The following is a 72,089-nucleotide window of genomic DNA, read 5'->3' as shown; positions in this document are numbered from 1 at the left end:
ACATTCGTTTTGTAATTTATATAATAATTTCTTTTTCCAAATTTTTTAAAATCTTTTATTAATATTAATGTACAACTTATATTTTTTTTTTGTATTTGTAGAAGCTTCCGACATCTTTTATCAATTACTGGGAACTAGAAATAGGTAACACACTACAATTAACTGTATATGGTGGTATAATTGTCACAGTACAGTTAGAAAGAATTGATGGAGAAATATATTTGGCTAATGGATGGGAAGAATTTTTTGATCATCATAACTTACAGGATGGTTATGTTGTAGTATTTGAATCTAATGGAAATTTAATGTTGAATATGAGGATATTTGATTATTTTAGAGCAGAGATTACATACGCTCAAATTATGAAGTAGACGACGACGATTTAAATATGGATAATCCTGCGTTTGAAGTAAAACTTACGCTAGATCATAATAACCATCGAGAAATTGTATGTGTTATTTTTAATACGTCATTCTGGTATTTACCTATTCCACATCATTCTTAATATTAGTAAATCATTAATCCGTGTTTTCCAGTCTATATCATGAAGGTTTGCAAAACACCAATTGCCAAGATATGTGCAAAATGTTCGAATTCTCGACTCTTTACTTCACTACCGAAATATCACTGTAAATTCAAGAGAAAATGGTGTAATGCGTTGGCTTAGTGTAGGTTGAGTAGATTTTCTGGCAGACAAGCAGCTACAAATTGGCGATACATGTGTATTTGAACTATTAAATAGGGAATCTCCAATATTTATGGTTTATAAAAAAAACCATAACAATAGGACTCTAATACGTCTATGAAACATTTTTTTGCTGATGATATTCCTAGTCAATAATGTTTAATTTTTATATTTATCCAGCAGTTAATTATCTCATCGGTTTCATAGACTACATTTATTCCTTTCTCTTTACATCATAATATTAATAAAGTATACATCATTGACATACAGGATTCATAGACAAAATTTAAAGTTATTTTTCAAAAAATGAAGGATACTCCACGAGCATTCTACTTGAGAGCATTCCAAACTTAGCCTAATTCATCAAATTATAGATTTGACATCATCTCCGTGACAGATTTGACAGATTTAGACGATAGAAACACCCCAAGTGAAAAAAGGCAAGAAAATATTGAGAAAAGTATCCATACAAACTCGGCTAAGGAAAATCCGTTGCCTCCAACAAAGAGAGCCCTTTTCAAATCTTCCAATGATGCTTCAAATTCAAATGTTACTTCTGACATAAATCCGTTTGCTCCAAAGCAAAAGACAGAATGAAGAATGACTGAAATATTTTTGTTTGGGATAAAAATAAATGGTTTGTTGTTGTCAGCTTTGTTTTTCTTTATTTTGCTTTATTTTGGCAACCATAATGTTGACAAATGATGTATGTATAACATGCTACTTACATCATTTATTACTATCCATTTATTATGGATAGTAGAATATTTATTTTGTATTTTTGCAGTGAATTGTCAACATTAATGAAGTATATATTCTAAAGTATATTCTCATTTATTCTTTGTCTTTCATTTACTTTATTCAAAACAAATAAACAGCTAAAATATCAATGTACAATTTTTTACTTTTAAATTTTGAATTTATGTATTACACTAAAAATAACCTTAAGGTAATTTCAAATTGTTTATATATTACGAATTCTTCACATTTACGATCAAAAACTGAAATATTGTCTTTCATTTACTTTATTCAAAGCAAGTAAACACCTAAAATATCCATGCACAATTTTTCACTTTTAAATTTTGAATTCATGTAGTTGCACCAAAAATAACCTTAAACTAATTTCAAATTGTTTACATATTACAAATTCTTTACATTTACAATAAAAAATAATCAGGAACTACGGGAATATAGAAAATATTGATTATAACAAATGTTTACTACAATCTTTCTTCTATATATACTCATTATGTCTGCTTGAACTGTTTCTAATGGATAGTTTAAAATAAAGCATTCTATGTATTTGAGTAAAAACATTGGAGAATTTGTCCTGTATGAAAGAATTGTTTTTTGTTAGACAAAATAAATAGTAAAAGGTAAAATCATAAATCAAGAAAGAATAAATGTTGTCAATTTAAATGCATTGAATACATACCTATTATTTGCGTAAGGTAGGTAAGGTATAATTTCCAAATTGAGCATTTTGTTTCTATACTTCCTTAAATTCGGTCTCTTAAAAGAAAAATTGTTAGAATTCAATGAAATTTGGACTATTTCAATTAATGACTTTATTTGTTCCCTGATTTCTTTTGGTGTATGAGACTCCTCACTCAATCGTATATTTGAACTTACCATTCCAGAAAATTAACAAGATAGAGATACCAATTTTTTTCCGTATATGAACATGGAATAAATAAATAGTTACAAGCTATCCATGAACGCCCACCCATCGGCAAATCACCATTCATGTATTGCTATAAAGTCATAGTCAATAAATCCTTTTGAGAATGGCTAAAACATTCTGCCATTACGTTATGTTGCCACATCAATTGGGCAGCACATTTATGTTCAAATTTGAAGTCCAGAATTGCATATTCTTTGAAAACAGGACTGCAACCTTCATTGATCAACTCTCTCAATAGCTTTAATTCCATTTCTATATGCTAATACAATAAATAGAAATAAATTAGATATGTTCAGCATAATAAAACTAATTAAGCCAGAGTTATAAACCTCACTAACCGCAATATTGATATCTTGTTTTGTATCCATTATAGTTTTTAGTGTACCTCTTCCATATAAGTTGTCAGTTCTTACAATCTTCCAGTATGCACTATATGTATATATTGTAGTTTAAATTAATACTAAATCAATGTAATAAAATTAATAAAATACAATTAAATTTCTTACCTAGATGGATTGCGCACCACCTACTCTCTTATTGTTGTATATCTTTCCATGAGATATTCTTCTAACGGATAACCTGAATACTTTATTTTCTTCTTTTTCTTTTCTTTTCTGGATGTTCCCACCGATGAAATTTGTTGAAATGATGCTTTCTGGCCACTACTAGAACCAGGAACATCTTGCAATTGTGAACAAGCAATAGCTTCCAATTTTGATTCCAAATCATCTAATCGATTCATCACATTTTCGTTTTTGTCGTCAATATACGTGGTCATTGAAGCAAAATTGTTGTCCATATAAGATTGCATGGAAACAAAATTGTTGTTTATATAAGATTGAATTCCCAGATACTGATCTTCATGCCATTTTTTTGTTGTTGAAGCATTTCTTGATACTGCTGTTCATGTTATTTCTATTGTTGTTGAAACATTTCTTTCTGTTGATCAAGAAATGCTTGATAACGAGTATCTTATTCTTTTGTTTCTTGAGCAAGATGATGGGAATGCATGCCAGATTGGAAGCCCAAACCCTCGTGTTGATCTTCGTATCATTTCTGATGTTGTTCAAACATTTGTCTCTGGTTTTGAAGAGTTTCTGCTTCCTGCCTTCTTGATTCATCAACTATGTTTGTCTTCAGATTATGACATAAGCTAGACATATCTAACACTACATGCTGCCTATACATACTGAACATTTCTTCCATTTCTTCTCTTCTTACATAGTTGAAATCAAGAGAAAAACAACTAGACTCTTGAAATCCAATTGAAATCTTCACTATTGAACTACTAGCAACACCTGTTTGTTGCTCGTCCATATGTTGTGGAACTTGTTGATGTGCATTCTCAAATTCTCTTCCAATGATCCCATCTAAAATAGTATGTTGGTTATCAGTTGGTAATGATAAAGTCATATACCAAACTTTGTCCAATTCTTCATCAGTGGGTGCTAACACTGCAAGTACTTCAATCTACAAATATAATAAAAAATTATAATGCTTTCCTCTCCCACTATTAAATAATTAGATAATTGATAGTCAAATGTATATCTAAATTTATCATACCTCTTGGGTGGTAAAAAATTGCTTTACTCTTCTCTCACTCAATATTTTTTTTGGCTTCCATTTATGCATTCTTGGAGCCTGCAATGTCTTATACATACGTCGTCCAAATTTGTCTCCAATTTGAGGAAATGCTTCGTATATCCAAAACTACAACAGAGAATTCAAAATCAATATTAAATATGTATAAAATCAAAATATAGAGTAAATAAATTTTAAAAAAATTACCTGAAAGGCAAGGGGATATGCATGTAGTATATAATGACATTCATTTTGGCCAGTGTTGCATTCTTTGTATTCTTTCAATATGTGATTGTTGTAACGACTTCAACAAAACAAAGTGTCTCTTACGGCCCCAAGGATACAGCAAAAAATCATTCTGCTGCTCAACCATGCCTAAAGTTCTGTAATCAATATATCTATCCGTTGGTGTCAAAACACATTCTACCAACATTACCAATCCCAATTTTAATTTATCCTCTGGATGTTCACACAATTTGAATGCACTGTAAAGCATTCTCATGTTAATTCTTTTTTTGCCTTCAAAATATTGATCTCTAAATCGAGAATTGTTGGGATCAAGATTAACAGATTTTTCATGACAAGGTAATCATGTGATTAGATAAAATTCTTGCAAGTCAAAACGAGCAAAATGATCGTCCAACCTCACCCACACCTCATTCTTTTTACCACAGTCAACAAACCTCATTATAAATTCATGTATTAGTTTACTACTGAATTGTTGCTCTTCGTCTCTATACATAAATCCATAAAGATATTCATGAAAATTGTTATCGCTAGAGATTAAAAGTGATTGTTCATCTGCTTGAAGCAATGCTATACAATCTTTTACATATTAATAATTGGGGTATTGAGTGATAGTACCAGAAAACCATTGGTTTGGTGACAGTATATAATCGAGAGACACCTGCACAAATAATAGAAATGAAAAGTGTCATAACGTATACAAACATATCTTCGTGATTTCATATAAGTATATATCATATACATCATGAAAGCTGGAAAAAAAATTACTATCAATGCATATCAATTATCAGATTTAATATATATTTCTAATTCTCAAATTTTGTCTCCAATTTATATAAAAAAAAACATTATAATTTAACTTTAAAAAAAGAAACAAAAAAAAGAGCGGGGAGTCCCCGCACATATTCGTGCGAGGACTCCCCTGCACAGATCTGTGCGGGAGTCCCCACACAAATTGGCGCGGGACTTCCCACACCGGTATTGTGGGTGGGGACTCCCCCGCACCACCGCGTGCGGGCACTCCCTCACTTACGTCCCACACCACCAATTTTATTTTCGACACAAACCTCACCTTTCTTCCACAAATATGTATAAATAACATTATTCATAAAAAACAACTTACCTTAGAATTTGTTGCTTAATTTTACACTGTAATTAGTTTGAGATTTGAAATGAATGAATTGAAGATGTAGATGAAAAATGAGTTATGAATTTGAGGTGAAGAAATAAAGTAGGTTGGTGAAATAGTTACTAACATTAATTACATTTGGCATTTATCATTTTGCAATATTCTTTCTTTTTTGGCATTTATCGTTTCCCTACAAGAAAGAGACGTGTTTGTTTTCTTCCTCTATCACAAGTGTCATCACACTGAAAATGATACTTAACTTATTGAGAATAATTAGATGCGCAATATGGCCATTGTGTCCATACTTATTTATCGAATCTCAGACCGAGATAAAATACATGCACAATAGGTAAAAATACTCCTAATTTATTGGTTAATTTGTGATTTTACATACATAGTGCAATCTTTTGTTTTTAGTGAAAAAAGACTAATAATTAGATTGGGTAATCGATAATCAACTTGACATAATCTAATTATTAAAGCGTGTATCGATACATCTTAGGTCCTTGTCATAACCCTTCAAAGTAATGTGACATAATTACTAAAAAAAAATTGAATTTTATTATAATTACTAGGAAAGTTTTGGACTTAATTACAACTATTATAAAGTCTTGAATTTTATTTTAGTTACTACGAAAGTTGTAAACTTAATTATAATTGTAATTAAACTTCTAGGACTACACTTATTAATTAAATAAATTGTGGATAATTTCAACTTAGACTTTAATTTTCAATTGAGGCTGCTATATCGACTTTAAATGAAATATCTTTAGGAAAGTTTAGGGGCCAAAATAGAAGTTGGAAATGGAAGCTATAGCAAGCTAGAACAATGTGGATCAACATGGAACGGAGTAAACCACCTTGTCTTGAACAAGAAATGGAATGGCTGTAGCTTACATGCACGCAACTGCAACGCATAACCACTCATGGAGTCGCACAAACGGTCACAGGGAACTCAGCGGCAGGAATACACACATCCATGTGACCGCATTAACATATACCATGTGATCGCAATGCAGCCGGAGCAGAATTTTTTCCAAAATTTCACCATTCACCAAAGTGAATAGGAGTCTATTTGACTGACAGTTTGTTGGGATTCCTTGCCATTTGTCCCTTTATTCAATTAAGTTTTTTTTAATATATCTTTCCATATTTCACAATAGTTTTGGACGTATTTACTAGGTTTATAGTGTTTTATGATTTTAATTCCTTTTAAATTAGCTTTTATAAGTTTAATACCTTTTATATTAGTTTCCTAATTATTAATATAACTAGGACTCTCTTCATTCTTGTAAAATTAAAAGTTATTTAAATGTTGCTAAAATATATAAGTACATAAATAAAGTAAATCAAATAAGATTAGATAATAATAAATTAGATAGACATAAAATTTGTAGTAAAACGTTATGATTGCATACAATAATAGCCAAAACAAAAAACAAGTTAAAATGAAAAAATCTCATAGTCTTGTCAAACTTTCATCACTGTGATTTTTTTTGTACACTAAAAATTCCGGAGGTTCGTTGTTCTGTAGTTCAAATACGTATGTATCACCCATTTCTAATTCCTTCATGGAGAGAAAATATGTCCATCCTATAGCGAGACATCGTACCACACCATTTGGCCTTAAATTTCTGATGATATCCCAATTTTGATGTAAACAGCCGTGAATTTTAACACTACGCACGAATTTTGGCAAATGCTGGATGGCAAATCTTCCCGGTATATACTATAATGCCATGAATGAATTATTAGTCTTGAGGTCATAATTATAGACTTAGTACAACTATAGAATGAAAATATTTATTCAAAAGGAAAATTACAATTTTTCAATGGCCATATTTACGGGGTGTTAACTTCACTTCGAATATAGGATTATCCATATTCGAATTGTTGCTTTCTTCACCTTCTTCGGAGACGTCCCACTCATATTTCACTTCTAACCCAGAATCATCCATTATGATCACATTAAATGTCAAATTTTCGATATATTCAAATATTAGGCAATAACCATCGTGTAAATTGTGATGATCGAAAAATTGCTCCCATTCATCAGTTAAATAAAATTTCCCATTAACTGTTTCTAATTTTATTGTCGCAATTATACCATCGTACGCAATTACACGTACTGTATCGCCGAATTCATGCCTCCAGTCTTTCGCAAACGCTTTAGGAATCATCTATAAACAAATATATACGGAGGAAAAGTATAAGTAAAATATGAGAAAAAATCATTCCAGGTAAAAAATAATAATATTGTATGACTAACCAGATTGATGCCGTGATTGAGGGAATTACTGATAGTTATGTAAAAACGACGTGGAACATCCATTTCGAAGCATTGCAGTGGTACGATTTTTACAGCGATAATATGTACATATTTTTTTCATATTGAAAAAGTTTATATAACATTAAAATAAAAGGAATAAGAGATTGTGTGCATCTATAGATTTTTTCGTATACATCAGTCGATCTTCGAATAAGTTATAACTTAAAACTATACAATTAAAATATAAGAGAGTAAATAGATAAAGACCTGTTTCGGTGAAGCAGCAACAAGTCTGGAGTAAGATATGCAAATTTGGAAGGCTAAAAATTCTTGTAAGTAAATATTGAAAACACATAATTATATAGGCTAGAAAAAATGTACTTTTCATTCTTATTCATTTAGCCCCATGTGAAAACATTATTTGCCTCATTTTGAAAGAGGAAAATTTATTTGCCACATTTTGAAAGAGGACACGCCCCATGTGCCATACCTGCTCTCTTATTGTTACATGGAATAACCCAGTGCACTATTTTTTTACATGCATTTACATTATTCAACCTTCTTTTTTTATTTTGTGGGGTCCATTTCCTTTTTCCAAAGCCAACTTTTGGCCGAAAAGAACAAAGAAATCTCTTATTTTTTCACTATATAGGACAAAGAAGGGGGTAAGATCGTAATTCTATGCTGCATTAATGATTGCACCCTTCACTGACACGACAACAATGTCTAAATTACATGGCTCAAAGGCTGTAGATCTCATTGAATTTCACAAAAACGTGTTATAATGCCAAAATATATGTTCAGAAATCAAACAAAGATTGACGATCTTGGTCAGTAAAGAGGGTTGAAAAATGGATGAAATAATAAAATACTTTCGTTGGGGCCAAACACACGATTTGACAAGAGGTACTAAAAATAGACAAATTCTTATTAAAACAGGTTCATGGGTTACAAAAATAGATGAATAATATTATTGAAAATAACTATTCTCATTGTTTAAAAAAATACAAGAAAAAAATTTATTTAGATTTTTTCTTTTTTTACATAATATAAGTTCTTTTTACGATTATACATTTTCGTTTTTACTTTATTTACTTCCAAATTATTTTTGACACTCTAGATATATTAATCTATTTATTAAAATATAGTTTCAATAACAATATATATATTTTAATATTCATACCGAAAGAAGTCTAGAGATAAAAATATATAGCAAAAATTTAGGGTAATTGGCACAAAACATCCCTATCGTTTGCATTCATTGTGAAATCATCCCTATTGTTTTAAATTTGGCATTTACAACCCCATTTCAACCTTTTTTTTGGGAAGTTGGTCCTTTCCATCCATTTCGTTTGTTCTTTCCGCTAAATATACACGTGGATTGCATTTAAATCAAATGAAAATGGTATAAAAGTCAAAGCACCATTTTTTAATTTAATGAGTGGACGTGAAGGCTGGAAGAGAGAGAGAGTCGAAAAGAAAAAAATTACCTAGAAAAAGAATATATTAATTTCAAAAGACGCAAAGCGTACAAAAAAAAATAGAAAAAAATTTACCTGAATTTTATTTTATATACGAAACTGTGTTTGTGCATGTGAAAACAAACAATAAATTCTATATTATCTAAAGTCATTGTATGAAAATAAATAGTTGTGGAAATTATGTATTTAATTCTTTTTTTTATTCAATTTTTATATATTATCTAAAGTCATTCAAGTAACCTATCTTCTTTTTTATTTAATTTTTTGTTATTAATACTTTATTCAAAATATTCTATTTGCAAAAATGAAATATATCTGAATATTTACTTACAAATATTTATATTCAATTTTTTACTGTAAATGTCTTTTACAATTATAAGTATTTTTTTACTTTTAAATAAACTGAAATAATTTCTTTCTTATAAGTCACTCTTTACATTGGAGATAGTGTAATTTTCTTATCACTATTTAATTTGAAAAAAAAAATATATTTAAATATTTATACTGCAGAAATATAATGTTAAATTTTTTTTACTTATAAGTAGTTTTTTAAAGTATAAGCCAAAAACAATTATCAGAATTTATACTATTTTAAAAATTTCATTTCAAAAAAAGAAGAATACGTAAATATTTATATTTAATTAAATAAATGAAATATATTCGAATATTAGCCTTTACAAAAAAAAATCATTTTTCTTCAAAATAACTTTATGTGAATTTTATACTTATAAGTACTTTTACGTTTTATAAATAAATTTAATTTCATTATTAGTATTTTTTGTTTTTCATAATCTTGTTTGAAAAACGAAATTATTTTTTTAGTTAAAAAAAAGTTTTAATATTTTAAAAATAAAGAATCGCTTTCCTATAAAAAAAAAGTCTTTGACAAAAATTTATTACTAATTTTATATAATCTAATTCAAAGTTGATAATGTGAAAAATGGAGAGAAAGTACACGTTTAACTGTTTTCGAGTTGAGCTTGCCAACAGCCAATTAATCATACGCCATTTCAGTGTATTGTCATCTCCACTACCCATTACTTTGAATTCAGTGTACTGTCATCTCCGACTTGCATTTTCCTTGTCCATTAGTTTGAATCTAACACACAATCTTTTTTCTCTACTTTTTCACGCTATCAACTATCAAACATTTAGTTCAGTAGAAAAAATATGTATTTAAATCATTTCTCTTTTTACAAAGAAATTAATTCTCTATTTCTATCTAAAATATTAAAAGTTACGTGTAACTAAAAAAATCACGACTAATAATACGATTAATTTAATTTATAAAATGTACAAAAATAGCCTATAGACCGATTTCTGTTTCCTTTATTTCCTTAATATTAAAAAAAATTAAAATTCTCAAAGCAACATATAGGTCAAAAAATAATTTAGTGTCACGTCATTTTGATTTTTATGTTATTTTAATAGTTTATTTTCATTTCCTTTCATAATTTCAACATGAATATTAGGGATTCTGAAAATATCCAATAGTGGCTAAAAAAAATACATAACACTTGAATAAAATACATTATTTACAGTGATTAAATTACCGCATTCAATTACTCTATTACAATCAGGCAAATTACATTACTCCATTACAATTACAAAGACAGACGTGGATGAAGGAAATATTCATTATTTAAAATATCAACGGCAATTTTTCGTCTATCTATAACCATCGTGTCTGGTGAAACCGATTCTATTGGAAATCCTAGAACAAAGCATTCTATATATTTAAGCACGAAAACTCCACAGTTCGGCCTGTAATAATTTTTTTTTTTTTGTAATTAGTACTTACGAATAAATATCTATTATATTAAACAAGAATTATTTTCGATGCTTACTCGTTGTTTGCATAGGGCAGATATGTTATAATCTCTAGCTTCATTTCTTTATTTATGTGTTTGCTTATATCCCGTCTCCCTGCAAAACCTTTGTCGAATAGTAAAGAATTAATCACGTTAACTGTCGCGTTCACACGTGCCTTTACTTGATTCGGTGTATGCTCGTTGTGGCTGCAATCGTATATCTAGAATTTCCACTCCGAAATATTGACCAAAAAAGGTACCAAGTATTTTTGGGAAATGAACATGGAATTAATAAGTACTTACACCCTACCCATGGACGGCTCTCTACAGGCATTTTGACGTTCACATATTTGTTCAGAAGAGTTTCATCTGGTTCACCTTTATTATTTCTTGCCTGAAAATCCATTTGCCAAATCATCATATTCGCACACTCATTTTTAAATTGAAAGTCCATGATTGCATATTCTTTAGACACATGGGTACAACCATTAATAACTAATCGTCTCAACTACTTCAGTTCCAATTCAATTGCCTGGTGGAATAATTTGATAAAAATCAAATATGTTAAGTCTGAAATAAAATTAATTTTTATGAATAAACAGTACTGACCGCAATATTTATATCTTTTGTTATATCCAATAAAGTTTTCAACCAATCTCTTCCATAAACATTCCCAATGGCATCTTTCAAATATGTACTGCATATCATAATTAAAATTAGAGTTGAATAAATCAAAATAAAATTGTAGTATTGAAACCAATAATAAAAAATCATCTTTCTAACCTTGATTCGTTCTCCGCTATCCAGTTTCTAAGAGTCGAATATTTTTGCATAGAATAATCTTCCAAAGGACGTCTTCTAGACGACGAAGATTGTATTTGTTTTCCCTTTTTTTCTTTTCTCGTTGTGATGTTTCAGAACTTTCGACTTGTTGAGAAGTTGATGCATCCTTCGGTTGATCATCGAGAATTGGACATGTACCAAGAGGAATGTCTTCTTGCGTACAACTAATAATGGCTTCCATGTCTAATTTCCATTTAGATAATTTCTGCAGCGTATTCTTATTTTGTTCATCCACATAATATCACATGGAATCTAAACTGGTATCTACATAAGAGTGCATGGTCTGATAATGGTCTTCTTGTCATTTTTGTTGTTGTTGGAATAATTGTTCCTCTTTCTCCAAATGTGTGTTAAAAAAACTTGATAATGAGTTATTCATGTAGGAACGCATAGTAGATTGCATATAATCCTCCTGCCATTTTTGGTGTTGTTCAAACAACTGTCTTTGATTGTCATAAACTTCTGTTCTCAAGTTGCCACATATATCAAACACCTCTTTTATTATGTCTTGCTTTTGGACACCAAGTAGTTCCATCATCTGGTCTTTAGTTACATAATTAAAGGTGCTAGATTCAAAATTAGGCCCCGCTACTGGTGAAGTTCTTGACGTACTAGGAATGGTCATCTCTTGCACATATATATCATCCATTTCTTGCTCAAAAGTATCATCTAGGATTTGTTGTGTCACATTGTCTAATTCTCCACTGATGATGCCATCTAATACGCAATGCTCATTACCAGCTGACAATGAAAGATTCATATACCAAGATGTCTCCAATTCTTCCTCCGTAGGATGTAACGTTGAAATAACCTGAATCTATAATTTTAATAAAATATCAAAATAATTTTTTCATTTTGTTTTTAAATAATTAAACACAAATATAGTTATATATTCATTAAAAGAAATCGTACCTCTCAAATAGCTAGAAAATGATTAATCGTTTTTTCAGTTAACAATTTATTAGGACTCCACTTATACATTTGTGGACTCTGTGTTGTTTTGTATCGACGCCGTCCAATTTTTTTTTCCAATTTCTGGAAAAGACTCATAAATCCAATACCGTATCGCAATTATAAATTACAATTATTTTTCTCTTACAAATAAATGAAGTCAACAAAAGAAAAAAAAATATTAATAAAATACTTGAAATGCAAGTGGATATCCTCGTAATGTAGACTTACAATCTATTTGTTCGTTCCATTGCACTATTTCTGCTCTTTGCAATTGTGATTCTTATAGTGAATTTAGCAAAATAAAAAATCCTTTTCGACCCCTAGGATATCCAAGAAATTCATCAAGATCAAAACTCAATAATTCTTCCAACTGATTTTATAACACATTCTACCAACATAACTAATCCCAACTTAAGTTTATCTACTATGTCTTCACATTCATGGAAAACTTCAAATAGCATTTTCATGCTAATTTTTTATTACCATTGAAATAATGATTTCTAAGACGATTGTTTCTATGATCGATCTCCATAACCGGTCCATGACAAGGTAATCCATTGATAAGACAAAATTCTTGCATACCAAATCTAGCAATACGATCATCTAATTTTACCCACACTTCGTTATTTTTGCCATAGTCAACAAGCCGCATTATGAATTCATGTATCAATCTACTACTAAATAGCTCTTCCTCTTCTCTATAAATAATTTCAGAAAAAAATCCATAAAAATCACTACACATTATAGAACAGTGTTGATTTGTATCTACAAAATCTATAAAGTCTTTAAGATATTCTCGACTTAGATATTGAGTAATAATAGCAGAAAACCATTGATTTGAAGACAGTATATATTCCAAAGACATCTGCATAAATAATTTGAAAACAAACTATTTGTAAACAAATTTAACAATTCTAAACAAGCAGCGAAATAATATTTATACAAATTCAAAAATACATGAATAGCAGGAAAAAATATAAATTCAAAAACCTCCGTGCACGGGGTCCCCCCCCCCTTTTGAACCTCCGTGCACCGGGGTTCCCCCCTAATTTTAAAATTTCACTTATATTTATAAATAAAATATGAAGGTAAAAATCTAAATACTTACCTTTTGCTAAGGATGGTGCTTGTTGAAATATGGTTAGCTTTGATATTAGGTAGAGAATGAAGATTTTGGGATATAAAAGGAATGGTATAGATAAGGATAAGGTATAAATGATATGTGTGGTACTAAAAAGTCTTCTACACAAAAATATATATATATATATTTTTTCGATATTTATTATACATATACATATTTCTATATCAATTTAAACTAAATGAATTGATCTATAGCATCATTTCTTTTTCGACAAATAAATATAAAATGTAAATATTTCTTCCAACATTATTTAAACTAAATCTTATCTTCATTCATTAAAATAATTCAAAACTATTTCTATATTATAAGTACAACTTCACTTCTCCATGCTATATATTAAACGTCTGTCGTAGTCCTCATATGTTTGCCTATTCCAAACTGTCACGTTTTCAAATTTTAATAAAATAAGATAATAAGAACTAATAAAATAATCTTATATTCCATTACAACCATATCTTTGTACTAAAAATGAAATTTGAAAGTAATTTCCATATCTTATGCCTGTGATTATACAGCAATGTATGACTATTTAGATAATAAGGTATGGCTGTTGATGAGATTTTACAATGTCAATTATTTTATTTGTTTTAACCATTAAAAAAAAGTTTCATATTCAAACTTTCCTTTTTTTAGTTTATTTATCCCATCTATGCTTTATTTTTTACAACTGATACATGAACACATAAATACTTTAATAACATCCTTCCAACATCGTATGCCCAACATTAAAATATTTATTAAGCCACTATGTCTCAATTTTTTTTATAAATGGGTAACACAAAGTTTCAGCTTCACATCTGCAACTGCAAAAACACAAAAATTATCGCTACTATTTAGAGCTTCCATACTCTAAGAAATTCTAACTTCTACTCATACTGTCTTCTTCTTCTTCTTCCTACATATCAACAATTTCTATAACAAAATGGCTGCACCTCATAAATTCATTCCACAAATTTCAGCTTCAGAAACCAATTGGTCACCAAAAGTGATCGTCGTAGGAAAACAATCCTCAAAGACTGCTCGGAATTCCAATAGCCGTTATCAAAATCTTACTCTCGTTTCAATATTTTTTTACCAATCATTATACTTGTATACTTTCTAAATGTTCTCATCTTTTTCTTTTTTTGAACAGGAAAAAAAAATCACATCAACAATGTATGATGCCAATATCACTGCACTAAACGATCAGTTCGAACTTGGAAAAACATACATTGTGTCAAATGCAACAGTTAAAGATTTCCAAAGTGAATTTCGGAGTTCTCCTAGACAAAAAATGTGGAATATAACAGGAAGAACAAAGGTTGAAGAATTAAATGAAGACAATTTAAATCTCTTGTTCTCAAAATTTCAACTTACTGCGTTTGATCAACTAGAGAAGCAAATGGACAAAAATACAGACATAAGTAAGATTTCTACTGCATTACATTTAAACAAATCATTTCATATAACATTACATAATTTATTTTTTACGTACAAATTTATTGCATGGAAAATAACATAAAAAATATTTCATAATTAATTTTTACGTTCAATGTTATTGCATGCAAAATAACATATAATACAATTTACGTAACCTTGTAGGCGTGATGTATCGACAGAAACGCATTATTCAAATTAACTTTGGTACAGAAGCTTATCTACGTAGTCTTGATAGATAAAGAATTCAAAATTGTTATACTAACATTATGGGATACCTTTGTCGAAAGAGAATGCACTTCGATAATTGAACATCTTCCAAATAGACTCATGATATGGGCTACAAATCTCGAAGTTTCTTCATTCAACGGTAAATTTCTCTTACAAATATAGTTCCATCTATAATATTATTATTATTTTTTTCATGTAAGATATTCTTAATTTCTTTTGTACAGACATCACACTTTCGACCAAAGTAAATAGTAGTTTTTTTCATTAATGTCCAACTACGTGTTGTTGCGAAGTATAAAGAATGGTAATACAACATACCTAATATACATATTGCTTATTTCATACCTGTAATGCAAAAAAAAAAAAAAAAAAAAAAAAAAGGTCCTCTTTTATAACTAAATATATCGTTATTTCTTGTAGGGTGGAAGCTAACAAGGAAGTGCTTGACAAATTGACGGAAAATAAACATTTTATTGCTGTTAGCCCACCCAAACTTTCTTCTTCTACTGATAATGAATTGACACCGATTGAAGATTTATTATGGGTGTATCTAACGGTACTTCTATACTAATATAAACTGAATATAATTAATAGAAACACATTATCTTTAATTTCACAATAAATATTATAGTAACATCACATATTTTTCTCAGTCGTATCCTTTTATCTAATTACATGAGATATATCCTTTAACAGAAAAAATTCTACTGGGTGAATACACGCTGGAAAATAGCTTCAAAAGACTAAAAATTTTGGTATATGTCTTGTAACAACTGCAACAAAACTTCCAACGCGAACTTTGGAGAAATTCATAAATGTCAATTCTACAAGTACGAACAATCAAAAGCTATTCCAAGGTAATTTCTTCTATTAAATATAAGTTCAAAAATTTAGTAATTGTTACTTCAGGAACAAGGTACTTAATACATGGCTAAAAAAACGTATTCTTAAGGGTAAATGCTTTTGTACAACTTGAAGACAAATCCGGTTCGTTAGATGCAACCATCATAGGAGATGTAGCAGAAGCGTTACTGGAAAGTAGCGCCAATGACTTAATGAACCATCTTTAGAAGGTACAACATCATATTCAACATCCTTCGAAAATACTTTCTTTCTTTGCAACTATTCTAATCAGTGTTCTATTTTGTATTTCTTGAACAAGTAACATGATCTGTCTATATGTTTGTCTATGTACAAGACTTCAGATTCCACCGAATAGCAATAAATTACTACTCTTGAAATTTAAAGTTTGTTGTACGCGTCTTACTATCCTTTTTCTCCTTTCCATTGCAAATACAATGAAATATTACTATATTAAATTATTTCATTTCAAAATTAATATCATAGCTTACATCCAATGATTCTGTTTTTAAGTAATGAATTCATTTTTTCTTTAAACAGTAAACTGATATCAACATTAAAGACTAAACAATTTTCAACATTAAAAACGCTAACATAACGTTCAACAAAATAGTATATATGAAAAGACACACTAGAGGTTTGGTCATTCAGTCCAAAAATTCTTGTACTGCACAGTAATAAAAGGTTTGGGAAGTATTAGCTACAATTTAATTAGAGCTTGAGAACTCAAGTAGCAAAATTTCCTTGATTTTATATAGAAAATTTGACAAAGTTGAGAGAATGCTCAATTTTTTCGTTCAATATTAATCAATAGATGGGAAACTTGTGACACAAGATATCGCCCTTGGCTCCATTTTAATTTTAATATATTTTTCCCTTTCTTTTTTTTAACCATGCATTTTTTAATAAAATAATATTACTCGCAAATTCAAAACATTTTCTTCCTTTTATTCACACATTGTACATATGATGTTTATTGCATGTAATGATTCAATTTTTAATTTTTAATTGAACAGTTCAATAAAATTATGTAGAATCACCAATGATTGGCGCCCATGTAAATGGTTAGCACATGTCGAGCTAACATTTGATTAACATTATTTAGAAATAAATTATAGATCTCTACTTTTATTATACTTCCTTATAAGACAATATTGATTATGAAATACCAAAAAACGATAAAATCATTTTGGACTATCCATTAATGAGTATCAAGACAATATTAAATACAAAAAACAAAATCTTGTAATTTTGTTGCTAGTTTCATACTAAATACAATATAAAGGGAAGCAAAGATTAGCCAAAAGTCGAGGGTTCACTAAAAAAATAATGCTATGCAGCATAGCACCCGTATACTCTGGGTGGCAGTGTTCCTAAAAGAAGAATTATCTATCTCTACTTTTGTTATACTTCCTTTTCCCCCCTCTTCACAGTAAATGATAAAATCTACCAATTACCTACGACTTTATATTGAATTATTCATCCCTCAGTCTCTCCCAAAAAATACTATTTGTTCCTCTGTTTCTGCAGTAATTTAGGAAGGAGGAGATAAGGACAGAAGAGATAATGGAAAATACTGGAAATAAATGTCTGCATAAAACTCAAAAATATCTTTTGCAGCACAGATTCTGTTAAGAGTTTTGGCCGTTGCAGGTACATTGGCTGCTACACGGCTTGTCCTCACTAGCAAGCAAACAGTTGTGGTTTTCGGAATCGTCATCGATGCACGTTATAGCTATTCGTCGGCTTTCAAGTAAATCTATTATTCAATGCGACTTTAATTTTTATCACCAACAACCTTACACAAAAACTTGTAAAATAAAGAAATTAATTTACATTAATCTTGTGGGCATATTTTTATATAATCACGCATACTTTTTTCGACTTTCGATTTTTGTTGTTGGATGCAGGTTCTTTGCACTTATTATTGCTTGTGCATTTTCATTTCTGTGAACATTGTTTCCATCCTTGGTTACAAAACTGTGGATTCAAGAAATTACTTCTTCATCTTTCTGCACGACTTGGTACGCCATTTATAATTATAGCACACCTAATAAAATGTAGACGGAAGAAAAATAAACAAAAATTTTATCCATACTAATAAGCATTTGAATTGTTCGATCAACAGATTTTGACAATGTTGTTGATGTCAGGATGCGCAGCAGCAACCGTGATAGGGTACTTAGGGAAATATGGGAACAGCCACACTGGTTGGATTGAGATTTGCGACCATTTTGCCAAATATTGCAGTAGAATTACGTTATCTGTGTTGTGCTCTATCTTTTTCTCACTGTACTTTCCGCAAATGTATCACGGAAAATTTAAGTCAGATGCTGTTTTTACATTTAAGGAAAAATATTCAAGGACAAAATTGTTGGGAATCTATTTATACATGCACAACGGAATTTAAAATAATTTTTGATTCCCACCAAAAATTGCCTTTGTGTTTAGATAGAAATTGTGATAAGATTGTACCTTTTCCAGATCTGCAAACTTTTTCGCTATTCTTTTCATTCCAGCAATCTTGATTCGTCATCCACAACTGTCCAATTGTCCAACCTCCAATGGTAATCCACACAGAGAATAAGATTACAGCTATCAGGGTTTTCTCTCTTGTGCCAGCAAGAATAATGAAAACCATATGGACCTCAAACCCTAGCCGTGTATTTATATAAATCCCAATGGGCTCAACCCGGTCCGGTCCAATATTTAATTAATCCATTTAATTAAATTCGGTCCGTGAATTAATTAATCTAATTAATTAATTCGGGAATATAAATAACAAATTCAATTAATTAATTTATCCAACGATTGTTAAATTAACCAATTGACAATTTGCAATCTTTCAATTTTCTTTTGTGTGTGACCCATTAGGTTCCCGACCACGATACCTAATGACGTGAAATATTATTTTGATCTAATCAAAATTGATAAATTAAAACACCCTTTTAATTTATCGTCAACTCACACTCGCCGTCCCTAATTGACATCTAACAATGTGTTAGGACAATACATGTGACGGAAAATGTCACGTGGTATGACAAAACCAAATTCGTTCGTTTACCGTGAAACTATAATCCATTCGTCAATATGATCCGATCAATTACGAAATATGAAATTGTGTCAATCTTGATCATCGATCATATCTTTCACTCCACTATTAAGTCAATATAAGTCGAAAACTCCTTTTCGACTTATGAGTACACTTTGGCCAAGGATTTCATCATCAACTTAATTGAATGAAACGCAGATCATAATCTCCTACTATCTAAGAGTGACGAATCATTTATTGATCAATCACAACTTTCATACGATTCTTGACGTACCCAAACAATGTCGTATTAGCGACCCTTTTTAGAGCAACATCCAACACCGCCAAAGTATGACTGTCCTCATATAAGGTACCATGACAACCTCAAGTCAAAGGACCAATTCCACTACCGAACGTTAGAGATTAACCACTGACACTCAGATAGTTATCCATGTGGAATCTCTCGACGAGTCTCCAATGTTTTGTTCTATAACAAAACATTCACGTGTTCACTTAAGTGTCACCACACTTTAACTTGTGAGATCAGCTACTTACTTCACAAGTAAGAAATGCAACACGTGATGGTCTATCCTTAATAACGGTATTCGTATCTCGTTATTACTTACGACCACGGATGATTTAAGATTCAATCAGATGTAATTTGTATCTCACAATTACAACTCATTGTGATTAACAAATTACAAAGATTTGAATCTACGGACTATATTATTTATTTAATTGTCTATTAATTAAATAATAGATCTACCATTTAATTGCATTAATTATATATAAAAGTATTTATGTCCAAAGTTGATTGGACTTAGGGCATAATACTTACAAAAATGTTGTCTACATTTAATGTTATTTGTATATTTTGACTTGGAGATCATGAATTGTTAGTCTTATCCTATGTTGTCTGTTTCAATAGCATTTAAAAAGTAGTCTATAAAAGTGTTTGAAAGGTAGACCACAGTATACAGTCAAGAGCAGATTGACAATGAACACAACTCAAGTAATAATTTTCACACACAGAGGGTTAGATTTTTCAAGAACTGCAATTCTTTATTCAAATATAGGACAAAACTTGACTCCCCAAGAAACGAAGTTTTATTTGGTCTTACGAAATAAGAAGCTAAATTAATTAATGACGAAAACACTCTCCATCAGAAAGTTGAAATTAAATACAAGCCCTCTTATTCATGTGCAACAACTAATTGTAATCTATATAGCATCGAGTACTCATCTATTTCTCCAGACTCAACAATGGTTAGAGCTAACATACTGAAATGACTACTAATAATTATTAGTTCAAATCAGTAGCATCCATTAAACTAATTATTCTAATCGATAACTAGGCCACAGAAAGAATTTTTATCTTGAGTAATTTTTATTTAATTCTTCACAATTTAGCAATTAAATTTTAAATTTCAAGTATTTTTTTGAATGTAAATTCATTGTACAACAATTTTAAGTGTAAGCATTCACAAATTTAATCTATGATGCATTACTCATGTTTAGCGTGTACCTGAATATGGTGACATCAAATGATTGATCCAATAAAATGTATCTCATATCTCTTCTATTTACAAAAACTATCATTTATGTTATTGTGTTGTCACGTAAACGAAAGCGAGTTGTTCTACGTAGCATTATTCATAAAATAGACTTTTTGTTTAATTTATTACATCAAATACTACCTAATAGTTTAAATTAATTTCCAATTAATTGAAGATTAAATCTAGGATAATATCAAACTATGTTCATATGTGTATTCCACATGCACTTACTTTTGTTTGGTGGGGGTAATTTGTACAAATTAGTCATTACAAAAGTTTAACATAGAAAAAGTTAAAATCTTGTATAGTGTATTATCAAGTCCTATTGAATACCAAGAATCAAACATACCTGTATGATTTTGATAAGCATGATTGATAAGGAAAAAAAATATTGGGCACAAACATACCTTTATCGTACGTTTGGTATGGAAGATTTGATAATTGGAGAAAAATATAAAAATATATAATCATGCTATAGTGTCAGAATCATTGACATAATGTCACATGGTGTTTTATTATTGAACTGTTTAAAACAAAATCATCTTTTTCATCAAATCATTTTTCCCCATATAGGATTCTGTCCACCCTTATGTCATAATTCTTCTAGCAAAGGAGCTTAATCCTAAAAAAATATGGTCATTGTAATGTCTAGACTTATGTACTATTGAATACTGAACTTATAATTTTATTATGCTTCTTTTTCCTATTAATATTTAAGCATAAAATATCTCTAAATACTATAACCTACATCTTGTTTCTAAATACTAAAGCGAGATCAACAAGTGTGTAAATAAAAGTAATTCACATCCATCACCCTATTTTTGTTCTCTCCTCATATGTTTTACTAGTAAAATTTTGACATCTCAAAATTGTAGTGAAATATCAAAATTTTATTCAGAAACTGAAAACAAATTTGACCACATTAAGGACATATTGTGATTGAAAATGTCAAAAAGATTGCATGCCATGTAGCTAATTATGGACACGTTCTATTGCAACTACAAAAGAATATGAATTGATTTGCTTCTCGTTGGACACTTTTTTCACGAAGAAGCTTCGAATAAAGTTCTTTAACTTGGACTAGATGTCCAAATTTCAATCCAAAGTGCTGAATATATGTAGTCAAAGGGAAGAAATTAAGAGAAAGATTGGTGGTTATAAGCATTGACATTCTTTTTCGAGTTGACGGATGTCATGGTTGTGACATTAACATATAATGGACAACAAAATTGCTTATCGCATTTTCTTAATGGGCTTTGAATGTTACTTTATTAAAACCGATATTTTAAGATTCATGACTTTATTTGATAAAGTAGAAGCTCAAGGGCCAAACTCAAAGGTTCAGTCGAAATTGAACCGAGTAAAAATTAAATATATATAAATTCAAAATTTAAATATAAACTTACTACCAATTAAGATAAGAGAAATGCTGGCTGCACAGGCCCTGTGAACGGGCCAGACACATTATAAGGGGGGTGGGTAATTTTTTTTTTTTTTTTTTAAATAATCCCCCACCCCCTCACACAGCATGTGAGGGGGCCTGTATAGGGCATTTTTCTTAAGATAAATATTCATATTTCATAACATATATGATGTATCTCAAGGCCTACTCGTTGCTTAACCAAAATTCTTTTTTTCTTAAAAAATGCAATCATAAAATTCCTTCAAATTGTGACCGATGCAACTAGCCCGGTATACTGGTTCGATCCCAATTTTAAGGTCAACTACAAAATGCTTTTTTTGCAACTTACACATATTTTGGATGAATTTTCAGACTTTTTCAATTCGAATATGTTATTTGGCTTATAACAATATGGCACTTGGCAAAACATTATAAGTGAGGTTCCCTCCCTCCAAATGGAGGAATATATGCCCTTATGATATCTCAATTCATGGATATCAACATTCGAAAAGACTCAACCTAATAGAAAAGGCAAAGGTGTTTTGACTTAAACAGTATTGCCTTGCCCTCTTTCAGTGCCTATATATATATGGCTTATTTGCTGTTGATTCAATTCATCAAGCAAATTTAAGCGAAAGGAAGAGAGGCCTGGTATGAAATTGATGAGCCTGATTTGGTAGCCAAGGATGACTTGCCTAAATTCACTCTTAATTATGGGTTCGACTCATACTTAATTGTGTGGTTTTTAGGCGTCATCCTTTGGCTATCCTAATTGGCTCTTAACTTTCATGCTAGACCTTCTCTTCCAGCATGCATGGTGAAAAACACGGCTAGCTTACGAAAGCGTCATTTTACTAGGTACAATCTGTCAAGGATTTAGCTCTTCCAATCGACCATGGAGCACTTAATTAGCTTCTCAATTATGTCCCTATTGGCTGCAATGGTAAGTGTACTAAACAACGTTCCTTAAGAACAGAAGTCACCAAGTACCTACAAGAGTCAATCACAAGTGACACAACCCAAACTTCCTATTTGAGATTTTATGTTCAAAATTTCACGAGTGGCAAGTTTGTGACAGGGTATGTTGACGATAAAAATCAAATCAACAAATTCCTCTCACCTAATTGATTGGTGTTTTCACCTCCTAAATTCACTGATTTTGATGCTCAAATCGGAGGAAAAGGAAAAATAACTATTTTAGAATGAGATGATTGAATTTGCATGATTTTCTTCCTTCAGATGGAAGTCTTTATAGATTTCCCTCAACGCCTCGAGGTTAATTGGATCATTTTGGATAAGCAACGTGTGGCGGCCTCCTATTGACTGGTTTATAATCAATTCTGTTTTAAATATCACGTTATATTGATCAGCTTATGTATGAGCTCATTGACTTTGAATTCATGCTTTAAATGTTTGCCAACGTGTGCCTTAGTAATAGTTTTTTGCCAACCTAGAAGGGGCTATGGCTCGCGTCTTATATGTGTGCGAGCTTTTTATGTTTTTCATCCCTCGTATATTTCTTTCAGTTCGCCAACAGGATATGAGCTCGCGGAGTAAATTTCCTGATTCAACGGCGCTACATATACGACCACCTATGAATAAGATTTGTCCCATCAACGGCAGCATTTCTCATAAGTTCATTGATACAGATCCTACTACTAAAGTATAAAAATTTTCGTAATCCTAATTACACACTAAAAGTCGAATATGTTTTAAAAGAAAATTTAACTTTGAATGATGGAAATAGAGATTAACAATCTTCACTCTAGAAAAAGACTCCATGATATTAAAGTGTCACAACTTGTGATTTCTCCATGGTTAATTCAGTTCTATTTCGTTCATCAAATTTTAAAAATTACATATAGCTTATTTGATAGTCTCTCGAGCAAAATTAAATTTAAATCTTTATATGAATTCATTCATTATTATCCCTATGTGAACTGCGATATATAAAAGTGCATTGACAACAAAGAAATTCACACATGACCACACAAACTATATGAGTATATATTTATCTCTCTATCGCCTATCTGAATCTATGATTTTATGATAAAAGCTAATAGCCTAATAACACACATATTACATCGAGGTGTCCATATGGTTCTCAAAACATTCCTTAAAACAATAATGAAAATACAGCACAAAAATTATACTTGAAATCAAAAAATGGGAATTGAAATAAATATCAAAATAGATTACTTCATTCATCATACCTAGAATTATCATTGAATGACGAGAACATAGCTAAACTTGAACTCGTAGCCAAACTCCAAGGATGCAGCTTTTTTTCTTCTTCTTGCTTTTTCTTAACCAGAAGCTATTCTGCATTTCTCTTTGTCAAAGGCAAGATCTATAGTTTAACGGCTTAATGTACTTTTGGGGTTTGGGACCTCTATTTTCATGCAAAACGGACCCATTTATGCCCCTAAAATTCTATAACTTTTGCTCTCCCGATATTTTCCTTTATTAATTTTCGCCCTGGTTTCCTTGTTTTCTCTGTTGCAATACTCCGAGGTAGCCTATTGGACATGACTGCCTATTTAACCTCTTTTCATTCCCATTTTGCTCAATGCTCCATCAAGCTCGTTTCATTAACTAAAACACACTAAAATAAGTAGAATCTTAACTAAAATAACTAGTATTTGTATAATAAACGGATATGAGCTGTGTACGCTTATATTAAATCACACTCGTGTAGGTTTCCCTCTTGTTGTTATTTTAGATGTGTGAAATTTATATTTATTTATCTGTTTCCGTGTAACACTTTGTCAATTTTACTTCACATTATTATGATTAATGTAGTTGAATTAATGCTTAATATCAAACAAAACAAGAGTTTGGTCATCTTGAACAATTCACATTGTCTACCAAGTAGACACAAATGAAAATGAAGATTACACGTTACAATTAAAAATAGTTTAATCATATCTCTAATGTCACCTGTCAAATCCCTTTGAATATATTATTTTTGTGATTCGTCAAATATCCCGATGCCCAACATCAAGGGGACAACTAGTTTTAATTATCAATCTTGCTTAGTGTACATTGTTTTTGACAGTTTTTTGATGAAATGCCACATACAAATTCAAAACAAAAGCTGTCTTGTCATTAAATAATTTTTTGTCAACACATTTTTCAGTCAATAATGTGATAAAAGGCAATTTACAAGTGGCAAAATCCTTTAATGATCAAGTTTAGCATGATATAAGAATTCCTTTTTAAAATTGGGTTTTGACATATATTCTATCTATTCGGTACGGTGTAAACATCTAGATCATACTAAACAAAAAGATCAGTAGACCATTTTCATTATACAATAATAAGTAAACCGAACATAATCAAATTTTAAAAGTGTAGTGTTCAGTACAAATTCCAAGAGTACGATATAAATAAACAAGTAATATAGTCATCAAGTTCCCACAAAAAATATTTAATATGAATAAGGTGAAAGCATTTTTAATTTAATTTTTAATGTGAAATGATGTATAACTATTTTTAATTTGACTCTGTGCCTGGGGAAGGAAGCACATGTTTGAATTTTTATTATTCGTAATGCTGTGAAATAGTTAAATCTTCTCCTACTAGAGAACAAAAGCTAAAAGGAGTGTGTGAATAGGGAAAAATCAAAATATTGATTGTAAATCATTTGTGTTTTTGGATGTACCAATGTTGTGGAATTCCACATATTTGACTTTGGAAATCGTTTTAAAATTTCAAAAAGCTTTTGAAAGACTAGTAATGAATAAGTGCATTGCACGTTTTATGTATCGGACAAAAGATATGCCTAATATTTTTAAGTACTAATAATGTTTTTGGAAGTAGTTGATGTAATTAATATTACTAAAGGAAAAATTAAAATTATTAAAAAATATGTATATGAATAACACATTTTACGAAATTATGTATATAATGTGAAAGGTTTAATAATTGAAATGTAAAATTTTTATGTGAATAACATTTCTTTGTACACAATATTTTTTGTCAAAATCCTACAACTTTTCTTCTTTTTATTTTCTATTTTTAGTCTTTTATCAAGACTTTTGTTGTCTGCATTGAAACTCCACAAAAAAAGTGTGAGATATAGTTGCCCATAAGATAATACATATTCAAAAATATATATTCTAATAGTTAGCATTGTTTGTCTTCTTATTGATAATTGCAAGTATAGATATATTGAAAATTGTTCTCTCTTAAATTTGAATAAATATCCTTCATCATTTGTTGGAGTTAATGGGATGCACGGATGCTATTTGGAAACAATGTCTTTAGGAACTCCTCTTGATAAAATTGATTTATATTTATATTCTACACAAAAGATAAAAATTAGAATCAAATATGAAACTATATTACTAAAAAAGAACATACCTTGAGGATGAAGAACTAAAATAATCAAATATTGAATTTAATTGACAATAAGCAAGCATGTCAAAAAATAACTAAATTATAATACTACTACAAACAAATGGCATGCTTAAATTCGTAAGATTGAATTATTATCATTTTTGCATTACAAAATTTCTATTTTAACATGACAAAGTTCTTATTTTATTTGGTTGAATATAAATAAATTTAAAAAGTAAAGTATATATACATGTGAATATTAAAATGCCAAAATGGATGCATAATTTATATTCATTAAATATATCCAAAATCACAAAATATAAAAAGTTTACCTCATTTAATTTGTCAAAAGTAGTGACATATTTAATCTCTTGCTTTGGTTGGCCTAAATTCAAGTAAATACATTTGACTTATTTCGATTCAATACAATCCGATTAGATTTGGTATCATTGGAGACATGTAACTCTTTTTATAATAATCCTAAGAAAGTCGAAAGGAAATGATAATAAAAAATTATAAAAATATTGGTACGAACTTAAAATCAAAATCTAGTTTTCTAAATATTCTTTGCACATAGTATAATATGAAAAAGAATATATAACTTAAACAAAGTTATAAAGTCAATTTTAAGATCTTTTAGCATTTAATAACATTAATATTTTTAGTAATATTTAAATATAATATAACTTTAATAAGCATCAATGATACTTACAATTTTTTTAGTATATCATATAACAATATTTTAATATGATGACATTAAAATTTAAAATATGCACTTTTTTCGTATGATATGACTAATTCTCCATCGTTAAAAAAAAAAAAAATGCCTACAGAATTTTAAAATATCAAAACACTTGGACAAAAAATTGTGGATTGCGACATAAACCTTAAACTATTTGATTATGCTATTAAATTATTTACATAATTAATTGTTAACTATAATTTTGCGTTAAAACCAATATTCAAAATAAAATAAAATAAAATAAAAAAGTTGGGAGGCTATACATTCAAGAGCTTTCTTAATGATTAATAGTCATAATTAATTAAAAAACAAAAATATATATTTCCTACAAATTAAAGGTAACAATACCAAGGCCATGTTTAATAGGCATTGAATTCCAACTTTTTGATGTTCGATTGCATTTCTTTTTCATGGAATTGATTTTCTTGGTTTTATCGGAAAGTGGGCTTTTCTTGGTTTTCTATGTAGGCTATCTTCTTCCTTTTTTTTTTTTTTTTTTTTTTTTTTTGGTTTTTCCCCCCCCCCCCCCCCCCTTTTGGGAATTGAAATAAATTCTATCCCTAGTAGTAGAAAAAATATTTTCCTTTAATTGACAATTTTCATGTAAAATAAAGTCAAACAAATACCAAAAGATAGATAATTTTTTTGGCTCTTTTTTGGGCAATTGAAACAAATTCTATCCTTAATACCAGTAAATTCTATCCCTTTAATTGATAATTTTCATGTAAAACAAAGTCAAACGAACATCAAAAAATACTTTTATTTCAACATTTTTCACGTGAAAAATTTTACCAGTCAAACACAATAATTGATAATTCCCAATAAAATAATTTCTCGGCAATTCAATTCCCTGAAATTCATTTTTTTCTGCCCAAATTTTATCTTTATAATCAAACAGACCCTAAGTGAATATAAATTATACAAATGACTATAATCAATAAAATTAATATCTTAAAAATTATTAATATTTTATGGAAATGTGTATTGAATCCAATTTGTAAGGGTTAAAAATTCTAAGAATATGACACTCAAAATTTGAGAAAATCTAACTTTGGATTTTGATGATTTTTTCTCTTTATCCAATGTTTAAGTGAAAAAAATTGTAAATTTTAATAAGCACCAAATTATTTTTCAAACTAACAACTCAAACCTAAATTCCTTGCAAATGAAATTGACATTAGAATTTTCAATTCCTCAAAACTAACATTTACACATTGTACGATTATAACAATAAGAAAGAAAATATGTTCACTAATTAACGTATATCATAAAAACAAAATGTACAAGATTCAAGTTGAGGAAATAAAGAAAAATTTGTACTGCATTGGATAATTGAATGCAAGTAAATTTTGGTTAAAAATATAATATTTGTAAAAAATAAATTGAAAATAACTATCCAATATAATAAATCTTTACATAATTTACACTATTAAAATTCATCATTGACAAAAGTAAAAAGTTTATTATTCGTTGTTGTGCTCTATGAAAAAAAGAATGGCCATCATTCCGATCAAAAGAGACCATAAAAAATTTGTGATTAATAATTACACATCAACAAATAAATAGAGAAAGAGAAATAGGAAGAAAAACAATTTATAAACACATACTCAATATGTGATCTGTGAGTGGTGAATTATGGATTCATAATTAAGACTTAAAGAGTAAGGAAGCTGTTATATAATTTTTTATTTTATTTTTTTATTTCCTTAATTTGTGCTAAAACTTTTATCAAAAAATATTTATATTATGGACAATAAAATGTCCTAATTATGTATTTGATTAATAAAATATTTAAATATTGCGATTATGGATTAAGTTTATTATTTTTAAAAGAATTTTTTAGAACTGCAATACTATTTTTAATATGTGTTATTAGGTTTGAAAATATTTATTCGTGTTAGTAATTTTATTTTTTAGTCAATTCTATGTATTAATATTATTCGACTTAATTTTTATTTTATTTTGTTTCAAGCTTTTACTAATCGTATACTAATAATTAGTAATAATAGTGTTTAATGGAAATTATTTGACTTAATTTAAAAGACAAATAATTTTAATTTTAATAATAATTGAATTTAGTTATAATAAATTTAATTTTAAGGGTATTATTGAGCATAAACATAAAAATATAAAGGTAAAATGGAAAAGTAAAGATATGAGGATAAATGAGGATATATTGGACTTAAAGTTAAATATGAAAAGGTACAAATGGTAATCAAAAGTTTCTCCTCAATCCCCACTTTTAATATATTGTAGATTAGAAGAGGATGATGTGTAGTATGTAAATTATTTTTAGAAGTGTGATGGTTGTAGAAGTAATGGACCTCCTAAAACTTTTGATTGGGAAAATACTTTTATTTTTTGTGAAATTCCATGTTTATGAAGTAACTTTGAAGTTAGGTGCTTCGATGCATGTTAGTTCTAACACTCATAATCGAATTGGAATAATTGAGTTCAAGTAATTATTTTCTTTTGGGTGAAATGGCTATTAACATGGAGAAAAAGTTTGACTAGTATTGGGGAAAATGAAAAATGTTAATTAGTTGTTGTTGATTGCTAGTGCTTGATCCGCAATACAATTGGTGTATGCTAGTTTTTGTTTTGGTGATATTTATGAGGATAAGGAAGTTACTTGTAATATGACAAAAATTTTGAAAGACTATATGATGTCTATTTATGATTGGTATATAAGATGTGAAGCAAGTTCTAATAGCAATCAAGTATCTAGTGATGTGAATTCTTCAAGTGGGGTTTCTTCAACAAAAGAAAGTCCTACTTCAAGTGTCTCTCTTTCGCATGTTTCTAGGTTTGACTGTTTAAGCGATCACAAGCAACAAAAAATTTAGTTCAATTAAAAAATGATGTGGATAGATACTTGTTAGATGCTTGTGAAGATATAGAGGACGGTGTTTTAATGTTCTTAATTGGTAGAGAGTTAATGGAAACGAATATGGTACGTTATCAAAACTTGCATGAGATGTAATGTTTACTCAAGTGTTTATGATGACTTGAGAAAGTGCTTTCAGTATTGGCGGAAGAATTCTTAATCCACTTTGTACTTTTAACTCATGGGATGGTGAAAGTTTTGGTGTGTAAACAAAATTGGATTAAAGAATCTACACGCATAGAGAAATTCTACATGGAAGTTGTGGAGGAATATAACAAGTTGCATGAAGATGATGTAGCTATTCCATGAATTATGTTAAATATGTATTTTATCTAATTTATTCCTAGTTTAATCATTACTTTTTGTAGGGCTTTTGAAATCAAATAAAGGATAAGTTAACTTGATTAATTCATTTCTAAATCTGTGAGGTATATATATATATATATATATATATTCTAACGTGCATAACTCTTTATTAACGTAATATTTATCTTTTTCTCTAAGTATTTTTATTATTTTATTGTACTAATGATGCTTAAAACTTATGCGATAATTCGAAAGTTGTAACAGTTTACCTCATTATTTGTTTTTTGAGAGTTTAGATTTTGAATAATCGTAGCATTTTTATTTTCTTATTTATTGAATTTGATTATTGTAATATTTTAAATTGTGGGATAACCGTAATCTTTTTTTTTTTTTTTTTTTTTAATGCTAGATGGTTATTTTGATTGTTTTCAGTTTTATTTAATTAAATTTCCGTGTTTCGATTAAATTTTTATGATCATAGTTTATGAAAACGACAAACTATTACCACTAGGAAGAAAAAAATATTAAGCTTTTTCTGATTTTATTTTAAGCAAATAAGAATTCAATTGGAAGTTTGAAACCATTATAGTATTGATAAAAGATGAAATAATAATAATAAGTTGACCCGACCCAAGGATACTTTTAAAATTGACTCAGTCAAATAACCTAAATTTCACATTGACTTTTCAACAAAGGGATATTATGAAAATGACCTATCTAATGTTAAAAGACAAAAATAGGGCTGGGCAAATCTCCCGAACCGAACCGACCGAACCGAACCCGAACCGAACCGATCCGAACCGAACCGAATGGAACCGAACCCGAACGGTTCCATAATTATATTTGGACCCGACGGTTCCATTTACTAGAGACCCGAAAAGTTTGGTTCGGTTCGGTTCTAAAGAGAACCGAACCGAACCGACCCGCGCCCACCCCTAGACAAAAATACCCTTAAATACATTATAAAATTACAAAAGTTGATTTTTTTAAAAGACATCAATACCCTTTTACTTAACAAATAAAAACCAAACACTTCCTACTTTTCTTATTTGTTTACTCCAACACAGATAAATAAAACACTCTCATTCTTCATCTGCTTCAACCGTAGAAACTAAAAAAATTATCGAAATCGGAAGCCGAAAAATTTATGGACATCAATCTCGTCGGTTCGGTAAGTTATATAGGCAAATCTAATCTTATTTTCATTAAATTATTGTACGTTTAAATCGATAAATTGTATTTCGACATTTAATGGTAATGTAGATAGAAAAATTTTAATAGATCTATAATTTTTTAAACATTTGACCAGAAAAAATTCATCTACATATACTTTGTTGGATGAGTGTTGAGTGTTAACAGCCCGGCGCGTGCCGATGATTCGGCTGTTTGACCGACTGTTAAACAGCCGGCTGTTTAGCTAGCTATTTGTCAACTATTTTCTTCCTCCCCCTTTTTGTTTTATTTTTATTGTTGTTAATATTTTTCTTGTAATTAAAAATTCTGTTTCGACATTCAGATATGGTTGTAGTCTCAGTTTGTTACTTTGGTGATTTCGAATTGGATGAAAGAGATCAATGGGTATGGAGATGGACAAGTGCTAAACGTGGTGGTATCGCAATTTCCATATCATCAGGTACATCGTATGCAGAACTCTATAATGATTTACAGAAGAAGTTGAATGTTGATCCTTCTCAGTACAACATGGAATTAAAATCTAAATTTAGCGAGCATGCATCAATTCCGATTCCACCTATAATGGTTTCTTCTGTTGATAAAGTGAATTACCTAATTGAATTGAACAATAAGCACATGACTCATCTTTGCGCGACTTTAGTAAGGAAGAATGTCGTCAAAGATGAACAAGTAGACTCGGGAGGTGGGAATGACAATGCTAATGATTTTTGGGATACAGTGGAGATAGTTCGTGAAGATGATGTGGTTATTCTAGAAACAGTTGTACACAGAATCCCCTCCGCAGCTCGTGACAGCAAGAATGAAAATGCAAATACTTTTACAAACGAGGAGTTGATTACTTTATTCCGACAGAGACATGAGTGGGTGGGACCTCGAGGGCTAGATCAAGTGGACCGTCCTCTAACTCCTCACGTGTGGTTCCCGATAATGAGGATTTGTATGTCGAGCAACTGTTTGAAACGAAGAAAGATTTGCAAGAAACTGTGCACCTAATTGCACTGAAATATAACTTCGAGTTTAGAGTAAAAAAATCGAATAGGTCATTGTTGATGTTATCATGCATAGATGACAGTTGCAGTTGGCGTTTACGAGCGACGAAGATAGACACGAATGAGTGCTTCGTAATTCGCAAATATACACGGGAACATACTTGTGAAATGGGAGTTTGTCGCAATGATTATAGGTAAGCCCGAGCTTAGTTTATTGGTCGACAGATAATGCACAAGTATCAGAATCCACGGACAATCTACAAATCATCGGACATCATTAACAATATTCGTCGAGAGTACGGAGTGGTCATGAGCTACCAGAAGACCTGGAACGCCAAAGAATACGCGTTAGAGGATTTAATAAGCTCGACAGAGGAAAACTATGCTAAATTGGCTAAGTATTGCCATAACATGGAGAAAACTAATCCTGGCTCGACATTGTTTTCTCCAGCTCGACATTTTTTATTGAGACGGAGGTCGAGAACTGCTTCAAATTCTTCTATATGGCTTTTGGACAATGCATTCGGAGATTTCGAAATGCTATGCGACCCCTAATTCTAGTCAACGGTACAACTCTGAAATCCAAATACCAAGGCAAATTGATTATTGCTACATGTCAAAATGTCAACATCAAAATATACCCTCTTGCATTCGGCATAGTTGATAACGAGAATGATCTGTCGATGCGTTGGTTCTTCACAAAGCTCAGGAAAGTCGATGACCTTGCATTTGTAAACGATTGGAGACAGACTATAATAAATGGTATTGCTGAAGTTTTTCCTGATACACATTATGGGTATTGTATGTACTATATACAAGGCAACTTGAAGAGCAGGTATTGGGACAAAGGCATCGTTTCACTGTTTAGGAGAGCGGTCGAAGCTTACAGTATTGAAGAATGTAATATGTACATGGTTGAAATAGAAAGCAAATCATTCCCAGCATGGGACTATCTAACGAAAATGATGATTGAACATTGGGCGCGCTCATATTTTTCAGGACGTCGATACAACATGATGACGTCAAACAACTCGGAGTCTTTCAATGCATTATTCAAGAGGGATCGAGAGTTACCCATTTTCACACTGATTGAGAATACCCGTATGAAGCTACAGCAGTGGTTTCATGATCGACGTGCGGAATCACATAATTGCACAAGCGTGCTAGCCCCGGCGCAAGAGGAAAAGCTCTTCAAGGCTGCAGAGGCTGCGAGAAAGTTAAATGTCGAACTACCAGACGAGTCCCGCTTCTCTGTGGAATGTGCACGTTATACGACATACCTGGTAGACTTGACTGATGGAACATGCACTTGTAAATAATTTTAGTTAGAGAGTTTTCCATGTAAGCATGCAGTTGCGGTGGCCATGTATCAAGGATTTGCAGCGAGAACATTGTGCTCTCCTTATTAAACTGCTGAAAACTGGAGAGTTGCGTATGTTGAAACCATATTTCCACTTCCAAATGAAGTCGAGTGAGAAGTTCCCGATCATATTCGCCCTTTCAATACATTGTCGCCACCTCTAATTGAACCACGTGGTCTTGAACGTCTAAGTATTTCTAGAATACCATTTACTGGAGAATTTTCGTGACCGCGTAGGTGTAGCAAGTGCAAATTAGTAGGACATACTCGCTAATTTTGTACAAGTTAGGTTCTCCTAAATGACAGTTAGAGTATTGTGTATTGTTGTCGATCTGAAATAAATAGTATTTACATCCGCATAATCGATATTCAAATTTCAACTAGTATTTATAGTGAAATAAACAGTATTTACATCGACATAATCAATATTCAGATTTTAGCTCGTATTTATATTGAAATAAATAGTATTTACATTGAAATAAACAGTATTTACATGAATAATTACGAACAATTGCGAAAAATAGTTACAAATAATCATAAAAAATAATTACAAATATTAATTACAAAAAATATTTACAAATAATTTATGGATCAAAATTAAATTCGTATAAATCACAAGCTAACTTATTTTGCCAATTCTGTATCCATGATTGGTTGATTCCATCAACCTTATGTGATATACTAAAAAATTCTATGTATTTGATTGCGAAAATCCCACAGTCGCCCCTGCAAATGAACAAATATGTGTTAATTCGGTTCCAATTACGTACGAACTGATTACTAAATTAAAAAAAAATTAAAAAGACTTACGATTTAGACTGTCTCGCCGTCGTCCTGTCCCGCATGATGGCTAGCTTATCCTCCATAGACAAGCCCACATGTCTAGCCATCAGAGGAACGATCACAGTTACAGGCTCTAAGTTCTGCTCAAGCTGCCCCTATGTCAGACATTAATGATCGGGGTCGTACACATATATCGTCGAATCAGGGAAGACGATATCTAGTACAATGCAGTGCTGATTCACAATCACTGGAATGTACAAATGCGTACAACCCCGCCCCATGGCTTTCCCCCAACACTCGGTGATAGCCCAATGACCCACTCGATCATATACGCAGGAAGCCCGTACTCATTATCTAGAAGTTGGAGCGACTGATACTCAATGGTAACGGCACGGAAGAACTCGGTGTTTATTATTATTTGGCCAGGCTTGTGGAATGATTGTGGATCTCTCTCAACTCGATCGCGCAACAAGTTCATGGCTATGTCAATGTGCTACATCAAGAAAAATAAAAAAATAAATACTTATTTCATTTAACAAATTAAACATAACGTAAACAAAAAGTAACAATAACACTTCACTTACATCGTCGGCGAGCCAAACCCTCTGAGTGGTGATATCATGGAACCACTTGTATACGTCCGATATCGTCTTTCCAACTATCATGTGCGTGGTTCTGGAAATAAAATAGAAAAAACGTTAAACGAAGCATATACGAGTTCTGATAGTCTATTAAATCATACAATACTTATCCGGGCAACATTCTTCGCCACTTAGCCTCGAATGCTTTTCACTTAGCATGGTCGACCTCCTGGAACAAATTAGGGTACGTCCCGTCAACGAACCTCACCCTCTTCGTCTCAGCCGTGAAAAGAGAGATGACGTACTGTGACGGCACTTTCAGCCTCTTGTTAATCACCATCTCCGACATGTCAACAGCACGTTTTTTTGCCTTATACATTGCCACCTCCTCCACCCCAGGGCTTGCCACCTCCTCTATCCCCTCATCTGCCACTGTCTCCGTCCCCGACGGGCCACTGTCTCCCTCCCCGACGGGCCCCTCTCCTCTGCCACCGCTCCCATCCCATCGCGCTCCACGAATAAAATAAATTATTCTCATGCATCATCATCATGCATGTACAACTACCGGTGACCCCCATCTCTATCACCCTCTCGATCAGCCCTCGATCACCGTCTCCGTCAACCCATCGCCTGCCGGCTATATCACCTCGAAGTGTTGCAATCTCATCCTCAAGGTCCACACAATGGCCACGCAGCACTCTAACATCATTCGACAAATCTTCGACCCTTCCTACTAATTGTTGTCCCAGATCATCAACCCTCTCTATCATCTCTCAACGTAGCCCGACGACTTGTTCCGCTATAAGTCCGCAGCTCGTCGACCTGCTCCGCTATAAATCCACTAAGACAGGCATACAGATCATCAAAATTGTACCCCTGACTATATGCGGGAGATCCACGGGAAAGGTCTCTGGACGGGAGAGACGGAGGAGATACCCTCGGCGGAGAAGTTGGTGATACCCTCGATAGAGGTGATCATCGATCAACTGGATCACGCTCTTACACAAGCAACGTTACAAATTATTAACTTAATCCGTAATTGCTAACTCATACAAAACGATAATCAATAGATTTTATTCAATTCGCTCACCCAATCTCGGTTGTGGATCGAATTGGACATCTGGACGTCTTGGGTGTGTGAAGCGCCTAATTCACGCACAAGACCCTGAGCCTCCTCTTCCATCGATGGCGTCAACTCAGTTATGACTTTAAACTGATATATTGACATTTGAACCAGTTAACATTCATGTAATCAGATGTTAAATCACGCACAATATAAATTACAAATGCATAATACTCACCTGAGGGTTGTTGAGGATAGCTAATAACTGTTTTTAAGTAGAACATCCCTCCGATCGAGATGCTCTCCAATGGTGCATCCTAGGGCAGCGTGTCTCCCCTCGCCTTGCAAAGCGGGCACCCATTAGGTGGACAGTCTCATATGCCCAGATCTGCAACACATACAATTATTATCTACAAATTCAATAGGAAGATAATTTTAACATTCATTATGTTAACCATTTACCTGCACCGTCAAGGGCAATCCATAAGTGTCGTACTTACGTATGGCCCCCTTTAGCTTCGAGTGCGATCTGATGAAGACGTATACAGTGTCCTCGAAACATCTCCAACCCCATGGATAGTCGTTGAAACGATCGATGTCGTCAACGATCTCCAGATGGAAGAGGTCAGTCGTAGTCTTCTTGTGGTGACACCGCACCATGCTCTCAAGGATGTAGACCAAACCTAATTTCAATCTGTCTAACATCTGATCACATCTCCTAATTGCATCGAACGGCTGTGTAAGAAGCACAGTTCCCTGTCCCTCGAAGTAAGCATCATGAAGCATATTTCTTCTCTGAGTCCCATCACCAGTTGCTTCATCGCCCGTAATATTTAATCCCGTGATCATAGCAAACTCGAACATCTAAAAACTGACGACTTTACCCCCAACTGCGAAGTGGAGGGCATCGCTGTCGACTGGACTCAGCCATCGACATAGAAGTGCATCAATAATCTGACCCGCGTACTGCAGATCTCTCAACGAGTACAAGAGCCACAAGAAGGATTGGCGTAGCATATGCTGATCATCGAGCACTCTAACACAGCAGTGAAACTGTCAAAGCTACCTGGCATCTCTCTCAACTTTGCGTCAAGGTGATAATCCGTCCTATAAAAATTCAAAATGTTATAACATTGTACAAGTGATAATAAAATAAAGCATAACAACAGAAAATTTAGCGAACGAAATTATAACAACAATACGCAAGACGAAGATTCATAATAACTAAAATCATCAATAATGTGAATTTTTGTATCCTATTATCAATAATGTCAATTTTTTCTAATTATCAATATTTTTTTAATCAATTCAAGTTCAAAAAATATTTAAATTCGATGAACGAAATTAATAATAAAATAAATATTAAGTTTCAAATTAAATTTCCAACAATTATTTCAAATTACAATTAAAAAATTAATTAAATTTGATGAACGAAAAGAATATCATCCAAAACTATTTATAAAATTAAAAGTAAAAAATTTATTTAAATTCGACGACTAAATAAATTATTATTTACAAAAATAATAATAATAATAAATATTAAATTTCAAATTAGATTTCCAACAATTATTTCAAATTAAAATTAAAAAAATTAATTAAATCTGATGAACGAAAAGAATATCATCCAAAACTATTAATAAAATTAAAATTAAAAAATTTATTTAAGTTCGACGACTAAATAAATTATTTTTTATCAAAAACTAATAATAAAAATAAATATTAAATTTCAAATTAGATTTCCAACAATTATTTCAAATTACAATTAAAAAAATTAATTAAATTCGATGAACGAAAAGAATATCATCCAAAACTATAAATAAAATTAAAAGTAAAAAATTTATTTAAATTCGACGACTAAATAAATTATTATTTATCAAAAGCTAATAATAAAAATAAATATTATATTTCAAATTAAATTTCCAACAATTATCTCAAATTACAATTAAAAAATTAATTAAATCTGATGAACGAAAAGAATATCAGCCAAAATTATTAATAAAATTAAAAGTAAAAATTTTATTTAAATTCGACGACTAAATAAATTATTATTTATCAAAAGCTAATAATAAAAATAAATATTAAATTTAAGTTCACAATTAAAATAATTATTTCAATTCGATAAATGAAAAAATTATTATTTATCAAAAATGAGGAAATAAAAATAAATATTAAAACAAAGATTAAATGTAAAAATTTTATTTAAATTCGACGACTAAAAATTTTAATAATAAAAATTATTTAAAATTAAATTATTAAAACAAATAAAAATAGAAAATTGGGCTGAACAATTTTAAAAAAAAAAAGTAGTTGGCTAACAGTCGGCCCAACGTCAGGCTGACAATCGACCCACTAAGTTGGGCCAGCTGAACAGTCGTTATGGACCGACTGTTAACAAACTAATAATAAAAATTATTTAAAATTAAATTATTAAATATATGTATATAAATTAAAAAAAAAATTGGGCTGAACAATTTAACAAAAAAAGGAGTGGGCTGACAGTCGGCCCACTAAGTTGGGCCGACTGAATGGTCGTTATGGATTGATTGAGTCGGTCCATAACGACTGTTCAGCCGACTGTTATACAGTCGGCCCATACTTTTTGGTTACCAAAAAAAGCCGGTTGCTGGGCCTTTTCTCGTCGGAGAATCTCTATTTTCGACGAGGAAAGCTGCCAAATTTACAATACCAACCACTAAAACACTATCTAAACCCTATATTACCTATATAAACAACAATATATTAAAAAAACTCCCAAAAATGAATTATTCACAACTTTTATCAAAATCTAAATATTAATCCAAGCAAATATTCAATATAATAACGATTATCTTAACAAGAAGTAATTCGTCGACGATGGACTAGCAAGTTCTCCAATCAAAAGTTCTCCCAACCGACTGGAAACCGACCGTTTTTTCCTTCAGTTTTGTGCGACTGTTGAGCAAATGGAAAAAGGATAGCCGAGGGGCATTTTGGGATTTTGAGCTTTAAATTTAATTTTCGCTTTTTTTAATTAAAAAGACGGTCAAAAGTCACTTTCGAAATACACCTAAATTATCCGGTCATTTCCAACAATTTCCTCCCTACACACAACCATTTCACATAATGAAGATGTATAGGTGCCGAAAACAAGCAGCAGTCGCATTGGCAATTTCTTGAAAATACAAAATTCTAAAATAAGAAAATTCGAACAGATTCGAACTCTTTAACTCCAAAAGTACGAATTGCAATGGATACCGGTTATCAAGTTCTCACCACCACAATTTTCATGGTTTTCGGGTTAATGCTCTCGATGATGAATTGATCACTCGGTACCCTTCTGTTTATCATAGGACGAGTCGGAAGGAAAGCAATGTAACCTGCAATGGCTACTGAGTAGCCTCCTCTCACTTTCTCAGCTACGAAGCCTCTAACCTTTGAATTTGTTCGCCAAATCTTTGTCAGTTCCATCCAGGCTCGGTTTTTTCTGAACCTTCTTGGAAAGAGAAGCGGCTCCCCAGACACGGAATCGGTGGGTCCCACCAAATCATTGAACCAAACAGCAGCTCGCTCTTTCATTGCCGAATCACCAGTCACCATATCAACGAAGCAACGTTCCAAGATTTGCTTTTTGATTGGCGTTTCACCTGACACACGATCGAGATATTCAACCCGATTCTCGAACCTCATAGGCCATTTTTGGGTCTCTTATAAGCTCATCTTGAGTGCAAATTCTTGGGGTCCCAATTCCTGCATCCGCCAAGAACATTTCTTCCCTTAAACCTAGAACTTTGGGCAGCAAAGTAATACCACTTTGCAAGAATATGCTCGAACTAGACCTAGAAAATAATCGACTCATATAAGTGCTCATCTTATGGGTCAATCTTGATTCTCAAAATTCCCTGTAGACGGTAAGAAAATTTTCTTTAGATACCCAACAAGCGATTTTCTTTCTCTGAAAACTCAGTTAACAAAATAATAGCAAAACAGATTCATAAATAAAGCTGATGTAACAAATGCAGCTGTATATTCACAATGTATGCTAGATTAAAAAAGTAACACTTTGAAGCTTGGAAAGAATAAAAATCCAACATCAGGCCCACAAGAGGGAAAATTGGCAATCAAGTTAGCCATCAAAAACTCCTGGCAGCATTCATAGAGATAGCAGATAGAGCCACAAGTATATCAAAAGTGTAATGTGAGATAAGCATTAAAATATAAAGTTCCAGCACCCCAGTTATAGAATAGCTATTAAATAGTCATAAGGTGTGAAGAACGCTAATTTTACATTGAAGTAAAGACTTGGACAATTGGTTATAAAAAACAACTTAAGTATGATCAGGATCATCTGTGCCATCAATCTTGAAGCCTTAATCCTATGCTGCCAAATGCAATAAGCATTCACTTTCTTCAATATATAAAAAATGAGAAATATAAAGAAAAGAGAAGTGGGTGATAGAGACATTTTATGCAAGAAATATCTTTCTTTATTCATAAAAATGAAAGAATTGACAAACAAGGTAGTGTTTGGAAATCCAGTTATAGCCTAAACTAATGGAAGTGGGCGGCAGCCTAGTTTACGTACACACCGTTTCATCAGTGCGTACTAGAAAGAAAATATAGGCCGGTCAGTCTTGTCTGGCTGATGAGCAAATTGATTGTTATAGTTTGGAAGAAAAAGAATTGTGCTTCTTATTTGATTCAAAAATGACGATTACAATTTAAATAGAAGGAAAAAGGCCACCGATTTAGGAAGGCCATAAAATCAGAAAATAAAATGGCATATCTCTAGGCTACAGATCAGAAAACGTATAGGATTTCCTAGTTTTACTCCCTAGAAATCCGACAACCCCCCCCCCCCCCCCCCCCCCCTCAAGTTGGAGCGTAGATATCTATCATACCCAACTTGCTTATACAAAGTTCAAAACTAGATTTGAAAAGTCCTTTGGTGAAGATATAGGCTTTTTGTTGAGTAGCGGGGATAAACAGCATGCAAATAGTTCCACTATCAATCTTCTCTTTTATGAAATGTCTATCAATCTCTACATGCTTTGTGCGATCATGTTGTACTGGATTTTGAGCAATACTTATGGCAGCTTTGTCGTCACAATATAACTTCATTGGCATGTTCACTGGCATCCGTAGATCTTCAAGAATTTTCTTCAGCCATAGCATCTCACAAACCCCGTTAGCTATAGCCCTATATTCTGCTTCGGCACTGCTCCTTGCAATCACATTCAGTTTTTTGCTTCGCCATGTAATCATATTTCCCCAAACATAAGTACAGTATCCTGTTGTAGATCTCCGATCAATAATTGAGTCTGCCCAGTCTGCATCAGTGTAAGCCTCTATGTTCTGCTGTGTGGTCTTCTGGAAGAGTAACCCCATCCCTGGTGTACTTTTCAAGTAACTAAGAATTTAATAAGCTACTTCAAGATGTTTTGCGTAAGGTGAGTGCATAAACTGGCTTACCAAACTCACAGCAAAGGCAATATCTGGTCGTGTATGTGATAAGTAGATTAACTTTCCCACCAACTTTTGATACCGAGTTGCATTTACTAGATCACCTTCCTTGTTATCACCCAGTTTTTTATTGGGATCAATTGGAGTGTCAGCCGGCCAACCACCACTCATCTCAGTTCCTTTGAGAAGGTCAAGGACATACTTCCATTGGGAGATAGCAATTCCTCTTTTTGACCGAGCAACCTCCATTCCAAGGAAATATCTCAGAGATCCTAAGTTCTTGATCTCAAATGTTGATGAGAGGGAAGTCTTCAATCGGTTCATCTCAAGTACATCATCTCCAGTGAGAATCATATCATCTACATACACGATCAGTATTGCTATCTTCCCATCATGTGAATGTCTTATAAACATCGCATGATCACCTGGTCCTTGAGTATACTCCTAACTTTTAACAAATTGAGAGAATTTTTCAAACCAGGCTCTTGGTGATTGTTTTAATCCATATAGGGACTTCTTCAATTTACATACCTTTGTGCCAAACTTTTCACAGAATCCTGGGGGTGCATCCATGTACACTTCTTCCTCTAGGTCGCCATTAAGGAACGCATTTTTTACGTCCAACTGTTGCAGAGGCCAGTCACGATTAGCTGCAAGTGACAAAAGAAATCTTACCGAGTTTAGCTTTGCGACTGGTACAAATGTCTCTAAGTAATTAATACCATAGGTTTGAGTGAATCCCTTGGCAACCAATCGAGCTTTATATCGTTCTAGAGAGCCATCAGATTTATACTTGATTGTAAACGCCCATTTGCATCCTACAGTTGTCTTTCCTCTTGGTAGATCAACTACCTCCCACGTGCTATTTTTTTCAGGAGCTTTCATCTCCTCAAAGACAGCCTCTTTCCATTCAAGAACTTTCAAAGCATCTTGCACAGTATTAGGAATCTCCATACAAGACAATTGTGAGGTAAAAGCACGAAATACAGGTGAGAGATTTTTATATGACACATAATTGGACAATGGATGTTGGGTACAAGACCTCACACCCTTCCGGGCTGCAATGGGAAGTTCAGAATCACCTATCTCAGGATAGGAATCAGACTTGGAGGGTTCAGAATTAGAAGATGAATTGAGTTGAACATGAGGTAAAGGTTCAGTAAGGACATTACTTGGAAGGTTTACGGATTCTAGGCAATGCAAAGGATTGGAGGACCCTTTCTTTTGAGTTGTCCTTTGTCACGAGTAGACAATGTCAAATGTTTTCCTTACTGTTCTTTCGTTGGGGACATCATGAGTTGTCACTATAGGAGGCCCTCCCTTTTCAATATCCAAGAAACTTGACTCACTTGGCAAAATGACGCTAGGGTTTTCAAGTTGAACTCCCTTTTCAGTATCTAAGAAACTTGACTCACTTGGCATAATGACACTAGGGTTTTTAGGTTGAATGATCAAGGTTGGAGAAGGATCATTTTGCGGTTCTGTAGTTTGGAAAAGATCATGGAAAATAGTTGCCGAATCTTCTTTGTTTTGGTTCTCCCCCCCGAAGATGAGGTGTGAAATAGGGTTGTAATTCAAAAAAGGTAACATCCATGGTAACAAACATTTTTTTGGAAATGGGTTCAAAACATTTATACCCTTTTTGAGTGGGTGCATATCCCACAAATACACATTTTGTGGCTCAGGGTTCGAGTTTTCCTCGATTTTGTTTATGAATGTGAATAAAAGCGGTACAACCAAATATCTTTAGTGGTATAGATGAAGAAGGTCGATTTGTTGGATAAAACTTTTGAAAAACATCGAAAGGTGTTTTAAAGTTTAAAATCTTACTAGGCATTCTGTTTATGAGATATGTAGCAGTAAGAATGGCTTCACCCCAAATATATTTAGGTACCTGATTGGTAAATAACAATGCCCGAGTTACTTCCAGTAAATGTTTGTTTTTTCTTTCAACTAAGCCATTTTGTTGTGGAGTGTCAACACATGAGTTTTGATGAACAATCCCTTTTTCAAGAAAAAATTGGTTTAACATGTTTTTGAAATATTCTCGACCATTATCACTTCGCAATATTTGAATATTTTTTTGAAATTGTGTTTGTACCATGGTGTAAAAGTTTTTGAACATTATTTCCACTTCAAAATTTTCCTTCATCAGATACACCCAACTTATTCTCGTGTGATCATCAATAAAGGTCACAAACCATTTTTTTCCAAAGTATGTAGGTATTCCACATGGCCCCCAGATGTCACTATGAATCACAGTAAATGGTCTACTTAGTTTGTAAGGTTGGGTGGGGAAAGATGCACGATGATGCTTAGAAAACTGACAAACATCACATTGAAAAGATAATAGATTTTTATTCCGAAGTAAGTTGGGAAACCGATATTTTAAATATTGAAAGCTAGGATGGCCTAACCTATAGTGTCATAGCATAACATTATTATTCTCGAAATCAGAAATAGAATTTAAACAAGTACTTTGACATTGCCTACTTGAGTTAGGTCCTTCGTCAAAATAATAGAGTCCATCTTTTTCCTTAACACTGCCAATCATCCTCCTCGTAGTTAATTCCTGAAACTCACAATGAGAAGAATAGAAATTAGCTTGACACTGATGATCAGATGTGATTTTACTGATGAATAGCAAATTGCAAGAAAAATTGGGAACATGGAGTACATCATGGAGGGTTATCAATGAAGTGAGTTTGATAGTTCCTATCCCGACAATTACCGAGAGTAAACCATCAGCGATTTTTACCCTTTTATTGCCTGCACATGGACTATAGGATGAGAACAATTGGGAGCAGCCGGTCATATGATCGGTTGCGCCAGAATCAATTATCCACGAAAGAGCACAATTAGGGATAACACCTAAAAAAGCAGTGACAAGAGAATTACCCTTTTGTACCAAGGAGCAGGAAGGAGTTAAGGACATTTTTGGAGATTGAAATAACTTGTACATGTGCTCTAATTGTTCCTTGGAGAAAGGAACTGCATCTGAATTGGTTGAAAGTTCTTGAGTTACTTCAGATATGGTTTGGTAGGCTCGACCTTCTCTTTTGGACTTTGGTTTCCAGTTGGCTGGTTTACCATGAAGCTTCCAGCACATATCCCTTTTATGCCACGATTTTTTGCAATAATCGCACCATGGTTTTTTCTGCCCATCATTGTCTAAATACATTTAGACACAAGGGCAGAACTATTAGGCTCCAGATTAAGGTCAGATACAGTCTTGTGTAGCATTATTTTCCTCCTTGATTCTTCGCATCTAACCTCAGAGAACACCTCACGCATAGGAGGCAGTGGTTTCCGACCAAGGATACGGCCCATAACCTCGTCCAGATTCCGATTAAGGCCACCTAAGAACATGTAGACCCTGTCATTTTCCTCCCTCTTCATGTGACGAGCAGCTTCATTTGGATTTTCCCAGACATCATCATAACATTGATCAAGTTCCTGCCATAGTGTTACCAATTCGTTGTAGTAGGTAGTAACATCGCGATCGTTCTGTTTGGACTTCCAAAGTCGGGTTTTTAAATCAAAAATTTGGGAAGAATTTTCCAGATCCAAATAAAGGTCCCAAACCGCCTCCCAGACGTCCTTAGTAGTGGGAAGAAACAGATGAGGCTTTCCAATGGTGGGTTCCATTGAATTGATGAGCCAGCCAATAATTAGAGAATTTTTAGACTGCCATCTTTTTACATTCGGGTCGTCGGCAGCAGGTTTCGTTGTTTCGCCAGTAAGATGCCCGATTTTGCCCCTGCCATCGAGATAATTGTGTCCGTTGAGTTTTGTAGTCACAAGAAAAGAGGCTGAAATTTGGGGATAATTATCTGCAAATGCGAACGAGGGAGGAGCAGTGGAATTGGGAGGAACGGTGGGGCTGGGCCGAGCGATTTCAGGCGCACCGGAAGCGGCGGTTGAGTTTCTTTGGGCTCCAGTCATGGCCGACTTATATGACATCATCTGGGAGGACGAATTAAAAGGGGAGCACAAGGCTGTGATAGCATATAGTTTGGAAGAAGAAGAATTATACTGCTTATTTTATTCAAGAATGACGATTACAATTTAAATAGAAGGAAAAAGGCCACCGATTTAGGAAGGCCATAAAATTAGAAAATAAAATGGCATATCTCTAGGTTACATATCAGAAAACATATAGGATTTCCTAGTTTTACGTCCTAGAAATCCGACATAAATTAGGAGAAATGTGTTTTACACGAGAACCAATTCTTAAGTTAGAGATAGAAGAGAGGTAAAATATGCGGAAACCCACTTCTGACATATTGTTTAATTCTGCCATAATGCTGCCATAGAAAATAAAATGGCATATCTCTAGGCTACAAATCAGAAAACATATAGGATTTCCTAGTTTTACGTCCTAGAAATCCGACATAAATTAGGAGAAATGTGCTTTACACGAGAACCAATTCTTAAGTTAGAGATAGAAGAGAGGTAAAATATGCGGAAACCCACTTCTGACATATTGTTTAATTCTGCCATAATGCTGCCAATGAAATTCAAGTCAGTGGCCGAGTTGGAGGAAGGTTACTTTTTTACCTTTCCAATATGCAAAGCATATTTTTAATTTTATTGTGCTACTTTATTTTTTGCATCAGGGCAGAGTTACATTTTCTTTTGTGATTGTGGGGTCTAAATTATTGATTTAGGTCGGTATTGTACATATTTCCAGGTGTTCTCATTCAGACCTAGAACTAAACCAATTATCTCTCTTCTTTTGGCTTTGCTTGGGAACTCAAAAAACTAGGACCATAAAACTCTGTTCAGAACCTGAAATTGCTAAACTGATCACGACAAATCTCATTTCACTTCAATCTCAGTTCACCTCAGATATGATCGTTTAGAACATTGAATTGCTTATCGGAATATTTCTGTCAATTATTTATTGTTATATTGCTTTGACACTGCTAAAAAAAAATAAAATAAATAACATGTCAGTGAAGATATCAAGAGGACTTTTGTCATTTTCCAATATTTTATCCTTCTGTTCAAAAATGTCTAAATTCAAATTTGGTTTTCCACTAATTATCTCACTGGAGTCACACAAGACTGTTTAAGCAGATGTTTACCCATTTTTTCCCATTTAAGCAGGCCAGGGCTATATTTATGCTTTACTGGAAGTGGTATCAAGTCTTCCCAAACCACCCTTGGTTATCTTTTATACCGTCTTCAATCATGTTTCCTAAAATTGATCACATAGCAATCTAACTACAGTTTGAAACATAAAAATTTAGACAAATTAATGGGTCACCAAGAAAATAAAAGAACACATATACACACTGTAACTTCAATTTTAGATGTTTAAGATTTGTCGATGGAATAGAAAAAAATAGGTGAAGGATTGAGGAACTGAAAGAATGCAAATGTACACATTACAACTTTAATTGAATGCCAACATTCAATTGAATAAATATATTACACTGGATTTTGTGACAATCATTAGTTTTTCCTCCAAAGTTGAGACCCATTATTACCAGAGTTTGGATGAAAGGGATAAACAAATGAGCTCCGATACTAAATGCCGTATAAGAGTTATCCATGGGAAGAATATTCTTACCTGTCCATTAACAGCAAGTAGATCTATGCCATGAGAATCAGTTATCAGGGTGTTCTGTGTAGCCTCAAACTAAAATGATTCAAAAAATATGAAAACTGCGGATAATACCCATAAACCATCTTGAAATTAGGGACGGAGCTAAACCAAGACTTTTTTTTTTTTGGTGAGGGGGCGGGGGGGCTAAAATTTATGAAAGTCATAATGTATTTTCGCAATTCTCACTAAGATTCTCACATTAGCTTGTGAACCTTATGGAAGAGACAAACAACCACAAATCCACCTCACAAACAAAAAAGTCTATCAATTTCCAACGTGCTTAGCAAGAAATACAGAGGAATAAATGACTGTGCCAGATTCTTGTGAACACTTTCAGAAAGGAAAGAGTTCTAAACTTGTACCAGATGAGAAAAAATAATCAAAACTACATATAAAAATTTGTAGGCAGTAAGTTTTGAATCTTAATCTTCCTATTACTTTAAGTATACTGTGCAGAATATGAGAAACTTTTTTAATTTCCTTCCTGAAGTTCTACTTCAATTAGATGCCTGATTTTGTAACGGAATATATTGCTGATTTCAATCCATGTGCAATCTGTTCATGCAGCACATTGGCCTCAGAATCATTACTGTTTAAGAGTTTGGAAGAGGAATAAGTTTAGTTGGTGATGTAGACCATGAGACGAGGTGTATTAGTCGGTTAAGCTATGTATGCGATGAGTTGTAAGGTGCATTAGAATTTTGAAATCCAAATCTCAATTAGTGCAAATTTCAATGTAATTTTTGCAAACAGAATCTGATGATTTTTGTATGGCCTGTTTCCTCTTCTCCAATTGATTTCCTATCTTCCAAAGAAGCTGCATTGCCAGCAGATATGTGAATCTCTAACTTCTTACTATCATCCTTGAACTTAGCCAAAAAACCTACATTGCAACTTGGGCTTTGAAATTTAAAGATAAAAAAGGCAGGATATTTGGTTCTGGTGCCAAATTAAGTATTACACAAGAACACCAATATACCGATATCAAATAGTTTTTACTGTCTACATTTCACTTTGATATTGTTAATCTTATTTTACTCAGCAATAAACTCTGGTATTACATTTGCACTGAGATAATATAATAGAGAATATGAAAAATATTAAATATTGCCATTAAAATTGACATGTGGAAAAAAACTGAATTCATGATTAAAATTCATGAAAAGTTAACTTTGTCCATTACAAAACTGAAGAAAGGTAAATACACAGACACAAACCTACACAAATCATAATCTGCTCGAACTTTAAAAAATCAAAAGGCAAATATACAATTCGACCTAGAGATTGCTTAAAATCAAACCTAAATTTGCTCCATTCTCCTAATCCCATCGAGCATCATGACAACAAACCCACCACCACATTACACGATTAATCATCATCCCACATCTAGAAAATTAGGGTTTAAAATTTAGACACCTGGGTAGAAGATTTCTAAATTCTTGGCTTCTCTTTGTTGTTCGCAGCATGTCTTCATTCACTGTTCTGATTTCTCTATTGATTACCAATTAATTTAGGGCATGTTTTGTATAAGTTAATTTAGTGTTTTTGGTGAACTTCGAAAATTTTCTCGCGAATTATTGAAACCAACAGAGACCTTGACCCTACCTCTGCAATTTCAAAGGTCCGCACGATCTCCCTCTCTACAAAATTTCAAGTCTAAGTGCTAAGGCTCGCTTAAAAACAGTTCCAAAAAATGAAATGCATACAAAATATTAAAATGAATTTAAGTTCGTACTAACGATTCAATCTGAGATTCGGATGAAATGAATTCAAGACAACAGAGAAAAATAAAAGAAATGAAAAGAAGGGTGAATTACCTGTCGGCGGATGTCGGCCAGAAATCATAGAGAGATATCCGATCGCAAGCTGCACAGTTGCTTCACTCAAGTGTTGTAGTGTGTCTTTTACAACAGCCCAACGACTAGCCCAAATAGAAATAAAGCATTTCAGCCCAAAGGTGAGACTGGTGTCAACTAGTTGAGCCGACTCGCGAGTCAAAACTCGGGCTCCGACGAGGGCAAGTAAAATTGTCCAAGTTTTTTTACGCGTCCGAGCTGGCTCCTGAGCGTTTTTTTTCTTTTTTTTTTTTGTTTTTGTCTTTTTTTACAATTCTAAATTTAAAAAAAAAATCATACAATTTTTACGAATTATAAATTAAATAAAAATTACAACCATCCTCCTTATTTTTGGGGACTTGGGACCGACTACAATTAACGTATGAAGAATTAAAATTGTACACCAATAAAATATTTCTTGTACAAATTTTTTTGAGACAAATAAATTTAAAAATTACATTTTTTTTGTAAATTAATCAATTTAAAAACTTACAATATCCTTATACTTAGATCTGCTACAACTTTTCGGCCATTATACTATCAACTTGTTCTTGAATACGTAATTTCGCACATTCTCAATCGTTTAAACATATTAAAACCTCCAATATATTTTCTTTTAGTCTTGATCATTCGTCTGATAAAACTCGACCACCTAAACTAAATGCAGCTTCTAATGCTAACACCAAAAGTGTTAGTAAATCACGTGCAATTTTCGATATAATTGGGTATTGTCTTTCATTACACCTCCATCATGATATAAAAAATTAAATTCCTATAATTCTTTATGTTATTAGCATTTTTTTCCTTCAGTTTTTATGTTCTCCTTGTTTTGTTTTATGTGCATAAATTTGTAGCGATGTGTTATGCTATTTGAATTCTGTGATGTTTGTTAAAAATGAGATTCATTTACTATAAAATATCAAAAAAAAAATTCTTATTTTAATTTGAAATTTGTTAGTGATGACTTCATTCATGTACTATAATACATGTCATTTTGCAGGGATAAAAAAAAATATAAAAAAAAAAGATTAAACTCCAACCTTAAGGGTCTCCCACCACCTCGCCTCTGGAGTATCGTAAGAGAGATTAATCGCGAGATGTGCCCCATCAGTCAGGGAACAAGAGCTGTCTGTACACTGGTGTCCATAAAGAGTCTCAATCCATGTTTCAGGAATCGAACCCTCACAAGACGATTGTCAACAAGGTTGAGTATACATCACCCTTATCTTTTGTACCCCTGGGATATACCCCGGTGACATCATTTTGTAGGGATAGATTTTAGGGAAGATAGATGATGAAAGCAATCATCTTAGTTTTTTGTTTAGTCTTGTCTTCTTAAGAATTTTTGTTTAGTCTTTTCTTCTTAAGAAAAAAAGGGAGAGAAGTGGAATTAAACGTCGAGGTGACAAATTACTGAGGAATGAAAATATTAGATAGATGATTAAATGATGTGTTGCACTAACATTCAACTAAGTTGGCATGTCCATGTTCATGTCCGGCTCCTTGAATCCCAATGTCTTCAGACAATCTACCATTGTCATTTTTCTTTATTCATTAGAAATATTATATATTTTTAACTCAAAGTTATTATTAAATAACAAATAGGCATTCTTATTAGAAAGAATTCAACATAAAAATTAATAATAAGTATAAAACTAAATTTATACTATACAAATGAAAAATCTTAAAGAAATTAATTAATGTGTCTATGATAAATTGTGTTAGTACTTTTTTAAAAAATTGTGTGTCGGTATCGGTGCATCATAGATTAAGCCCATATTAGACATTCTTTATTTTAAAACTCTTTTTGCTATATATTCATTTTCAACCACACATTCATATAATAAAAATATTCTACTCGTAAACATAAATCTTTTATCTACGTTTTAATCGCAAAATCACATTTTTCAAAAATTCAATATTCAAAACTTTATTTTTGTCAATTTAAGTGTCATCAAACATGGCCTAAATGTTATTGCTATAGAACTAGAAGAGAAATGTTTTCCACGTATAACCAGATGATGTGATGGATTCAAGATTTGGTGTTGCTTAGACTTATTGAATGTTAAAAAATACGGATAATGGGTAGACCATATGGGGTGACTTGACCCGCAGGATTTTATAAGGGTTGGAAGGAGTGGTTTGAATTTAGAATTCAAACATATAACTCCCAAATAACCACTTGAAACTTCTAAATAGAACGTGTGGAAAAAGGAACAAGAAGGTGATATGAAAAATATGGTGAAAATTCGTATGTAAATTTACACCGAAATTGAAAAGCCCCTAGAACCACATTTTTGGCACGAAGTCTCACAAGAAATGGCACTTAGATTGTGGATAATAATCCCCTTCCATTATGATCGGGATTTGGACCATTGGAGTACAAGAAAATACAGATTTTGGAGATTTGAAGGTAAAGTAATTCAACCTCGATTTTGTGATTTCAAGTAAATATCACTACTTGAAACTCGGTTATAAGTATGTAAGCACGTTCTATATTGGTATCAAAGCCTAATTATGTTGTTTTCTTGCTTAAACACATGCTGAAAATGTCATAGAATGATTGAAATGTATGAATTCCGATTTTTCTTTCAAAGCATGAATGTTGTTAATGGCAACTTTTCATGTACTTCATATTAATTCATGAAATTTCTACTCTATGTTTATGATATTATGGAGAACATATCTGGAAAATTTCATGTTATTTGGCTTTTTATTTTGGAAGGAAAATTGAACCCTAGTTGAGAAAATCGAAATTTCATCGCATGATAATTTCTTTCAAGTTAAGTTTCACACTGCCCTTTTTATATGATTGGATAGATCTTCTTGAGACCTTTTCAACGATATAAAGAATATAAATTTTGGCCTTAAATTGACCTTCTGAAATTATAACAGAAATCTAAAAAATTTGAAGTTTTTAGGGATGATGAACAGTAACCGGAGAAAAAAAAAATAAAACTGCAGTGGAGTGGAGTGGGATTCAAATTTTGAAAATTGCATGTTGGTCCCTCAATTATTGTAGATGCAATTTGAGAAATTTCATGTTAGTTCCCATACTTTTAAATATTTCCAAATGCAATTGGAAAAATTGCATGGTGGTCCCCACACTTTTGAATGTTAATTATTTCAAATGCAATTTGAGAAATTGCAAGTTAGTCCCCACACTTTTGAATGTTTTCAAATGCAATTTGAAAATTTGCATGTTGGTCCCCAACTTTTTTGAATGTTGATTATTCCAAATGCAATTTTAAAAATTGCATGTTAGTCACCACACTTTTGAATGTTTTCAAATGCAATTTGAAAATTTGCATGTTGGTCCCAAAATTATTTTTGGATGTTTTTTATTGCAATACCAATTTGAAAAGTTGTATATTGGTCCCAAAATTATTTTCTTTCGAAAATTGATTATTCGATATTCAATTTAAAAAATTATAAATTGGTCATGCATATGAGGATGCATGCGAGACCCGACTTCAATTCTGAAAATTACAACTTGGTCCTTCAGATATTCTTGATTTTTGTGTGCAATTAAAATTAATTTTCAGATGATCAAAAATATTTTTTTTTTACTCAATTAAATTCTGAAAATCTTTATAAAGGTCAAGAATATTTGTTAAGTGGTATTTGCCCAGTGGGAGTTATTTTTTTTAAGTGTTTCTTTTTTTTTAAATGAAAAATACTCCAAATGTATTTAAAATACCACATTTTATAAAGTTCATGAGTTGCGTAGGTCTTGATTAAATTATGTGATCCATTGTGACTTGTTTCAAATTTTGTGTATATATTATTGCATCTATACACATTTATAGCATCCTTAGAGGGAATGCTAGAGAAACATGGTTTATAGAACTTGTTAAAAAGCTGTCTGCTTACTATAATTAAAAAATATGTGGATCTAAAACATAACCTAGTGGAATACGTGAATATTTTTGGGAACATTTTTGGTGATAAGCATAATATGAATATTCTGATGTCGCTTCCCATTTGTTGGGATTGTGTTGCAACAGATATTAAAGCGTAGTTGACAATCATGATATATGTCATAATTGCACATTATGAAATTACATTATTAGATAAATGAGCATATTTATGGAAATGCATGATATCCATTAACTCGTGTATTGTTATAAATGCTAAGGTCCGTTGAATTAGTGAGATTTTTACTTAGACCTATTGATTATCAGTTGAGTGATAGTTCGATGATTGGGAAATTTAGAGAAAATCACACCAAGAACTATCTGATTCACCAACTGAGTGGGGGTTCTGAAGTTGGAAGAATTAATGCAATTCTCACTTAGAACCCATGGAATTTTGCATTATTAAATTAAGTTTATGATAGTGAAACAATAGGATTGCAGACGATGATTGGGAACATAGTGAACTTTCGACTCTGTGCCTAACGTTGAACTATCGTAGATGTTAATTTGCGTTAATACAAAATTAAATATGTGCATAAATGGGCATTGATTATGAATAACACGTCTCTAAAAATCTGATAGATCATGGCATCAAAAGCTATAAAAGTTAACCTTAATAAAGGTGATAAACTAAATGTGATAACATTTGGCATGATAAGATTTTAAATGTACTAGAAGGACATGATACTTTAGGGAACATCAATCATGTAATAGAAGATTTTATTTAGGTCATACTACTCTAGAGAATAAAGATCAGAACTTTGTCGAGTACAGAAAAAATGTGGATTTTAATACTGAGCATTTAAAATCGTTAAGTTCTGTTATAAATAATCTTTTTCTCAAATGTGACTTGGTGGTTAGCATAGTGTTAACATTTTCTTTGGTCACATTAATTTTAGATGAGTAGTAAGTTCAAACTAGTCTCTTCTCAATATATGAAATTTTGAAAGTCATTGTGACTTACAAAGAGAAGTTTCAATTTTTTTATTGACACTACCCGCTATGTGAATTAAAAGATGTGTGACTTGATGTTGCTAAGTCTCGAGGACATGCTTGTGTAGCAATGTTCTAGTTTGCATAAGACTTTGAATCTCAAGCATTGAATGAGCTAGAACAAATGCAGGATGAATGTGGGAGACTGGTAAAGGGACCAAGAAAAACTTTATATAGTAAGTGAATGAAAGTGGTTTTGGTAGATGATCAATGTTATAAAGGTTCAAGTGCTTCAACTATATGGTTTGAATCTCTTAGCTCGAAAGTGGTTAAGTTAAATGATATTGCACTTGAATATATTCGTCTTAGTATTGTTTACGTATCAACACTATACAAATTGGATCTCATCTTGTGTAGATAATAGATTCAAGGTTTAGAAACCCACTTCATTTGAGATCAAGAAGTATATTAGTCTATTGTTGAGTATTTGACTTGATACGAAATAGATATGTATGAATAGTGAAGATGGAGTGGAGGTTTATATGACTAGTACTGCAACTTAGTGTTGCAAAGTGGATAAACTGACCTCCTACTTGATATTGAGATAGTATCAAAAACTCCACTAAATTTGATCTCAATTTTTGTTCTTCTACGAGGGGTCTCTTACTTGAACTTGTACGTGATATTTCTGTTTGTACTCACAGTGATGATGTTTATTATAGTTTTGGATATTTGTGCAATGATTCGAGGTTTTGAGTTGAGAAAAACATTTAAAGCTGTAAGAGTTGAACTTCCATAGAATAAATTTATCCGAATTTCTTTGTGGGCCGTGATCAAGAGAGATAGAGATGGAACTTTACCTTTCAGTACATTTATAGATGGATTCATGCACTTCAGTTATGAGATTGATTTTCTTAAGTTGAAGATATTGTATTGATTTAAACTTTTATAAAGTTGAGTAAAAAATCAGATTATGGAAGTGGAGATTTTAAGAACTATTTGACAGCGTGACTCTCTATCATGAGATATCAATGATCTATGTAATGAGAGGAACTCTTATTGGATTGGTTATTCTTTAATGTCCAATAATTATATGGTGTATTGGATTGAAAGAATGAAATATTGCTGAATATGATGACTGATGAGGTTCAAGATATGTAGTATAACTTACTTATTTTCTTTTGGAAAGAGCGCTGGCTAACTACAACACATCAATCAATGGAGTTCTCTCAATGTTGGTACCTTCAAAATATATAAGTTTTGGACACGTAAATAATCGAATATGGGTCATCATAGACTCTTAATGGACTATATATGTTCTCGATAACAAGTGTGGGAACATGAGTCTATTGAGAATTAGATGTGTCTCGATGACATACATATAATTCAAAAAGGTACTTAAGTGAAATTTTGGATGGATATCGAGTCAAAAGAAGTGACTTTTGACATATTTTTCAGTAAGAGAGAAAAGATTGGAGAATATCGTGGAAATTGATATTATATGTATTGATGAATCAGTTTTGAATATATAAGTGAATATTCAAACTTCTTATTCAAGTGGGAGTAATTTTATTTTTTTTAAGTTGGACCTATCTATCTGAGAGGGAGCTATCTAAGAACTATCTAATTTCAATGATACTTGGTTTTGAGTGGGAGCTAAGAATCATTTAATATCAATGATTTTTTGTTCTGAGTGGAGCTATCTATTCGAGTGGGAGCCATCCAAAAACTATCTAATTTAATGATTCCTGGTTTCGAATTGGATCTAAGAGCTATTTAATACCAATAGATTCTTGATTCAAAAAAATTAGAAGATGAATTTTGAGAAAAATGATGGAAGTATATATATAGAGTATAGAATTTCGACCTAATTTGAGATATAGTGACAGACGATGGGATTCGCCTCTGTACATCAATGCTCGCTGTGATGGTATGTTTAAATTTAGAATTACACCAAATCGACATAGAAACTATATTTTTATTCTCAATTGAGAAATAATTAAAGATATCAACATGAATCAACTTTTAGATTTCATGTTAAAGGCTTTTTTGTATAGTGGTAACTTTACAGTTACACGCATAGCCAAATATAGTCATCTTGACAGTCGCACTTGAGTTTTTAATAGGGTTAAATCTTGTACAAGAATTTTGTCATATGGGCGAAAATTACTGTATTTGTGAATTGGTCTGATGATAGGTTGTAATTCTAAATTTGATATTGATGACATTGGATTGGCTAAGCATGATAAGAAGTGTATAGAGACCATTTTGAAATGGTTGTCCTCAATTTTTGAGACAAAAGACATGGGTTTAGCAAATTGTATGATTTGTGCTAAGAATACTTTTCGTATGTTCTTGCTCTATCATAAGAGTTTTATACTATAAATGTTCATGTGGAATTGCAACTGTAACCATATAAGTCTTCATAAATGTCCAAAGATTTCATAAGTGCACAAAGTAATATCCAGAGAACCATATCTAATACAATTAAGAGTTAGGAGATAAAAGTATACTATGATATATACTTGTCCTAACAATGGTCATGCCCTGGATCTAATCAGTAAGTATCAATATTATCTTTAGAAAATGTATTGTGATACCTGAAGGGTACTGCTGTCAGTTATTCTATTTTGTTGTCAAAGAAATAACTTGTGATTGGAATAGATATACAATTGTTGACTAAGAATAAGAGTTAGTCAAGCACAATTAGTTATTTGATTTGTGCACTTTTGCTATATAGAGTAGCAAGAAGTATATGTTGTTATGTATATCTTGGCAGCTAAAGAATTTGTTTGGTATGGATGTATTGAGCATCTAATGATACTAGTTGAGAATATGAGATCCATGATAGTTACGCAATTATCTTATATGTTAAGATCTCAAATATCAAGATGGAACCAAACACTTAATGGTAATTATGTGAGAGACATTAGCAAAGAAAGTGTCTTTGCGATAAATCTACGTAAATGATGATATGTAGTCATCATACTCTGAAGATGTTTAGAGATATATTTGTTGATAATATGGAATCTCTAGCATTTCATAGAATATGATACTTGATGTATCAGACAAACTCCTGATTGAGTTTTGTGTGCCCATAGATGAACAATTTTGAGTTCATGTGTAATCTAATGTTGAGATTACAAGATAAATGATTTGTATGCACATATAAAATATGTCGAACAAGTTGAGATTGGCTTACTCACACAGGCAATTGCCTCAAACGTTTTAAGATGTACTGAGATGAGACAAAGTGATAATGTTGTGTACATGATCCAATCGTCTTGATAGTGATCATTTTATTTACATTATCTAGTCGCTTTGATAAGGTATCAGGATGATATTACAGCAAATAATCGAAGTGGATTTCACTATCCATTAAACCCGTTTAGTAGCCAAATCAAGTTCTAGATTTGAGAATGTCTAGAAGATAAGGAGAACTCAAGTTAGGTATCGAGGAATACTTGAATTAGGATTTGTATGATGTTATTTATTTACAAAGAATATGACATACGCCCTAAGAAAGGTAGAAAATATCGTAACACGTGTTTCATACCGCGTGTGCTTTTACGACCAATATTGGGTAAATGAGTGAATGGATCCGTGCTTCCTCATTCTATGAGACCCTGAGGTTTATGTAACTTCATACATACCATTATGACTTTTGACTATTTCTTGAAGTTTTATTTCAGTGTTGCTACTTTAGCATGTTGCCAATGACTATGATTGATTCGGTTTGATGGGGCATTCTAGGAAAGCAGTTGATTTAAAATTGAAGGATTCAAGTAGGAAATGAAAACTATTTTGACCAACATTTATGTTTGTATTCACAGGTCGGACATTTGTGTTTAACCATTTAAGGTATAGAATGCGATTGTGAATACAATGATATGATGCGAGGTTCAAGTATGTTCCACAAATACTCGAAGGATCGAAATACTTGAATTAATGTTGGAAAATGAGTTTGGAAAATAGAGAGATGTGATATTCCTCATCTAGTAGAGCTACTATATATCCCTAATAGGTTTATAGTACCGTGAGCTCTAATATCAGTCGTTGGTCGCACGATCTATTTTCCGTATGAATTTTTTGAGATAGATCTTGAGAAAGATCTAAGGTGTGACATTTGTTGTCACTTGTGGTTCGAATCAACCCCATCATGTGCGAGTGGGAGATATTGGAAAATACGGATAATGGGTCGCCCATGTGGGGTGACCCGACCCGTAAGATTTTATAAGGGTTGGAGGGAGCGATTTGAATTTAGAATTCAAACATATAACTCTCAAATAACAACTTGAAACTTCTAGATAGAAGGTGTGGCAAAAGGAACAAGAAGGTGGTATGAAAAATATAGTGAAAATTCGTATGTAAATTTACACCAAAATTGAAAAGCCCCTAGAACCACATTTTTGGCATGAAATCTCACAAGAAATGACACTTAGATTGTGGATATTAATCCCCTTCCATTATGACCGGGATTTGGACCATTGGAGTACAAGAAAATACAGATTTTGGAGGTTTGAAGGCAAAGTAATTTAACCTCAATTTTGTGATTTCAAGTAAGTATCACTACTTGAAACTCGGTTATAAGCATGCAAGTATATCTTACAGCGAAGACTAACAGATTTAGATTTCTTGAGTTTGAATTCATTTATTGGATCTTCTTAGAGGACTTTCCAGTGGTTTGATATAGATACATATGCACACATATATGTAAAAGTCTGACTGCCATTGCATAAGATTGAATTCTTAGTTGGAAAGTTTACAAAATCTTGAAGACGATAAGAAACTGGAATATCATTTTGTTCAGATTTTATTGTTGTATGCTATTGGTGTATAGTCTACTCATTAACAAGATAGCAACAATTTTTACTGAGTTTCAACCATGTATAAACCTTGACGTTTCCATGCTACATTTTAGCCAAGCTAGTTAAAGTCACTCTTATAATTATTGCCCACTTAATTTTTTAGGATTGCTTTAATAGACCAATTTCAAGCCCTCCGGATACTTGGTTTGATGTGGTGGAGCGTGTCTCCAAAGACAATAACAAAACATTATAGTAAGTATTTTTGTTCATTGTTTACGATTTGTTTATTGTGAGTTTGTTTCTTTTTGCTGGATGACTAGCTAAGTGTGTGACTTTTATCAAAGTAAGTATTGTTAACTCTGATTCTGATCACTATTAGCATCATTGATGTGGCGTTGGACTACATAAACAAATCCAAAATGCTATTTGAAACTCAGAAGCAAGGTTCTTCAATCTAAATGCAGCTTTAATTCCAAATAAACACCTAACTAGTTGCATCCCATGTAGGCGAACCAAAAAGGTCAGTAGATGCCTCAACCTAGGATTATATAATTATCTAGGGTTTGTTGCAGCTGATGAATACTGTGCACCTCGTGTAATTGAATCCTTGAAGAGATTTTCCCCAATCACCTGCAGTACTCGGGTTGATGGAGGTAAATACATGATCCCACAAGCTGTTACACTATTGGAATTTTCTCTGAAAATTATGACGAGTGCTGATGTGTAATTTAATCAATGGAACTATGTCATTAGGAGCAACAACATTGCACACTGAACTGGAGCAATGTGTGGCGAGCTTTGTTGCAAAGCCGCCTTCCGTAGTCTTTGGCATAGGTTATGTTACAAATTCTGTCATAATTGGGAAGATACATCCAATTACCTCGACTAGAATTTTTTGTCATGTTCTGCATCTATATATAGTTCTTTTCAATCAATTTGGATGCAAGGAGGTTTGATCATTAGTGATTTTCTGAGCCATAACTCCATAGTAAATGGTGCTCAAGGATCTGGAGCTACCGTTCAAGTTTTTCAACATAACAGTATGTTTGAGGTTTATTTTGTGTTTTCAAAGCTAAGCTATTTTCCACGTGCCTTATGCATGTTGTTGTTCTGTCATCCTCTCTGGCACCATCCCATTTAGAGAAAGTTATGAGGGAACAAATTGCTGATGGACAGCCTAGAACACACAGACCTTTGAAGAAAATAATTGTTCTGGTAGAGAGAATATACATCATGGAAGGGAAGCTGTGCAAGCTTCCTAAGATTGTTGCCATATGTAAGAAATATAAGATAGGTAGTCTTACAAAGTTAATGTCTTTTGTTCGTTTGGTTACTATTAATTTGAATGTTTGGAAATAATCTACAGGTTACATCTTTTGGTTGTTAGGATGAAAGCTTCACCTTTCTGTACTAAATTGACTTGCTTATTAAGAATTTGATGTCGTCGTGAGCTTTCTTTCTTCGTAATATAGAAGAAATTTAGATATCAGTTTTGCACTTCTTTATAACTTTTGGGCATTCTTCTTATTCATATGCATATAAATTGATATTCAGCGTGTAACAGGCTTATGTTTATCTGGATGAGGCTCACAACATTGGAGCTATTGGCAAAACAGGAAGGGGTGTCTGTGAACTCTTAGGAGTTGATACTGCAGATGTGGATGTCATGATGGGAACTTTCACTAAATCATTTGGATCATGCAGTGGTTATATTGCAGGATCTAAGGTTCTTGTACTAAGCTTCTCTTTCATATACACTTGTAGATATGGTACCATGTGGATATAAGGAAGTGTTCTGCATGGCTTGACTGTGGATGTATTTTATTGCTAGGCAACTTATCAAATATATTGTACCATCATCATGCATGAGAAATTCTACTTTTCACACATGTACGTAATATTTAATTTCTAAATATATAACTAAAAAAATGCTTGAAACAATAGGGGCAATGAAGAGCTCATGTAAGTATATTGTGCGGTAATGTGGTTTGAGTTTCAATTGAGCGACTTCTATTTCTCTTCAAAACAACCACGCACTGGAAATCGTCTTTTCAACTTCTAATAGTTCAACAAGTGCTGCATAGATTTGAGAGTCTTGATTAACATATTTGTGAAGTGTAAACATAGAAAAACATTTGGCACGTGATTGTAATCTAGACATTTAAGCATATGAAATTGAAGTACCCTATCACTTCCTTGGGAGTAAAGACTTAAGCTTTATCCTTCTTGCTTCGATCTAAGAAAGAGATTATTATCTAATATGTTAGTTTAATATTACAGTTCTTGTTGCAGGAAAAAAATCTTTCTATTTTAAAAGGGCTTCTATCTGAAGGCTAATTTCTTTTAATTGCTTCCTTTAGAGTATGTGCAACATCAAAGAGAGAAACTCTGATTTTTTTTCTTCACCTACTTGTGCTTGTTTTTAACATTCCATTTACATTTTTCAGGAACTTATTCAATACTTGAAGTATGCATGCCCTACTCATCTTTATTCTACATCAATATCACCATCATCTGCACAACAAATTATTTCTTCCATTAAGGTTATTCTTGGAGAAGATGGTTCTAGTAGAGGTGGGATATTCTCTGCCTTCTATGACTGATAATTAGGTCCATCTCAATCGAGAGTTTCACTCACAATTAGAGTAATTTGTTACTGTAGAGGCTCAAAAACTAGCACGGATACGTGAAAACAACAACTTTTCCAGTCTGAATTGCAAAAAATGGGTTTTGAGGTTTTGGGAGACAATGATTCTCCTGTAATGCCCATTATGCTCTACAATCCATCAAAAATTCCTGCTTTTTCATAGGAGTGCCTAGAACTAAGTTTAAGCTTTTGTTTTTTTCTCAAGTGCAATTTTTTTTTTACTCAACAGTCCATCACTATATGGTTACACTTCAACCTAGACTTTACTTGTTATAACTCGTTGTTCGGCTACATAGGTGGCTGTTGTAACAGATGCTTTTCCGACTACCCCTTTACTGTTGGCCCGTGCGCGCATTTGCATCTCTGTTGCTCATACTAGGGAAGACCTTGTTAAAGCTTTAGAGGTTATAATCTTATATTATAGTTATTAATTTTCACTTCTGATTTTTCTTTACTCTTCTATATTTTCCTACCTCGGTAGCCATTTTTCTATAAAGCCACACTTTTATTGTAATATTTTATACTGAAAATTGCACTATTGGTCTCTAACGTATTGTTCCAATAGCAAGTTGGTTTCCATTTTTTTAAGAGCAAATAAGGTCTATTTCAAATAGCTTCTTTTTGCAGAAAAGCCACGTTGGACTAACTTCCTTTAAAAACATTTATAATCAGGCAAAGCACTTCTAAAAAATTATCCAATCGTGCTCAAAAGTAGCTTCTTACTCTTAAAACAACTTTTAGCTTTTCAAAAGCAAGGCTAATAGGCCTTTACCTTCCATATAGTTGCACAACGACAGAAACATTGTAAATTTTTGTTAAATAGTCCAGTGGCCATTGCAAATCTAATTTTATGAAGATAGGCTTTGCTTCCCAATTGAGCCGATGCCAAGAATATGAAGTAAATCATGTTTCGATGAGGGCCATGTGACAACTTAATGAATATTTTGACCGTTTTCGACATTAAAAATGATTGCCTATAAACTAATTAGTATTTGTACCAGGTTATCAACAGTGTAGGTGATTTAGTTGTTATAAAACACTTCCCTACTGAGCCCAATAAACAGCAACTAGAGGATGGCAGAGTCAAACTAGATTGAGGAGAAACTTTGTTTTTAGTCAGCAAGTTTAGAAAAAAATATGGTCTACAGTTTCTAAGGTATTTATTTGTTCCTCCTAGCCAGGACTTTGATGTTGTGACCTATGGAATTTTGTTTATTTATTTTAAGCACAAAAAGTTGTAACTTATTCCAAATTGGTAAAATGTTTTATACATTTGTGATGGAAATATTGTTCTTTACTTTCTCACCATCTTTTTTGTATGAATACCGTTAAGTTCGGCCTTATTTGCAGTTTTGCAACTTTAAGCTCTTTTTCTTATTTCTTTCGATGTACTACCTTCTTTTTATAAAGACGGGATGGGTTTAGAATAATTTACTAAAATGAAAAAGATTAAACACCATCGTATTACTATATTAAATTATTCTTGGACTATAAGGATATTGCTGGTCTAAATGTTGATGTTAACCACTCGTTGGGCTTTTATTTCTACATCTATAGATACTGATTTGGTAACCATAATGAATGGTAGAAATCAACCTATTAGTTTGGAGAAAAACTGCAGCTTTTCCTGAAAATTAGAAAGAGGAAAAATAAGTCATGCCAAAAAATTTACTGCAGATTTTCACTCTAGATGCTTAAGTAAGAAATCCCCCCAGCCGAAACCATTGAAAGAAATCAGCAAAACGACTGGTATTCTATAAGCCCTTTAGATCTTCACATTGTACCAATAACTTCCTATTCACATCGTAGTGTTTGTTTCGGTTAGAGCGATGTCCATGAAGCTTTTCTGTTCAAAGAATTTAATTTTGCTCGGCATATTGAGGTGCTGTAAACTTCCACCAACTATTCAGTGGGTTAGACCAGGCTAAGAGTTCTTGTTCTTAAGCAACATTGTAAGGTGATTACCCAACCTAACTGTGTAAATACCCAACCTAACTGTGTAAATACCCATGCGGTTGAATTTCCCAATTGGAATATCATTGGCCCTTGGGTAGTGGTGGATTCAGGAAGTCAGATGAGCATGTGTTGGTTAATGGATTTAATCATCACACTAGAAAATTAATTTTCCTTTGAAGATTAAAATCATATGAATAAAAGGATATTAGTAACTTTGAGATCATTGGATCATAAAAATCCTCACACATAGAAAAGGGAGATAATAACCTTTTGAAGAAGCTTTTAATGGCCTAACCAATTGCTTCTTTCCTTAGATCTTCTTTCTTGTTCTCCACTAGGTATATTTCCTTTTCAAAAAAGTGAAAAGTGGCTAACCCTAATTCTCATATAAAATATGTCAATAAATTGTATATTTATAATGCCCTATTAGGATTTGGAAATTGCACAAATTTTCTTGGACTTTATTGTAGTTGACACGACCCGTCTCGAATCACCCTAGTTGACCCGAAACGTGACGTGTGCCGATGATAGATGCTGACTAAATGTCAAATCTATCACCAATGCTAACTAAGAGTTATTTCAAAAAAAATGCAATGAAATCAAATGCTTATGTAAAACATAATGCGATGGGCCCAAAATATTTATTTCGTGTTTCATCAATATGAGTTATAATATTCAACACGTCGTGTGGCTCTTATTCCGAAATCATTAGACTCTTCCAGCTAAAAAGGATCAATTTCTACCTGTACGAAAAATCGTGGAAAAATATATGAGTTGATAGCTCAGTGAGTGGAGAAATTCGAAAATAATTATACTCTTTCCTTTTTACATTTTTATTGAAAATCGAGTTCATATCATTGATAACTAGCAAGATAACATCATATAATTATAGCCAAAACGTGATACATTCACATAATGTGGTTAAATATCATCTCAAGTCATGATATAAACATAAGCTAGTAATCATGTTATAATCTCATCACATCAAATGTACTAGAAAATCCACCAAAAATGTACCCTCTGACTAAAATCTGTAATTCGCCCCTTGGGCTAAGAACTTTCGCCACGGGCCTTTGGCCCCTCCGTGAACGAAAGCGGATCTCAAGACCTCTAATAATTAATTCTAGAATACGGTCAAGGCCCCCTCAGTGAACTATATAAATACGGTCACAACCCCTTCATCCCCAGTCGACCCCTCAATGTAGTATAGAACATGGCCAAGGTCCCTCTGTGAACTAGAAGTACATAATCACGGGTACTTTTCTGGTCGATCTCAATATCACATCTCACATATCAAACAAATCCCAATATTACATGTCTTATATACCAAGTCACAAATGTACAATAAATAATTTTTGAAATTCCACATGTATATTAATAAAAGAGATTTCCATGATAATCATGTAATTCGAACACATAATTGCATATAATTGTACATACTTTAACAATATACTTAATTTATAAATACTTTAAAAATATCTATATTTTTCTACTCACAGTACTATGTTCGCAAAATCAACTCAATTGATAAGCTATTTTGATATCAGTATCGTCGCCTGAAATACGATATAATTTTTAAAAAAACAATTAATTATTTTAAAAAATTTCAATAATTAAATGAGCGATACCCAAACTTAATCATTTCACGTTTGAGCGATTTATACAGTCTCTTTAATAACTAAAACTAGTTTTTCTTTCATCTTACTCAATTTCATAGTTTATTATACTTAACCCCTTCAATAAAATTGAATTTAATCTAACAATCTAACAACTATAAAATCAAACATAACTTGATAATAAGTAACTTTTATTTACTTTTCAAAATTGAGGATTTCAAACCTAATAATATAGACCACTAATTTTCTAACAACATAAGCAAAACTCACCCCCTTAAAAGAATTTCGTCCTCGAAATTCAATTAATTAAGTACAAAAAAAGCTACGGATTTTGAGAACACATCTGCTCTTCACTTTCCATAGTGCCTCTTTTATTGAATGATTTCTCCAACGAACTTTTAGTCCCAAAATTTAATCCTTCCCATCATAGTTTTAATAACTTCCAAAGAACTAATATATGGTATTCTCATCTTTTCCTTTTTCCAAATCTTAGGAAAACTCAATTATTATTATTATTATTATTTTAAATTGAGGTTCAAGATACTAATTTTCGTGATCTCCAAATCTTCACCTTATGTCCTAATTTAAACTATTCTTTAATCACATTCTTTTTCTATAACAATGGTTACATATTAAGATCGAACAACAATCTTTCACCCATTTCGTCATATGTCCTTGGAATATCTCAATATTATATATAACCTCAATTATCGTTACTTGTGACTAGTTTTTATATGTCAATTCCATGAAAATAAATAATTATCCAAGTCTCCTTTAATTAACCAACCATAGTTGATAGCCTCTCTTTTGAACTTGTTTTCATAGTGTCTGACATTCTATCAAATGAAGATGCACAATGTAATTCAATTATATAACTTCTTACAACTAACCAAAAATAAATACTCCAATTCCACCGTGTAATTAACAATATTATCTATATATAATTTTATAAGTCTATCCTATTAACTGACTATATCAGTTAAAAATAATCTTGTAACCTTAATCAATATATCCACAATGATTTAAATACTATTTTGCTTCCATTCCGTGTATTTGGAATCCTCAAGCAAAAATATTTGAGGGTAACTGCCTCCATTCTAAATTGACAATATCTCTGAAAATTCAATTGTTCATGATTTTCTAAAATTCTAATTATCCTCAACAAAACAATTGAGATAGCTCAATATGTCGTTCTTTTCCTTTAATTATATATCACCCAATAATAATATATACACAATTTCCATTTCCACTATTTCTAATAAAATATACATTAAAACTCTAATGATTGATAAGTATTGATATTTCTCGCAATGTGATGACATAATCCCAATAAAACCAACTCCAAATCATGTTTTAATCATGCCTCTTCAACAATTTATCATATAATTAATAATTTATCATTTTATTTCAGAACACTTTATAACCTTAACATAATCCATTATCATAAATCATTATCGTGAATCAATCACTCTTCATCTTTAAATATAAGAGCAAATATCTTCAAATTTCCTAATCGCAAAACTTTTGACATTTCTATACCCATACAAATTTTGTTCTTTCTTTCTATAAAGAGACAATAATAACATTTAATCTATGAAAATCTATACTCTTATTCCATAAATGGGTCGTTGGTCTACCATCAATGCATAATCTTTCTTGTATATCATATAAAGACCTTAATTGGGGGTAATGTAACCTAAAGATACTGTCCCACAATTGAATAAAATTACATTCAATGATCACCCTAAACTTCAAACTATTCGACATATCATCCATATATTCCATTGCAAATAGATCTCAATAAACATGGAATACTTTATACCTGAAGTCCAAAAATACAATCGAAAATCACCCAAAAATTACATCACTAAAAATTTATTAAATTCATCTTAACTTCAAAATTTAACTCAGCGCTTTCAAATTCTATGGAATATAACACAATACTTTAACAAATGATCTTAAAAAAAAATTAATTAACTTAATAACCCAAATCTTTCATCACATTATTTTGCTATAGGACAGTGATTACATTCATTTACATGCTATTCACCATATCATGTTGTGATCATGTAACATCATCACATACTTATGGCCATACCATATGTCTTCCAACTTTTAGTTATATCAATTTTTCCTTAAGATCACAAAATAATAACCTTCATATTTACCATGTGAATCTTTCATATATCAATATATCATCAAGATTTCATATGTTAATTTTCCAAACTGAATAAATTCAAATTTTACCATTCTCTAATTTTTTCCCCACATAAACATACCAAAATGCACATATCCATTTAATTCTAGTTTTAAAGCAACAAATCACCCCATAATAGGTAATCATTATGAAGTTCATTCTTATTATTCTCACATTCCTTATAATCAAACAACTCATAAATAATCCAAATAATTGGAATTACTGTTAGTTTTCTCAATGCCTAAAGTACATAATAACACATTGTTATCTATCAATCAACGAATCATCATTTTGTCTTCCACAATCTCTTGTCATATAGTATAAATTTACACCATTATGATTTCTATTATCATCCCATATAAGTGGCCACAAATCACCACAAAATTTTGATAACACTATTGACCATTTTGCTCCAAAATAATTAAAATTCCATGCTGATTGTAAAATCTATAATTTCGAATGCCCAGCAAAATCATCAAAATCTGTTCAAATCTCACTAGGTTACATACACACATAGTTCCTACCCAACCATTAATAACATTTCCAACCATAATATCATCGCAACTAACATACTTACATACTAGTATATTTTTTCTATCATTTTTGGTTTCATACATTCGAGCTAGAGTGCCAATGATTTCTGTCACCACGACATGTAACCACACACACTGAATAATGTATGATATGCCAATGTTTGAACTATGAAGACTTTCAAAACTTCATAAACCATGCTCTGATACCACTTTGACATGACCCGTCCCGAATCACCCTAGTGGATCCGAAACGTGACGTGTGCCGATGATAGATACTAAATAGATGTCAAATCTATCACCAATGCTAACTAAGAGTTATTTCAAAAAAATGCAATAAAATCAAATGTTTATGTAAAACATAATGCGATGGGTCCAAAATATTTATTTTGTGCTTCATCAATATGAGTTATAATATTCAACATGTCGTGTGGCTTTTATTCCGAAATCATTAGGCTCTTTCAGCTAAAAATGATCAATTTCCACCTGTAGGAAAAATCGTGGGAAAATATATGAGTTGATAGCTCAATGAGTGGAAAAGTTCGAAAATAATTATACTCTTTCATTTTTACATTTTTATTTAAAATCGAGTTTATATCATTGATAACTAGCAAGATAATATCATATAATTATAGCCAAAATGTGAGACATTCACATAATGTGGTAAAATATCATCTCAAGTCATGATATAAACATAAGCTGGTAATCATGCTATAATCTCATCACATCAAATGTACTAGAAAATCCACCAAAAATGTATCATCCGACTAAAATCTGTAATCCGCCCCTCGGGCCAAGAACTTTCGCCATGGGCCTTTGGCCCCTCCGTGAACGAAAGCGGGTCTCAAGACCTCTAATAATCAATTCTAGAACACGGTCAAGACCCCTTAGTGAACTATATAAACACGGTCACGACCCCTTCATCCCCAGTCGACCCCTCAGTGTAGTATAGAACACGGTCAAGGCCCCTCTGTGAACTAGAAGAAGTACATAATCACGAGTACTTTTCTGGTCGATCTCAATATCACGTTTTACATACCAAACAAATCTCAATATCACATGTCTCATATACTAAGTCACAAATGTACAATATATAATTCTTGAAATTTCACATGTATCATAATAAAAGAGATTTTCATGATAATCATGTAACTCGAACACATAATTGCATATAATTGTATATACTTAAACAATATACTTAATTTATAAATACTTTAAAAATATTTATATTTTTCCACTCATAGTACTATGTTCGGAAAATCAACCCGATTGGTAAGCTGTTCTAATATCAGTATCGTCGCCTGAAATATGATATAATTTTTAAATAAACAATTAATTATTTTAAAAAATTTCAATAATTAAATAGGCGATACCCAAACTTAATCATTTCATGTTTGGGCGATTCTATAGTCTCTTTAATAACTGAAACTAGTTTTTCTTTCATCTTACTCAATTTCATATTTTATTACACTTAACCCCTTCAATAAAATTGAATTTAATCTAACAACTATAAAATCAAACTTAACTTGATAATAAGTAACTTTTATTTACCTTTCAAAATTGAGGAATTCAAACATAATAATGTAGACCACTAATTTTTTAACAACGTAGGCAAACTTTTCTTTCTTTTTTCTTTTTTTTATATAATAGTATGACATATTTGACTTTTCATTTTTTATTTATTATTATTTTTTTGCTAAATTAAGGTATTACAATAGTAGACCGATTAAGTTACACGCCTTTTATTAGAGCCAAGAGAGGGACCAAACTAGACTTACATGACTCAAGCTCCAATAGATGTTTTCAATTGGGTCAACTCTTGACCAATTGAGATACATCTATTAATCCCGATTTATTCTACCAAAAAATCGAGATTGCACTCTCGAGTCGAGTGATAGTTATAGAAGCAAATTATGATCAAATAACAATATCCTCTGATTATCGTTCCACAAATCAACCCCCATTTGACCGCCAATATGTTGAAACTGGCAAAATGACTGTTTTGCCCTTCAACATGTATTACCCTTTAAGTACCATTTTCATACGACAAATTCGTTGTGATCAAATCACAATGTAAATTCCAATGACCTCATCGTCGACATACTAAGCTCGGGTTCAATTTGCCAAGAAAAATACCTTAGAGTGACGATCGTCTCATCTCAATGATTAATGGATTACACTATTGGAAGTATATGATCTCTAATTATTTCGACCCGATTCCTAAAACACCGAGATCAATCTTCTATTTAAAACTTCACTCATTGGCACCTCAAAAAATTTGAACTAGCAATCAAAGATACATTACTCACTCAGGATTTAGGTGACCTGTTTGATAATCACTCATTTCGAATGGTCACAAATGAGTCATCTACGCGGTTCCGTTTAATGTGCATCGAAACACATTATTGTTCCTATTTCAAGATCTAGACAAATCTTAATAAGAACAATACAATCTTATCAACATAAAGCGTCTAACTTTATGTACCGATTGTAAACGACATAATTTTGATTATATCACGAATTGTATCTTACTATGGCCGATCCATCGAGTATACAATTTGTGACATTCCTTATGTTCATGAAACCTTAGATAATCACTTCAAATTGTAACACGCAAATAGACGAACGTCAATTCATAATGTGATTTTACGGAACACTACTCGAAGAATGGGCATCAAGCTAACAATCTCCTACTTACCCTTCTTAGAGTATGTGTAACATATCAAGAATATCCATCCCCTTAAGATGCCCATCAAAAGCCTTAGCTGGTAAGGTCTTAGTGAACGGATCCGCAAGATTATCTGTTGATGCAATCTTACTAATCGTCACATCTCTTCAATGAACAATCTCTCTAACAAGGTGGTATTTTCTCTCAATGTGCTCGCCACGCTGATGACTCCTGGGTTCTTTAACATTGGCAACCGCACCACTATTATCGCAATAAAGTGTTATGGGCACCATTGCCAAATGTACCATGTCAAGGTCTAAAAGAAACTTCTTGAACCATACAGCTTCTTTAGCAACTTCACAAGCCGCTACATATTCTGCCTCCATGGTGGAATCAGTAATATGAGATTGCTTGATACTCCTCTATACCATAGCTCTACCTCCCAGTGTAAATACTAATCCCAATGTAGACTTCCTAGAGTCACGATCGGATTGAAAATCGAAATCAGTATATCCAATAGGATTCAGATCATGTCTTGAATAGACAAGCATATAATCTCTCGTTCTCCGAAGATACTTGAGTATATGCTTCACCGCTACCCAATGTTCTGGTCCTGGATTAGACTGATAACGACTAACAATACCCACAACATAACAAATATCCGATCTAGTGCAAAGCATATCATACATGAGACTTCCCATAGCCGAAGCATAAGGAACCTTTCTCATGTAATCTATCTCCATTGCATTCTTGGGACAATGCTCATTGGATAGATGAATTCCATGTCTAAAAGGAAGCTATCCCTTTTTGAAATTTTGTATTGTAAATCTGGACAATATTTTGTCGATATATGAAGTTTGGGATAATGCAATCCTTCTGTTTTTTCTATCTCGTAAGATACGATTTCTCAAAACATAACTAGTTTTTCCCAAGTCCTTCATATCAAACTACTGTGACAACCATTTTTTACTGATGACAATGTCCCTACATCATTTCCAATTAGTAGAATGTCATCTACATAAAGAATTAGAAAAAAACTACTTTCTTTCCTTGTATTCGCTTGTACACACAAGGTTCATCCAGATTTTGCTCAAAATCATAGGTCTTGATGGTTTGATCAAATTTTACATTCCAAGATCTGGATGCTTGCTTGAGTCCATAAATGGACATCTGCGACTTGCAAACTTTCCTTTCATGGCCTTCTTTCACAAACCCTTCAAGTTGCATCATGTAAATTGTCTCCTCAAGACATCCATTTAAAAATGCTGTCTTGACATCCATTTGCCAAACCTCATAATCATAATGAGTGGCAATAGATAAAAGAACTCGAATAGATTTAAGCATGGCAACAGGTGAGAAGGT

The 72,089-nt window shown here is 32.1% G+C and overlaps 4 protein-coding genes, 1 long non-coding RNA gene and 2 pseudogenes across 5 annotated transcripts; 2 read left to right on the top strand and 5 right to left on the bottom strand.

The window, feature by feature from the left end:
- Window positions 1-7,154: 7,154 nt before the first annotated feature.
- Window positions 7,155-7,657, bottom strand: LOC111400520 (putative B3 domain-containing protein Os03g0619850). Its single transcript, XM_023027930.1, has 2 exons — window positions 7,595-7,657; window positions 7,155-7,505 (listed from the first exon to the last, which is right to left on the bottom strand). The coding sequence occupies exons 1-2, from the start codon at window positions 7,655-7,657 to the stop codon at window positions 7,155-7,157; spliced, it is 414 nt and encodes a 137-aa protein (XP_022883698.1).
- A 25,806-nt stretch (window positions 7,658-33,463) lies between these two features.
- On the top strand, window positions 33,464-34,099 carry LOC111400519. Its single transcript, XM_023027929.1, has one exon. It carries the CDS (start codon window positions 33,464-33,466, stop codon window positions 34,097-34,099), a length of 636 nt encoding a protein of 211 aa, XP_022883697.1.
- A 661-nt stretch (window positions 34,100-34,760) lies between these two features.
- On the bottom strand, window positions 34,761-35,984 carry LOC111402727. The gene is made up of 3 exons (XR_002704344.1): window positions 35,508-35,984; window positions 34,951-35,416; window positions 34,761-34,866 (listed from the first exon to the last, which is right to left on the bottom strand). It is a non-coding gene; the product is annotated as an uncharacterized LOC111402727 (long non-coding RNA).
- Window positions 35,985-36,819: 835 nt separating this feature from the next.
- On the bottom strand, window positions 36,820-37,666 carry LOC111402726. The gene is made up of 2 exons (XM_023031069.1): window positions 37,030-37,666; window positions 36,820-36,955 (listed from the first exon to the last, which is right to left on the bottom strand). Exons 1-2 carry the CDS (start codon window positions 37,429-37,431, stop codon window positions 36,839-36,841), a joined length of 519 nt encoding a protein of 172 aa, XP_022886837.1. The 5' UTR covers window positions 37,432-37,666; the 3' UTR covers window positions 36,820-36,838.
- A 1,884-nt stretch (window positions 37,667-39,550) lies between these two features.
- Window positions 39,551-49,536, bottom strand: LOC111401799 (annotated as a pseudogene).
- Window positions 45,178-45,951, bottom strand: LOC111400518. Its single transcript, XM_023027928.1, has one exon. It carries the CDS (start codon window positions 45,949-45,951, stop codon window positions 45,178-45,180), a length of 774 nt encoding a protein of 257 aa, XP_022883696.1.
- An 8,962-nt stretch (window positions 49,537-58,498) lies between the features above and the next one.
- Window positions 58,499-62,857, top strand: LOC111400517 (annotated as a pseudogene).
- Window positions 62,858-72,089: the final 9,232 nt, after the last annotated feature.

This window comes from Olea europaea, chromosome 10 (assembly GCF_002742605.1).
Source record: "Olea europaea var. sylvestris chromosome 10, O_europaea_v1, whole genome shotgun sequence".
NCBI lineage: Eukaryota > Viridiplantae > Streptophyta > Magnoliopsida > Lamiales > Oleaceae > Olea > Olea europaea.
The sequence above is the reverse complement of the archived record's forward strand: the minus strand, read 5'-3'. Positions and strand labels throughout refer to the sequence as shown.

Excerpts from the sequence above, each read along its gene's own strand:
- LOC111400519 (XM_023027929.1), top strand. The coding sequence starts at position 33,464 with ATGCGTTGGTTCTTCACAAAGCTCAGGAAAGTCGATGACCTTGCATTT.
- LOC111402726 (XM_023031069.1), bottom strand. The coding sequence starts at position 37,431 with ATGTTCGAGTTTGCTATGATCACGGGATTAAATATTACGGGCGATGAA. Across the intron at positions 36,956-37,029 it reads GATTGCCCTTGACGGTGCAG|ATCTGGGCATATGAGACTGT; the intron begins GTAAATGGTTAA and ends TATGTGTTGCAG.
- LOC111400518 (XM_023027928.1), bottom strand. The coding sequence starts at position 45,951 with ATGACTGGAGCCCAAAGAAACTCAACCGCCGCTTCCGGTGCGCCTGAA.
- LOC111400520 (XM_023027930.1), bottom strand. The coding sequence starts at position 7,657 with ATGGATGTTCCACGTCGTTTTTACATAACTATCAGTAATTCCCTCAAT. Across the intron at positions 7,506-7,594 it reads TCAATCACGGCATCAATCTG|ATGATTCCTAAAGCGTTTGC; the intron begins GTTAGTCATACA and ends ATTTGTTTATAG.